At 32.6% G+C, this 72,089-nt stretch overlaps 4 protein-coding genes across 5 annotated transcripts; 2 read left to right on the top strand and 2 right to left on the bottom strand.

Annotated features, from left to right (window-relative positions):
* Positions 1 to 13,642: 13,642 nt before the first annotated feature.
* Positions 13,643 to 18,710, top strand: LOC124544428 (ankyrin repeat, SAM and basic leucine zipper domain-containing protein 1). The gene is made up of 8 exons (XM_047122965.1): positions 13,643 to 13,876; positions 14,028 to 14,145; positions 14,559 to 14,687; positions 15,012 to 15,238; positions 15,565 to 15,839; positions 16,262 to 16,513; positions 17,175 to 17,403; positions 18,545 to 18,710. Exons 1-8 carry the CDS (start codon positions 13,799 to 13,801, stop codon positions 18,698 to 18,700), a joined length of 1,464 nt encoding a protein of 487 aa, XP_046978921.1. The 5' UTR covers positions 13,643 to 13,798; the 3' UTR covers positions 18,701 to 18,710.
* A 4,882-nt stretch (positions 18,711 to 23,592) lies between these two features.
* LOC124544059 (heat shock protein beta-1) lies at positions 23,593 to 28,937 on the bottom strand. Of its 2 annotated transcripts, XM_047122469.1 has the most exons (4): positions 28,584 to 28,937; positions 26,255 to 26,308; positions 24,638 to 24,818; positions 23,593 to 24,482 (listed from the first exon to the last, which is right to left on the bottom strand). In XM_047122469.1, exons 1-4 carry the CDS (start codon positions 28,769 to 28,771, stop codon positions 24,288 to 24,290), a joined length of 618 nt encoding a protein of 205 aa, XP_046978425.1. In that variant the 5' UTR covers positions 28,772 to 28,937; the 3' UTR covers positions 23,593 to 24,287. The 2 variants fall into 2 exon arrangements, with proteins under 2 accessions (XP_046978425.1, XP_046978426.1); XM_047122470.1 differs by lacking the exon at positions 26,255 to 26,308 and having other exon boundaries at positions 28,584 to 28,927.
* A 13,553-nt stretch (positions 28,938 to 42,490) lies between these two features.
* LOC124544286 (synaptobrevin-1-like) lies at positions 42,491 to 44,594 on the bottom strand. Its single transcript, XM_047122761.1, has one exon. It carries the CDS (start codon positions 44,465 to 44,467, stop codon positions 44,105 to 44,107), a length of 363 nt encoding a protein of 120 aa, XP_046978717.1. The 5' UTR covers positions 44,468 to 44,594; the 3' UTR covers positions 42,491 to 44,104.
* Positions 44,595 to 45,114: 520 nt separating this feature from the next.
* On the top strand, positions 45,115 to 52,217 carry LOC124544164 (T-complex protein 1 subunit beta). The gene is made up of 11 exons (XM_047122622.1): positions 45,115 to 45,133; positions 45,968 to 46,075; positions 46,198 to 46,371; positions 46,444 to 46,579; positions 46,689 to 46,908; positions 46,992 to 47,130; positions 47,241 to 47,449; positions 47,890 to 48,064; positions 48,387 to 48,564; positions 49,423 to 49,626; positions 51,485 to 52,217. The coding sequence occupies exons 2-11, from the start codon at positions 46,073 to 46,075 to the stop codon at positions 51,655 to 51,657; spliced, it is 1,611 nt and encodes a 536-aa protein (XP_046978578.1). The 5' UTR covers positions 45,115 to 45,133; positions 45,968 to 46,072; the 3' UTR covers positions 51,658 to 52,217.
* The last annotated feature ends 19,872 nt before the right edge of the window (positions 52,218 to 72,089 follow it).

Here is a 72,089-nt window from a genome sequence, read left to right as displayed (position 1 = left end):
CGAAGATCTGACGACTGCAAAGTTAATATGTAGTCGGGCTGAAGAAAGCGTCTATTTAATATGCTATTTATATTTACATAATCGTTGAATATTATTAACATTTAGATAATTTATTTTAAATAATAGCCTGTGAACTATTTGCTATAAATTATGTTTTTAGATATTTTAATATATTTAATTGCGATAGAAAATGAAATACAATTAATAATATTTAAATTTTCGTTGGAAATGAAATGAAAAAATGCTACCTTCCTTTTGCGACGTTCTTGCAAATATTATAAGTAAATTGTCATTTGTTGAAAAATTAGTCAAACGTCAGAAAAACATTGAACAAATGTCGTGTCGTATTCACAGAGAGTGGACGATAAGTTAACCAAAAGCGCAGTAAGCGCGACAGGGTGCGGGCGCGGGGAGCGGGGCGGCGCGGGAGGTTTGATACGCCATTAGTTCATTATTAGTCTCACTATCGTGTGCCTGTCATAAGCCGATTACGTATTCCTATGTTACGTTGAGATAACGTTGTAATGACGGCTAATTACTTACTCAGATAACTTTAACATTACATGTTATTATTTTTTAATATTTAATGTAAATAAATACATATTGTCAATATATGCCTAAACAAACACACCATTACATCTCAACTTATTATATGATTATATTATTATAAGTATAGATTATTATATGACATATTTTATCCGTAAGCTCAGTCTACAGACTGACCAAAAAAATTTTTTTTGTTACAACAAAAAAAATTAAAATAAAATGTCACCAGGTATTAAATAACCCAAAAACCTTTTTACATTTTTAGATTATATCATTTTTTTTTTTTAATAAATGAAAATAACAAAATACAAAAATATTTTTTTCCTAAATTTTATGACATGCACATATAAATATTTCATAAAAAATACATTTGTCTAATTATATTTATAGAATCGAAACAAATATCACTACTTAACTAAAGTTTAGTTCAAAAATTAAAACGAAGTAACATTGTTGATTTAATGTTATTTGTATTGAGTATTAAGTAAATTCGCAACGAAGGGGGACAGGAGGGGGTGCGAACCGTCCATTATCCCGAGGTGAGGGCATCGCAACAGCAAAGATGTTAGTCCGGCTCTCTGCTCCGGCGACTTTATGACGTTATCTCTAACAGGTTCGTCCCCAAGATGGGGTTGGCGGATTTGCTCGACTGAGAGCACAGGAACCTCTGTTGTGCCTGATAATTGCCTCTAATGGAAAAGTCTAGTCACTTCGTGCGAAGTGCATTCCAAGTTTACGCTGTCAGATATAAGTTATTAAATCTCATGCAGACAACAAACTTATAAGTGAACGTGGTAGAACAAAAGGATTCCATACTTGGTTTATAGAACTAAAAGTATTAAGAGTATAGCGACAGAAGCAAGATATACTTAACTTTATCAATCTGCCTTATTTTTTTTACATTCATTATCTGAATTTTTTTTAAATAATAAACGAATTAATGACATTTTTTTTCTCTATTAATGTATGTAGAAATATTTATAAACGAGATGGGATATCTGCTATTTATTTATTATTAATGTTTTATATTTCTAAATATAAACAGCTACTTGACAGAATGAAAGAGCAGGCTAAATCTAATACACTTACGAGCATCTAACGGCGCATACATATTTAACACGCATATTTACCGATTGGCGTGGATCAGGAGGAGGGCGAGAGGTACGGGGGGGTCGGTCATTCAATGAGATTGCTTCTTGCCGCCACTCTGAAGTAATGGATCTCGCCCAAATAGACTACATCGAGGAAACGCTTTTGCGCTAGTTCATACTGATACTGGCTTATAAACAACGTAATGTTTAAAATCAATTTGCTGCAGAGGGTACTCAATTGGAAATTCGTAAGAAGCTATTTCAATTTATCGTTCAGATGTTCACATATTATAGTATGACTAATTTAAAAGCTAATATATCACCTATCGAAATTTTCGTCGTATATTAAAAAATTCTTATAAATATCCACATACGTGTTTAATAGACAATATACGCTGTATACTTAATTAAAATGATACCGTAATTATTTGTTCTTAAATTTAACAGCTTAAACAGCTTACTTCACCATCTACAAGGTGTTGATGGAGTTTATATTTAACCTTTACCTACTACTACTGACATTTAAAATATTATAACATTGTCCTTATTCAAAAAAAAATGTCATCGTTCTTAACAACGTTTTTGTACAATATGCTTGAAAAAAAAACAAATCGTTTCTAACTTTATCATATGTTATTGATTATATATATTTTTATATTTACTAATAAAATCAATCTGTATATTATTAATGTTAAAGTAAAAAAATTGATAAAACAGGCTATGTAATAAAACTTTTCCTAACTTACATTCGTTAATGATCTACTAAAAAATGACAGTCAAAATCAACATCCAAATTGATTAATGATATTATATTACTTTCTAATAAATAACGTAATTGTTAAAAAACCAAGTGACAATATGTAAACACATCGCATTTTACGTATTTAAAATTTTGTCAACACAATGAGCTGTGGGAGTATCGTAACACAATGGATTCGGTATGGATTGAATTATGGAAGAGGCGAAACTGGGCCGGTGTAAGGACAAGGGGGGAAATGGAAAATGTGTGTCGCCAAGTTGCGAGCCTAACAGCTCCTGGACAGAGTACGGGCTCCGATAATGGATTGATCAGATACTACTCTCGAACACTACCACCACGGCGCGCCGCACACAAGTAAATGTATATCTGATTTGACTTACCCGTCGTCAATAACACTTATTGTTCCTTTTTGTTTATCGTATTTACGAGTATGCTTCATTTATATATCGTAGACGCATATAAAAATACTTTTTAAATAATCATATTGCTTATTTGAACAAATATGCTTAAAACTAGATTGGACAATAAAATCTTGATTAATACAAATTTATTCGAGAAACTAATTATTGTATATAAAATACATTATGTATTTGCTGGTATTTTATTATAAAGCGATGCAACTGAGAATATCTGGTTATCAATATACATTGTAATTTAATTTGTACCATTGCACGTGTTCACTTCTTATTAACGATGAAAGTTTAGTATATTTTTGTATTTGGGTGTGCTGGAACAAATCATTTGATTAGACAAGAATTAATTGATTCCTCTAGTTCAATAAGAAAGTATTGAAAAACTATATCAAATAGGAAATGATATGGAACACATGAAATGGGTAAACAAAATACAAAACCGAATAGCTTGGGTAATTGCGAGCCGCATGAACATAAATTGTAGAGATTCATTTCTTTACAAACGTTGAGTTAAATACAGACCATATATAGTAACGGCTATACAATAAAAGAACTCACTGAGGCTACAGTCGCTAGTTCATTATCCAAATGGACTACAGCTATTTGATCCACTTATGTGATTGCCTGCAAGCATTATCTCTCTTCCACTGAATGGAAGCCATAAGTCTACCTCGTAACTCTCTCGTTTCTTACAATATTGTTACGATATTGTATTAATACTTTTATGCGCATAACTAAAAATATATTAAATATTGTGTTTACACAAATAAAGTCGAAAATATTTGTAATAAAATAAGTAGCCTGTTTATTGGCAACATGTCAATGAGACATCAACTGTAGAAGGTGTTATGTTCGTGATCAGATGGTAAGTCATCGCCGACGACCAATCTCAGCGTTGTAAGAAATATGAACTACAAAGGACCTCGTCTATGCTATGTGTTGAGTTGTGTGCCTGTAGTTCACAAGCTTACTTACCCTTCAAAGCAGAACACAAAAATTGTAAGTATAATTCGGTGGCAGAATCCAAATAGTTTCATTAATTTCATCAACACAAAACGAGTATGTTGATAAGGTACTACTTTATATTATAATAAAAACAAAAGACAAAATAAAACAATACGCTCAATCAAATACTTAAATACTAAATATATTTACTTCTAAATAAATTGATATTTGTCGATAAGCAAGACCCATTTACATTCAATGGATTAAGTAATTCAAATAAGGCGGATCCACGTTGAAATCAGCAGATACGAGATAATGGTCCAATCCAATCACTTAGCTTGTGAGTCTTAACTCAATAATTTACAAGTAGCTATTCCTCTCATTTATTTCTAAGTTTAAAGCAACAGGGTTCAACATCATACCAGTTACCGATGTTTACAACTTCATAATAAATATGAAATAAATATGTATTTTTTTTTATTAAATAACATAATATTTCTTTCAGAGATATACAGCTATAATTAGCATTCTATAAACATAATGTCTACGTATTTAAGTAATAATTTATGCTCAAAAGATGATGGTTAAAACTGTTTATTTTATGATTTTCTATTTCCACGTCGAATTTTTGCCTTTTACATTAGTGCCACGATAACCTTATTAAATTGTGTTTACATTTTCACTTAACGATTATATCTGTAAATTGTCTGTAATAATCTTCCACCGTAAATCTATATAAAGTATATTATTTCCTTTTTTTGTTTTTCTTGTCTATCTTAGCAACTCCTTCATTTACCAGTCTAATCCGGAATCTCATTTCCGATACAATAATTATCGGAAATAGAGCGGAGATTATTCTTTTGACCCTTTGTATAAATGGATGCAATTGTCATAAGCAATATAGTAAGGCCCCAAGTTGGCTTTTGCTTTAAGTACTAATTAATATTTTCCATGGAAACCACATAAAAATGTTTCTGAAGTTTACTTTTTAAATTTCCTGCCGTAATGAGAAGTTTTATTTTTTATTTCATTATTTGCTGCGTGTGCATATTTCACATCCGAAGCGTAGTCTCAAGTTTTAACAAAGACGCAGATTCAAGTAGGCCGCGGAGATTTTTCTAAATCTTTCGTCTTCTATAGGGTTGCGAGCTTCTGTCGGCTATTACTTACAACGCAATATCAAATTGCTTTCAATTTATTTCGCAATTGCCGTCTTTGAGTTTCGCTTTGTAGGGGCCTCTGACGTCGGTCCGAGGCAACAATAAAATGTATTCGTCTCCGGAATGTTTAATATGGGGAAAAGTTTAATAACGCGTCCGGCGGGCAGCCGAGCGACCGGGCGGTCAGCGCGCCTTACTCGGCCCACTGCGATAAATCAAATCTCATACCTTCAACGCTGCCCTATTACATTTGGAAAAATTTCTTTGGACAGATTGAAAAAGTATACCATTACATTGAACATTAATTCTAACAAGATTTTTTCAACATTATATCAACAATTAATGTGGTTTTTTATCACGTATTCATAAAAAGAAAGTTGTTATACCTTATTACAGAATGTTGCTAACAAAATGTCACTGTGGTCAATCTGATAAACTAGCCTTACAGGAAATATACATCATTATTATGTTCTATACAACGCTAGGTCCAAGATTACGACATACTTCAGCCCTTACGTCGTATATTGCTCATGTAACTGTGAAACTGAACATTGCTAACTTTTTTAATAAGACGTCATTGTCATTAAGTTGAAAGACGTAGTGGAAGTCGAAATATGCAGAGAGAGGGGCAGGGACGGCTGATGTCTCAATCGACGGCAGGCTCAATATCACTCATGTAATTTACAGGATTACTATTGACGCTTTTTGGTGTTCGAAACTCACGTTAACTATCTATTAATTACTTGTAATTTCCACTTCACCTAATTTTCGGTTGCTTTTGCCGTTAAAATGGTTATTTGATAAGAAAATCTGTCTGTCTATCCCTTTATATGATTTGCCAGTGTTTGCAATACGAGCGATTGCAAACGCTGGCTGAAGCCGACAAGATAGATCAAAATAATATAAGACAATATTGCACACCTAAAAAGGTCTTCAAAAACAGGCCGCGATGGTAAATGTTTATCTCTCAGGAATAACCCAAAATATCTTTTACTTTTTATGAGAAATAATGGCTTATTTTCGAAACATTTTTCAAGCAATATAGCATTAATCCTTATCCAATAAAGTACTTTTAATGCATTGTGCATTTAATATATATCATTTTTATATATATCATTAATATATTTTCGAAGATATTACAGATTCAAAATGCAGGGACATAGCGGTATGTATGTAATGATATTCTGTAGTAAATTTACTATCAGAATTATACCTGCGCAAAGCCGGGGCGACATAAATATTATTTTAAATAACTTTACACGAGATCTTTTAAAAGAAACATTTAAATAAAGAGTTATAATAAAATTAAACAAAACTGTAATTGAACCAAAAGAAAAGACAAGTTCAAAAAAATTTTTTTTATCTTTTTTAATTACTTTAAGCTTTGTAGTAAATAAAGCATACCTTGACAAAAAGGATGCTTATAGATGTTCCAATGAGTGCGCCTCATGTCAACGCCAAAGTTGCCCTAAGGCATCGCATCATTAGCAAGCGGCACCTGAGGAGTGCGGATCTTGCCGTCTACTGTTATCACCAATTGCCAAGAACTTTAATCTAGATACCTTATTTACAAACCATTGCTGCTACTAAAAAATATTCAGATCAACTTTTAGAATATCAGCAGCAATGTATGGCATACAATACAATTGTTTAGGAACGTTCAGCGGAGATACATTTGTAATTCGAAACGCTATGACTTGTGGGCTCATCAAGACGCAACAGACGAAGCTCGGCGGCCCTGGAGGCCGTCGGACACAATGGCTCCCTGACGTTAATTAAATGTTAACAAACGCCCTCGTCGTCGCTTAATTGGAACTGCTGCCTATTATCCTTACCTTCCGTCGCGGAGAATGACTTCCAAGCTTAAGAACCACACTTCAGTTTTCACTCTGCCTTCCTTAAAAATTGCGAGTGACTCTTTTGTTAAAACATTTTTACAACTGTGTAGAGTTTCAATGGCCATTTTTCACAATATTGTTTTAATTAAGATTTAGCGCCCTCAATAGGATACTGAATACCAATAATTATATATTTGTACGTAGCATGTTGTGCATAAGTTTAAGTAAGGGATATAATCCAAATTATGAAATAAAATGGTACTTGAATATTATTAAAATGAAGTGCTCAACTCTGGTACTAGTTTTAGATTTTAGTTAGTACATTATCGCATTTGTAATATGTAAAGATTATTTTTACAATATGAAACGATTCATATTTGATAGTTTATCTAGTATATAAAGAATCAAATCAGTATTTACATGATTAAAATAAAAATGTCTTTATTTTAGAGATGAGATCAAGTTTTTAGGATTTTGTCAATATATTTAATAATAGATAACATATTATAGTACAGCAAACGTTAAAGATTAAAATTACCACATACCTTATGAATGATTTAGATACAAATTTCAATGATTCTCCTGCAAAACAGCAATAATTTATGTATTCGGGCCTAAACGGTTAGTGCCAGACGCCTGTGTTATTACACGTACAATACATATAACATTTTTTTTTTGTAGTTCCAATGATTAGTAGAGCATCGTCGGTGTATGAAAAGATTTATATTAAATAATCATATACTTGGGTCTCGTAACAAGTGGTATACATACTTAGTATATATTAACAACAGTATGCATATAAATTATCGTACATATAATGTTCTATTATTGTCTGTTGATATAAAATTAGTTGAATAATAAGTATATAAAATTTGTAATGATTGTAAAATAATTACACATAATAATGCTTTGTAACAAGCAAATTTACAAATTTATCACTCTTTGGCGATATCGGTACACCTATTGTAATGCTTTTTCAAGCACGGCCAGGGCACCGCTAAAGCCGGAGGCAGCTGCGTATCAAAATTGATGATAAAAACCTTTTTTTAAAGTTCACAACGCGTCGTTGGATCATGGGGCTTAGCCAAAGTAACATCGCTTTATAGCGAAAAGATACTGAAGTTCGCTATCGTCTCAGAGATAACGATAACAATTTCCTAGCCAATGTACTACCACTGTCGCGATCGTTGTGGCGAAACTGATATTCGCTAAGAAACGAATATTTAGCTGTCATTACATTATTTTATTTGAGTACCTATACAATGTTTTTTAACAATCATAATGTAAGTTTTTTTTACAATAAGCTGGTTATGTCAAATGAATGTTTCAAAAAATATTTGTTGATTTTTTTACGTTGACTCAGTTATGGAATAAAAATAATCGTTGTAAAGGTAGGAAGACTTCGTTGAATTATTGAATTGTTGCCTAATTTTTTAATTTTTAGACTGCAATACGACTGTTCGACTATGTTGTTCAACTGTTAAGACTTCTCCTTGTTTTTTTTTAAGTATTAATATTAGTAAGTGTCACACATCGACACAATATATTTAAAAAAAATTGTAATCAGGAAATATAGCTTGCGCCTTAGATTATGCCCAGCATTTTTTTAGTTATATTAGATAATTTATTACCTACGTCTAAACATTTATAAGGTTAACTGTTAATTAAAATATACTAATAAATAAAATTTTATTCAAAATCTTTATTGTGTCTGAAAAAGTATTTTTTTTAATTCATTTATATAGCTATTCTTCTAAACAAAATATTGCGCATATCCTAGCTTCGAATTTACTCATTTCCATCGTCATTTGTGGTGGTACTTTGTCGCACAGAATGGTCTTCATTACCTTCAAGACCACTGGCTGGTATATCACTCAGAGGTGGTATTCTAGCAGCTACTGCGATGTTGTGTAGCACACAACAGGCATTGGTGATTTTGCTAGCCATGTCAGGGTGAAGAACTCTGTGTCAAAGTAAGTTTATTTAAGTACAACAATCAACAACATTGTACTCACAAGCACCTTAAAACACTGTTAGATTCGTAATATATATAAATTTTTACCTTCATTTCCAGGGAAATTTCAGCGAATCCTTTTAATCTAGCATGATATTTTTGATCGTCACTTAATTTCTGGAATGTGGCTTTATTTAGCCTGAAATGTTGTATGAACAACAACTCTGGCATATCTTCAATTGTTTCCAAAATTGTCTTTGTCGCTTCTACCATATGTTTTCAATGTGTGCAGCACACAAATAAGGCTTTTTTTACTATTTCAACTGATAATTATTAAACATGCCTAGTTAAAATATCAGCTGACGAATGAAATCGGCCATTTTGTTTCGATATCTACAGCATCTTTGTATTCGCTTCGAAAACTTTTTTGACAATCGCGATCGCAACGAAGGCGAACAAAAAAAGTGCTGCTTGTCTACGCATTTCTATGGTAACGACATGGATGACGTTCGATAACAATTCGCTAATCTATCGTTTCGTAATTAATTTTAACATTGTCTACCAATTTGTGATAGCGATGTCGATTGACCACGTGATTTAACGTGACTTATGTCAATCCCATACATTTTGTTCTTTTCTAACTTCGCTATCGTTTTTTAAATGTTACTTTGTCTAAGCCCCCATATCATCTTCACAACGAATTGCGGAATGTCGAAATGTAAGATAATCATTATATGAATATGGTTATGTGATTAGAATGTCACTGTCAATGGGTAAATGTAAAGTATATGATATACCGTACTGGATGGCTGTACGGTACGGCTCCGTGACGTTTAGAGTTTAGACGTGGATGGACCTGGTGTGTGAAAGAAGAGTTAATCTTTCGTGGTAGTAATTAGTAAGCATTTTGCTGAATAAATAAAAAAGTACTAATTATCTCTTTGAAATTATTTTAGTTGCGTTAATTTTATACCTACTGCTCATAGGAATTTTAATTTCGATAGCAATAATACATCTAAACACACTACTAGATACACTCACTGGTGTTCAAAAACCTTATCTAATAGCATATTTTTACTATTATATATTACTTATATATTTGTAAAATACCATTACATATAAAAACTTTCTTTTTTTTAATGATAAAACTAGGCTGACGAGTAATTGGGCCACCTGATAGTAACTAGTCACCACCATCAGTAGACAATGGCGCCGTAGAAATATCAAATCATATCAACACTGAATACTGCTGTTTAGTTAACTAATTCCAAGTTCATATTTTGGTTGTTATTTGTGATGATATGTCAAAAAAAATCTCAGTCAATACAAGAAAAATAAATACAGTCACATATGTCTTAGGCATAGGTAAAAGGCGTTTTTCAAAATTCCTTACTATTGAAAGTGACGATCTTTCATCCAAAGTTTCAACTTCTTAGTTGGTAATTTTTCAAAAAATATTTATTTTAATTAGAATAAAACTTAATAGCGATTTACATTTTCATTGATAAATTTTTAAAGGACCTCCCCTTTAAAAATCTCTTACCTAAGTAAGACTTCACGACTAGGTACCATTGCGATTACCTGTGCAAAATTACATTCTGTTAGAACCACCGGTTCAAGCTGTCTGTTGTATGTCAGTCAGACATTTTAAAATTTTCTAAGTAGATTGCACCCGCTCGAAGCCGAGGCTAGTCGCTAGTATAAACATAGACATATATTATGTGTTTGTAATACATTATATACGCCGACAAATAAAATGAACTGGATCAATGTACGAGTATTGCGATTTCTTCCAAGTTGCAGTCTCGAATTATTAACTTATTTAATATTTTAATGCAATACCCGAAATATCCATATTATTTATACTTTTTAATAAGTTTTCGTGGTATAAAGATAAAATCATATTTTCTCGAATATTTTCGTGCCTTTTTTAATTTTTGCATCTAGAAATTTACGTCCGTGCTTTGAGTTGTATTTATTTGTGTCGTCTCGCTCCGTTACTTGTGTATTAAAGAGTTATATTCATATATTAAATATACAATCTACATAATTACATTTACGTAACTGTTTATTATGCATACCAGAAATAAAACAGACCCAAAAATATTACAATGAGTTTAAACGGCATGCTTAATTTGCTTGAAAAGATTGCTTTTAGCACAATCTAGATTTTTTTTTCTTTTTTTTTATGGTATAGGTTGGCGGACGAGCATATGGGCCACCTGATGGTAAGTGGTCACCATCGCCCATAGACATTGACGCTGTAAGAATTATTAACTATTCTTTACATCGTCAATGTACCACCAACCTTGAGAACTAAGATGTTATGTCCCTTGTGCCTGTAGTTACACTGGCTCACTCACCCTTCAGACCGGAACACAACAATACTGAGTACTGTTGTTTGGCGGTAGAATAACTGATGAGTGGGTGGTACCTACCCAGACGGGCTTGCACAAAGCCCTACCACCAAGTAAGTTGGATAAGGTCTACCTTACACAATTAATATTAAAATGAACCTATTTACCTTACTTAGTGATATGAATATCCTTATAACCATAAGAATATATAACTGAGGAGGAATATTTACGGAATAACTTAAAATATTGCGTTAATTTAAGACCTCTTTGTCAATCACGTATTTCATTCCTTTAAAAATGACAATTTCCATACAAATTTTCAACACCTGCTTCACCTTTTTACGGGTATTATTTTCCAAAATTCTACTTAGTAGGTGTCTACTCAATGAATAGATCCTTCTAACTTTAATAGTTTACGCTCGGCGATGATGAATCAGTCATATAGGACAATGTTGTTTTATATAACTATATAGAAAACGGGTAAAAATATCCCACTACATACGACGTAACGTAAAGGATAATGAAGGATTATACTTTTCCAACTCAAAAAAAAGCAGACTGCTAGTGCGAATAGAGTGCTGCTACGGGTTACATAGTCTAAAAACAGTAAAGGAGTAGGAGAAAAAATTAGCCGAATGGTATTGGGATATCTTATGTACTTTTTAATAGGTAGGTAGATTGCGTCTTTGTGATACAACCGTAAATTCGCGCCGTCGAGTTGTAGCAATAAGAAATACAATCAAGTAACTCAACCCTGTTTTTGTCAGCTTTTCGAAAACGGCAATATGTCTGCTACTCAGAGCTATTTTGATCTAATGGTCCCACGTCAGACTGGCTAAAGCAATATTGACCTTGAGGTTGAAGAAGGAGGATGTTAAATTACCTACCCTTCTCAGCTGTGACGCGATATTGCAACAACTACGTGGTACACTATCGTAGAGCTAGAGTTTCGTTATTACCGCACGCACAATGATTACCGCTCGTTAGTTGTTGTGCCTTGTTAGTGTCAGTGAGCGCGACCCCATGTCCTTGTCGTATCCTACCTAAATAATCTTCGCCGCCTGCATCATAAAATCCGTGCCCATGTAAAACTCATTTTCCAGATTCGTACAGGTATGTACTTGCTGATTTCTTAATATCTAATGCTAAAAAAACGATATAAAACAAAACAAAAATAAAGAACATATTACTTAATCTATAAAAAAAATGAGGAAAATAAACAATTTAAACATGATAATTAACATGTTCTAAATAGGTGTACCATTCAGGTTCCAAACTATTTTGAAATATTGGGGAATTATAAAAAGGAATGATTTAAATAGTTTAAGGAATATTTTGACGAACGATCAAAAACTAATAGAATTTGCTTCAAAACCTTACAACCTGAGCCCTGTAACCTGATATAGATTTAAATCACCAATAAAAAGACTAAAAACGGTTCCGCTGTATAATGAAAGCTTTAATACCTGAATCCTTTACTAGTGATATTTTTGTAGAGCATTGAGTGTTTCTTTAAGCCACACATTAAGCAGATCATTTCAGGCTAACAAATATCGGATATATTTACTACGTCATAAAATTATTAAAAACCGAATTTCATTTTTTTTATGGAATAGGTTGGCGGACGAGCGTATGGGCCACCTGATGGTAAGTGGTCACCATCACCCATAGACAGTGAAGCTGTAAGAAATATCAACTATTCTTTACATCGTCAATGTGCCACCAACCTTGGGAACTAAGATGTTATGTCCCTTATGCCTGTAGTTACACTGGCTCACTCACCCTTCAAACCAGAACACAACAATACTGAGTACTGTTATTTGGCGGTAGAATATCTGATGGTGGGTGGTATCTATCCAGACGGGCTAGCACAAAGCCCTACCACAAAGTAACTTTATTTGCAGTTTTAAAATATAAAAGCACTGAAACATATTTAACAAATATATTGTATGTGGTATTGATTGTAGACCTAGATACTACTCTAACTCTACTACTACTCTACTACTAACTCCTTAAGTATTCGTTTATTTTTGTACAATAAGAATTTATACCGATCAAAAGATAAAGTTATTTTAAAAAATTTTAGAAAGAATAACTATTTAACTTTATAGTAATAAATTATTATTAATAATAACATTCAGTACTTCATATGAATAATAACCAAAACCTAAACTTACTAAAACTAATAATTTTATATGTTTCAAAATAGTATGTCCGAATTGCGAAACACCCCAAAAACACATCTCGCCAAAAGTAAATATGACAGGCAATCGGGATCTTTTGTTTAATGTTCTACGCTACAAGGTATTGATGGATTATTCAATAAGTAGAGTAGGTTTTTCGCGACTCATAACTTCCAATTTTTGCATTTATTTAATAGTTATACATTAGCAATCACTAAAGTATACTGTAAATTAGCGAAAATAAGATAATTAATTAGACTTCCAAATCTGAAAAAAGCAGCTTTACCCTTTTAATTAATATCGGATGTATCTGAATACATTTTTTACATTATTGTAAAAGTAATGGTCACACTTTTTTAAAAATTTGGGTAAAATATACGTTCTGATCTGGCAGCCCAGCTACATGTCAATGTCGTTTTAAACGTCTTTAAAACAAACATCTAAATTGGAAATACCGAACCCAATATTTAACATTGCCTAGTAATGTGATATTGTGCATTTGAAATTTAAAACTCTAAGTAACTCTAAGTTGTTAATTAATACTTGCAAAAATGGCAAATTTTAGACCAGCTGGCTTATCCGACGATGATACCGACAGTGATGATGATTACGGATATTTTGAAAAATTGGTAAGTTAAAATAAAAATTATTATTCATTTGTATAAATGCAAATATATGCTAAAATAAACGAAAAAACTTAAAGTGTAAACTTATAATTTACATTGTAAGTAATTCAACTTTCTCTGATTGTGGCTCATTTTTAATTTTTATAAATTTCAGAATCGAAATCAAAACATTGTTAATCAGATAGAAAATGTTAAACAGAAGACAGAAACAAAATTACAGGAAGCTATCATAAATGGAAATGTTGAAAATGTTGCTGATATCATTCACATTGGTATATTCATATAGTTTTTTATTAATTTTTTTCTATTATAAGATACTAAAGAGCAATATTAGTATTACATTGTTACATAGTACACCTCACAATGTATGCCAAAACCTACATTCATTTATAATTAAACTTGGCACTAGTACAGTAGTAAAATGAAAAGATTCAATTATTATTACAAAAACATATTAATTTGACTGTTATTTACATAAATGTTATTTATATAAACAAAAATATTTTTTGCATCTATAAACAGTCTATGTCAGTCTTTTGTACTTAAGCTTATTTATTTTAATAAGAGAATAAGAGTTATATAACTTAAACCCAGTTTATATTTCTACTAGACTTATTTATTCAAATTGGAAACCAATTTAATGAAATGATTTTTTTAGTTTTTGTATGTTTTTTGCATATTTCAGATCTCAAAGATGATGTCAATACAAAGCTTGATAGTGGTTGGACCCCATTGTTGCATGCATGTTTTCACGGACAAGAAGAAATTGTTCAATTCCTACTGGATAAGGGAGCCGATCCTAATGTGCATGCTGGTTTGTTTATTAACATTTATTTGTATTTAATGTATAGTTCATACTATTCATTACCCAGAAAGCCTAGATGATAGCTAACACTCTCTGATATATGATAGAGTTTTTTGAGAACAATAAAATGTTATAAAATAGAAACTGTTCTATCTTTAACATTGGTTTAAATGTTAGTATACAAAATTAAAAAGGCTTGGTTCCTATATATTAAAAAAGTAAACTAACTTATTAAACTTCTCATTTAAAACAAAAACACAAAAATAAAGCTACTAAATACTGCCCTACATATAAAAATGTAACAGTTATTAAGTTAAATTTTATTACCGATAGATTCTCTCATGCCTGTGACAATGGCTTGTGCTAATACATCTGCAAATGAGACCACAGTATTCAATATTGTGTCAAATCTGATAAAACATGATACCTTATTAAATATTGGAGACAAGTATGGTGTCACACCTCTCATGAAAGCAACCATCAGTGGTCGTTCATCTGTTGTTAAATTGATTATTGACAATAAAGTAAATATTGAGATGAGGGATTCTCAAGGCTGGACAGTAAGTTGTTATTATATACATTTTTGTTCTTATTATAAAATAAATGCAATATTTTTAAATTTTATACAACATTTAAAAATGCCTGCCTTATGTACTGCAGATGGTATCAGATTCCAAATTTTAGCATAGATACTTTTAAAAATTTCGGTAATTTAGTAAACTAATGGCTTTCATTATCAAAATATTTGTTATCTAATTACATATATGTGGGATAATTTAAATTTATCTGTCTGATGAACAGAATAGAACAATTTATATCACAATTTTTTTTATGATATTAAATTAATAAAGTTTCTTGTTTATTAAAAAAAAATCCCTATTTTCAGGCAGTCTTCTGGGCTATTCACCACAATCAACCAAAATGCCTTGAAATACTCCTGAGTACTGGTGCAAGATTAAAAATATTTGATATGTCCAATCGTACACCAGAATCAATTGCTTTTACACATGATTATGAAGAAATTCAAGAAGTGATATCAAAATACACTAAAAAGTCAAATGAAAACAATGAAGATAAAAATAGAAAAGAAATAAATAAACAAAGTAGTGATTGTTTGAGTAGATGGCAAGATTATTACCCTGGACTAAGAGATGAAAATAGGTAAAGAGTCTATTAAGGTATTACATTATTTAAACTGGTAACACTTTGTTAATGTAATGCAAGTTATCCTGTTGTATTTAAAGATATGCTAGTCCAATATGAAAGAACTATTTTCCTCAATTCCTTTTGTTTGAACATAAATTGGTACCTGTGCAAAATTTATTCATGCACATGCTTTGTTGAAAAAAAACCATGATTTATATTTTAACTTCTGTATGAAGCTTTTAATTGATAATTATTCATCATGTATTCATCAGTAATAATCTTAACTTATTTCACTACTTGTCTATATTTATTTTATTATTATGATTATAATAGTAGTATAACTATAAACTTATGATTGAAAAAAAACACTTTTGTATGGTATTAAATATGCTATTTTATTAAATAAAAATTAATTTTGCTCTTTTTTATTATTCCAGGCCGAAATATTCAAATGAAATATTTAACCTGTTATATGGCATGAACTGTGATCGTTTAAGTAGAATATTTGAAGAAAAACCAATGGATTTGAGGAAGTTTCTACTTCTAGAAGACGAGGATCTGATAAAACTTGGCATTGATATGCCTTTCGAAAGGCAACGTCTGAAACATGGATTAAGAGAATTTCATAAGCGAGGTTGGAAAGTTAACTCAGTTGCTGGTTTGCAAACTAGAAAAGATAATGCTTACAGGTAGCCATATTCACACCATTAAATAAATTATCCTATAATATATTTTCGTATTGACCATGTATTTTTCTCTTATGGGTGGAAAAATGAAGCGATTGGGAGTGATCACCTCTGTCCAAAGACTTACACTTCAAGCAATATAAATCACTCCTAACACCATTAACCATGGAATCTAAGTTAGTCTAAACCGTAACACAGCAATGCAAAGCTTGAGTTTTGGTTGGCAGACATGCTAATGGGCTGCCAAAAAAAAATGGTCATCACCACTACATACCACATAGATATTGGCATTGTAAGAAATAAGCTATTTAAAATTTATTCTAATCATTGATGTTTTTTGAACTTTTATTAAAATACGTAATAATTTTAATTACGACTAGCTGTGCCCGCGACCTTGTACGCGTTTGAATAAGTATTATTGCAGCCTAAGGTACTCTTTATTATATCAGTTATTTGCCAGTGAAAGTCCCCTCAAAATCGGTCTAGCCTTTCCAGAGATTAGCTGGAACAAACAGACAAACAGACAAAAATTGTAAAAAATTTTATTTTATTATATGTATAGATATTTTGAGGGATAATTTTTGGACACAAAGCATACTGTACCTATAATCACTTTAACTGTAGTATATAATTGTAATATAATATTTTTTCTTTTTTGGTACAGTATTCTCGATTGTGTAAATATATTGGGGAATCATTTACAACAATTATATATTTTGGAATCGACGCTCGCATACATTCTGCGCGGTTATAGCCGAATTCAAAATCAAATTAAATTCGAGCCCCCAGACTCTCCGACCATACAAAAACTACAGAGCGCAGCGAAGAAAATGACCGGTAACATCAATAATATCAGGCGGGAAATAAATAGTATGAAAAAAATACATGCAAAGGTAAGTCTCAGATGCCTTTTTCTAAGTTTTATATTCTCATACCACAAACAATACAGACATAATGTTGTCTTAAATTTTCGAGATTATTACACATTAAAATAAAACTAGTTTTAACGGATTTGAATCGCGTATATTAATTATTTTTTAGCATCCCGACGTTTCGAGCACTTTACAGCGTTCGTGGTCACGGGTATACTGAAATTAAAAAAAAAATAATATACGCGATTCAAATCCGTTAAAACTAGTTTTATTTCAATACAGACATAGATAGAAGAGTAACCCATAAGGATTTCATGTGACAAATTTAGTATGCACAAATCCCCTGAGTTCCAATAAGTTAGCTCTCGGTTAGAGGGGATGATGGCAGCATATTTTAGCTCTTTTGACTCTAGTGAGACTATAGAAACTAATAATATCATGGCATCCCTGATGCTCTCTTTGCCATGATAACAGTTGTTCAATCTAAGACATGGATATTTGTGTATTGATTAATTAATTTGACGGTGAGGTTGGATCTCCGAGACGTTCAAAATTAAAATCTACTACTTGTATATATGAATATACTAATTATATATATGTTATGCTACTTATTTTGTCTGATTTGTTAGAGAAACAATCATAAGCACCAATTGCTCGCATCGAGAGTATTTGTTTGCCAAGCCTTACTAATTTAGAAGGTTTTTGTTCCACAAAATCATTTCGGCTGTCACTAACTTAGCTCGGCCAACTGAAATCACGTCTATCCTTTGTAGTAATAAAATTTCAATCGTTTTTAAAGAAGATGCTAGTACTGTTTTCTATCTATGTTTATTATATAGTCAAAATTTTAAAAAATATTTCGGATTTTTTTAAAACAAGCAGTTATTTTATGAAAAATAAATGAGATGAGAGACAAGTATTAAATACTTAAATAATTTGGACTAAATATGGTATGGTTTTGAATATAGGGTCTCAAATGATAATTTACATAAATCAACAATATTTTTTACTTTTAAAATTAAGAGTTCTTAACCAATTTCCTATGCAGTTCTTAACTATATTCTCTTTATTTTATCACATAACAAGTTTTATTAAAACTTATATTAATCAAATACATATGTATTTTTTTAAATAACCTTATCATTTTCTTCTATCATTTCAGTTAAGCAAAGACAATTTGAAGCCAGTCGATCTCATTACGGAAAAAACCACCAAAGAAGTAGCATTAGGATTGTTTACCGAAGTGGTCGTCATTAGCACACTAGGTTTCCTCCTGTACCAAGCCAAAAATTTTGTAACAAACATGTTACATAAATAAATGTTGATTTTTTTTAAACACTTTTTTAATTTTAACCCTTCTTCTTTTGGGTCGCTTAAATATTGCAAGTATAAGATTAAAAAAATAAGGCTTAGAGGAAATTCTATAAGTGAACATGGTTGGGTCCACTTTTAAACATAAATTATTTTTAATCATTATGATCAATAGTCCTGTTTCTAATATTCTATCTATCTAATAGTCTTGTTCCAAAATTTTTTTTAGTTGAGCAGAGACTTCAATCATTCGTAATCAGATTAGGCATGCGTCTCAAATATTTTTATTTTTTTTCGGAATTAATTAAATTAAATTAATGGAAGTACCATTGGTAAATTAATATCTCGTTTCCAAAAACATTTTGAAAATTTGAGTATTAATTATATAGGAGTTGATAATTTAATCGTTTGTCGCTTGATTAGCCGTCCTTTGATTTGTCGAATATTGGTAATTTAAAAAAATGTATACCGCTTTATTGAGACTTATGACATAAGTGCCAATAAAGCTGTGTGCATAATCTTTTAGAAAGCAATTTTGTTACTTAAACTGTGGTGCATTAATATTAATATTTATTGTGTGACAGACTACGAGTTTAAGAAACAAAATATATGTAAATCGCAAAGTCTGGCACAAAACAAATTTCTGCATCATGACCGCATATAATACAAGCAGCGTAGGCAATGGGCATTAATTTCTATTCTAGTCTGCGGCTCATAAATTGAATTTTATTTGGGGCATACCGACGGGATGCATCACTATGATGTAAGCGAATCCAACCTACATTGCAACATTGAAAATTACGACCGGCTTTTACTAGCAAACATGAGCTTCGACCTTGTCATATATTTGCGGAGTTGAAATCCATTTGGCAGCTGAACTAATGCGCTCCGCGGTAATTATTAATTGCGAGTCGTAGCGTGTCATATTATTTACAATCAGTGAGGTTTGGCGGTTTGCATAATGATTTTGATATATATCTCTAATTTTATAACTACTAAAAATATATCGCATGAAAATAGAATCATTTAAATTTCGAAAATCAATAAATTTGATCGATCTAAATGTTTCAATCATTATTATGTTTTCACAATACGATTTGATAATTAAAAAAAACTTTATGAATGGGTTTTCGTTTAATGGAACGTTGTTCACCTAAAATATGGTAAAACTAATTTATAAATATAGTTTATTATATTGAGGAAAAAAATAGATATAATTTAGAAAAAAAAATAGGGAAAAATGTAACCTCTTTGTCGATATCTTATCTAGCTTGTAAAGCTCTCATGTGTTGTTAATTAAATAATTCTTTTTCTTCTTCTTCTTTTTTTTTTAGATAAAATAATTACTTTTCAAGATATTTTAACAATGTATATTGATGTCATCATCATAAATATTAAGTATTATTCTTTAACGAAGGCGAGCCTCTGAGATATTAAAAAATAAATAAAAAAAAAACCTTCATATACAATGTTGTCGGTATTCTTTTGCCATCTTGAAGCTTAGTCCTCTCCTGCACACTATAATATCTTGTATGCCATGTTAATGAGCTTGTGTTAAAGAACACCGACGTGAAGAATTAAACTTATACAAAGGGCAAAATGCTATAAAATCAAATACATATTTCCCATTAAATAAAGTTTAGTACCATGTAACAGGATGAGAAAATTAAGTTGGATAAGATTTATGAAGTTACAATGTAACCTTGCCTTCATAGAGAGGTTTATTAATTACAAACTATGAAAAACTTTATGAGTAGCAATTTTACTTACAAATATACTTATGCGAAGCCATATTTTATAAGTTATATTTACTAGCGCATCCTTAGCTATAGCAATGTATTTTTAGGGTTCCATATTCAAAGGGTAAATGTCTAGCCATCCATCTATCAATTTCTCTCATCAACCGTGATAGTTGGATACTTTAATTTTTTACAGATGATGTGTTACTGTTGCCACTATAACGAAACAAAAACAATAAAATAAATATGTTAGTGGGGCTCCAATACAACAGAATAAGAGAACAAAAAATGCGCTATGTATAATGCTTCCGGAGTATTTAATTAGGTATACATAGTAATTGTATGGTACAAAACTGTCTGTGTATCTCGACCATTATCTGTCAGTCAACTTTGAAAGTCTAAGCAGATTGCTTTTAACGATGGCTGCAAAAAAAACATTAATAATGAATAATTACCCTATTTGAATATCAGAAGAAATAAAAACAATATATTCATTATTTATTATATAGATTCGAAATGGACCAATGGTAAAACGAAGGTTGAAAATTTCAACCGAGGCAATTTTGTAAATCAGTCGTCTCGTTCTCGGTGTAAGGAAAAAATTAAAAAAAAAGCCACTTGCTCGTTTATCCACACAATTCGCATTGAACTGAACTTAAGCGTGGTAGATTTAACTCCAAACCTTTCCCAAAATAAAAACGGTCATAGCTCAGCAGATATATATCTATCTTCTATTATTAAAAATGCGAAAATAAATCTTGTCCGTCGGTATGTTGCTTTTTCACAGCTTGAACTCGAAGGAAGCAGTCTTATACTGCTACTTTTATATGTCCAAAACCTGACGATAGATCCCTAACACGTGAGCAAAATCTACGTAACCGCCTAAACATGCTTTAAAATGAACTTGTGTAGAACATCCCATATCTTCATCAAGGCAATACGTTTTGTATTTACTTACAAATAAAGGGAAAAAGACAAGATTAAGAAATACTGTGAACGAAGTTGACTGATTGATTAGATTATCATAATCGTCTTAATATATTAGAACTAAATTACTTATTTAAACCGAGAACTAATAATACGGAAAATTTTTTAGCTTTTATCCACTTATGAATTGGTACCTATAACAATTTTGAGTAGAAAGAAAAAGAACGGTATTTACGGAGTTTCAAAATGAACATAACAGCCGTTAAAATAGCAATCTAAACTATCTGGGAAAGTTTTAAATTACACTTTACACGTAATCTATATGAACAATATTTTGTTCTATTGGGCAAAATAAATTTTATTCTATTGACTCAATAGTATTGAGATAAATCAGACTAGCGGTAATTGCAGTTACTATAGATAGATTATCTTAATTGATATTTGCACTATGGCTCTCTTCTATCGCGGCTGTGAATGATTGCCTTAGCTAGAATCGATCAGAAACTCGTCATCATTCTAAAGTCGGAAAGTACTTGGTATTATTAGTGGAAGTACAAAATACATTGCTATTTAAAACACCTGTTTTACCTTAGACCTACCACTAGGTATATTTTAAATCAACTCGATCGAATCATTAAAAAATAAAGGATGGGTACCTAGATCAATTCGGTTGTATTGTTTTAGATTTTTTACCTCAGAACTGCATCATTTCTGAACCGATTTGGACAATTCTTTTATCTTCTGGATGGTTTTTCCCAATTTATTTCATTTAAATTATTATTATTTATTTGAAATTAATTAAATTGCTATTTATATGTTTTTTTTAATTATTACTATTTGTATGAAAAGATCTTTTGTAAAAGAATGTTTTTCACTTTAGTAGTAATCATCACGACGTACCCTAGGTACACATCTAACCAAAATGGTCTAAAAATTAGAACACGATAATATTAACGGATAATTTCGGGGTATAACCCAGACAAGAACTACGGATATTTCATATGTTTATAATTTGTCTGAAAAATTATTGGTAGGAAAAAGACTGCCATGTCAACCCGCATTGAAGAAGCATCGTGGAACAAAATCCAAACGTCTCGTTAAATGTAAAGAGCGGACAGATTTATGAATGAATACACAAAAAGTATCCGTTGAGATAAATATATCACTTTAACATATTTGAACCAATGCCACAGCAAAAATATATTTGATAACGGGAATATTAATAAATAATGTTTTGCTTTGATGTGGGGTAAGAGTCCATTAAGATTACGAAACGATTCTGATTGTTAATTTAATTTACCAATAAACTTAGAAATTAACAATTATATTTTTAATAGATTTTAATCTTAAATTAAAATAGGTAATAATAAATGTACAAAATGTTTAATTTTTATATTTGGTCTAGCCTTCGCCCTAAGCGACATTTAAGGGAAACTTACCAACATGTTATTCATATATAATTGCGCCTTTCTTTCTATATATAAGTCACCTTACTTATTGACCTATCGCGACGCGACCTTGTTGTTCACTTCTAAATTATTCAGGCGTCCCTCCTTACTCCACTAGTCCTCCCTATGGTTAAGTCAAGCCGGACTGATGAGGGGCCGTGTGCGTCACCGTTTTATAAAATATATTTTTATACATTAACCTTACCTTGTCTAACGAATTGAGCTTTAAATTAAGATGAAGACAAAACTACTACTTGTTAGGAAAATAACAGCAAAAACAACATAGTCATTCCACTAAACGATGTGTAACTTCACAAATGTGGTTTAGAATTTCATAATAGCCTTAGTTATATAGGAGCTCATTGTTTAAAAATACAATGAACAATAAACATTTCGCTAAGCACTCTTACATCACACTACTTGGAAACTACTAAGGAAATTTATACTAAATATTTTACAAAAACCATAAAATTCTTTAGAAATAAACATGTTATGAAAAGGATGCTAATTTTTTCTCGATACGGCCCACTTTACAAGTGGGCAGTCATTGGCATAATGTGATGCGTAAAACCATTTATTTTGCAACCATGAGGTTTATACATAATTTATACCTTTAATTTTATTATTTACTGTAGCTCGTAATCAAATTTTAAAGTCGATGTTTATCGGTACAATAACTAATGAATACACTATAATTTCACAGACAAACTATAATATATCTTTTATAAAGAAGAATATAGTGAGATATTTAATCTGTTTTATTAAAAAAAAAAAAAACACTTAAATAGTTTTTGCATTTTATTGACATCTACAACTTTCGTAACAACTGTTTGTACTAAAATATAAATGTTTATCAGTTAAAAGCTGTTAACATGTGTGCTGAATATAATGCTATTATTATTGCCTATAAATTTATGTTAGGATGAATGGACTTTTCATCAATAGATGTTAAACTTTAAAATGTTGTAGACTTTGTCTAAATGTTTTAATATCCTCGAAAGTTCGGAAGGTACTAATTGCACTATTATCACTGAACACGTTTTATAAGCTCCATTCCAAGCAGTCGTAGGCCGTTGAATTATCGGAAATTCAGATAAATTACGTGTATAATCATTAGAAACGGTGCGATCGATCTATCAGCATGCCGCTTGATTAAAAAGTGCCTTCACAAAGTCATGATTATATTCACAAACTTCTAACGATCACAGTGAAAGCATTGTCTCTAAGCAATTTGACGCGTACAGTGCGACTCGAGATTGTTTCCCGAATTGACCAGCGGAATAAAATATTGGAATAATTTTAAATAATTCAAACCGATAACAACATACGTGTTAATAAACGCTGAGATTCATTATAATTAAGATTCAAAATAAATATCTGAATATCTCCAATACTCCTTAATAGTAAATTTGTAAATTATAATAAATTATTATTAACAGTAGTATGGAATAGCTGCTGTCGAAGACCGCTACGTTTCGCCTCAATGCTTCTGAATAGGGATGTTCCTGTCAGTGATAGCGAGCTGTGGCAGTGGCGCCTCCACAGTCAGAACTCCGTCCCGGGACAGCGAAGACTTAATCGCCTCCGGGTTTGTGCCTTTAGGCAGGAGGAATTCTCTGTTATATTCTCTGTACACCGACTTTGTCTCCGATTTTTCCTCGTGTTTGGCGTGCACCTGAAAAAAACATATACGATTGAATTTAGTAGATATATTTTACTTTATCGATTTTATCATGCCATTGAACTAAAGAATTGTGGTTTAATTTAATATTATTGTCATATAATTCAATTTATTTACGATATTTTGTTAAAAGAATTGAGATTACTTACCAATAATTTGTTGTCGACTGTCTTCACGACGATCTCTTCAGGGGTGTACTGACTAACATCAAATCTGAGCTTGAGTGACTTGCCATCGCCTTCGTCCTGAATAAGGGGAGAGTTAAGACTGTCCCAATGACTGGGCTCAGCCAGCTGTCGGCTGTCACTGTGCTGTGATGATGTGGTAGTACTGTGGAGAGATATACAGGTGTCATTACTTTAAATTTTATTAATATTTCTACATAATAAGAAGATGTATTTTGTTCGTGCAGTATCAAATAATTTTCGTATTGTAAGTAATCTGTAATCTGAATAATATGTGTACTTAATAAAATAACTAAATAATGTTTATATGAATGATCAGTTGTCCTAGATTAAAAACTTTATTATAGTTTCAATCAATTCAGTGCGTTTATAATTTTACTGGAGTTACTGGTATTTTAGTAGATAGCGTGATAATTATACTAATAAACCTAATAACTGTGTTGAAAACTTCTTGGTATTAGTTACTTGTGTTTTGTGATATTAAAAGGAATACAGGTCAATGACCGTTAGACATGTAATTTACAGGATATTTGCTTCGGCCGCTCGAAATCGTGACAGAATTTGCATAAAATATATGCAGCTTAGTAAAACGATTTCAAAGTTTTTTTCTTTACCTACATAATAATAATAGTTTTGTAAAGTGTTACCATTGTAACAATTCTATGAAGGTACAGATATTTATAAAATTTTAGAGATAGCACTCACGATTATCGTGAAACAAAAAACTGTAAATGTGTTGCCGACATGAAAATTGTTTGCAGGCAACCACAATTTCAGGGAACTCGTGAATACCTAACAAAATTTTTCAACGAATTTTTTTTTTCATAATTAGCTACCGTTAGTACTTAAGGTAGAGTCATAATATTCAAAACAGACCAAATAATTCACAATCCTTTAAAATAACTTAGTATTTATTAATTTAAGTGTTGTAAGTTAATACAACTTATCTTGAATAAAATATATAACTTCTTAAAATCATTCTTGTTTTAATTTGAATTTTAATTAATTAATTTATAAATCGTGGTAAGTTAATTTGTGTATAATGCATGCAGTGTAATTTTTCCGCGACTGTAATAATTGATTATGATCACACTTCACAAGGCTGATGTCACGCTCACGAATGCAGATACAAGGTTATAGTCAACAAATGATCTCACGAATGTTATCCAATATATCACTAAATTGTTGTCCATTAAACATAACATCATATATACAAACATAAATAATTGCTTATTATACAAAACGGAACCTAACGTAATATATCAATTAGTGATCATTCAATTATTTTATCACTTAGAGATATTTATGGTAATCCTGTTTTTTTTTTTAAATATCTTTTACTATATTCAAATATTTGACTAAATAAAATACAGATTATAGCATAATAAAAGATTTACACAGACATAATAGCGTGTATAAATTAATTTATGTATAATTTACGAACATAATTAATGTCGATGCGCGTGTTTTAAAATAACATATGTTAGCTTATCGTGTTAGTGTTGATACATGTGCAGTGAATTATTAACAACATATATATACTACACTATATAATATAGGTACATATTATAAATATTTTACCTCTCTTTTGACTTGGTTACTCCTCCAGAGGAAACAGATTCGAAATTGTAAGACATGCAAAAGGCAATAATATATCTTGTTAGTTTTTGAAGGCTCTAATACTTTAAGCTGATGTAAAGATGTTAAATTCTCATCATTAATTTCCATGCTTTATATTTCAATGGACATCCTTCCTTCCTTGCATTTTAAAAAGCTTAATAAAAAAGCAGTTAAAACATATGCTATTACATTTTCGAAGCTAAATAATATACATAATGCCATATAAATACTTTGATAAGCATATAGGTACATAGGTTTATGTATCATAAAAAATATCCAAACGTAATAAAAGTATTGGGTACATATCGGTAACTGCTTCTGATAAGTAATACATAAATTCTTAATTGTTTATGTCATTGACCTTGATTGTTAATATAACAAGGGCGTATGTTTGACGTTATTGAGTTTTATACGAAAAAATACATTAAATAGCGTTTTCACACGGTTCACTTTTAGTTAATCAATATTTGCTGCTAAGAAAAATTTTAATGATGAAATATTTAAAATTTACAAAGCTATTAACAAAATGATTATCTGTATTGTTATTGATTCGATTTTTGAATTTTTAATTCGATTCGTATTTCAGACAATTCAAATTACTTTCGATTTAACAGTTATTCAACCAAGACAACTAGTATGAACGCGGCTTCATGATCCATGTAAATAGGTGAACCTTTTGATTTACAATTCTATTTTGAAAGAATAAATGTATTATCAGATTGTAAGTCACCGCTGGACATAGTAATTAGTATTGTAAGAAGGATAACCCACTCCTTGCATTGTCAATGCGTGGCCGACCATAATAATATCCAAGATGCTAGTCTCTGTTGCTTGTAATTATCTTGGCGCATTCTCATGTTAATCTTAAAGGCAAGATACCTGGCTCATTTTATATACTTGCTTATTTTTTTCCGATGCATACAAATTAGTAATTTGTTCAAACAAAGTGTTTTATACAATATGAATGAATTTACGAAAATTATAAATAGTACAAAATTCTTAAAAAGTAACATATAGTTGACAATTAGTCTTCATAGTAACAATATCGTTCAAAACATATAAAAACTTATTTTACCAAAGCAAATGTTTGGTAATATTTGCATGTCTAAATACTTCTGTGGCCTCGTAGTTGTATGAGAGACTATTGATACTGTTTTAATAAGAATGCGATCTACCCACACTGTAATACTTGTCAGTATGGGCGGACTAGTTACACATTGCTTGGTTTGTGTAAGAATTATAAATAAATTGTTGATTTATGAATTCAAAACATTATTTGTTAAAGTTAACTTGTGAATCAAGACGCTAACAACGTTTCAAAGCCAAAGAAAATCGATACATAGAGGACGTCCTAACCTCGTCCTTACCAACTGTAACCAATATGATCTGCCAAGTATGTACATTTCTTCGTGACGATTGTGTATTGCGTCACGTAGCTTGTGATGAACCAAATTCGATTCAACTGGGTCATGTATGGTTTCATGCAGTAAACAGTATTTCAGTGCGATCAAACTAACATCCAACCAGGGCCTCGCTCTACCTATGTAGTATAATATTCAAGAATCCACGTCGATAAAATAACCATAAACCGGTTTTTGCGTGAGTATGCTATCAGCTTTATGCACTTTCAATACAAACATACATACGTACATATATGTAATTTAAATTGCTACATTGTCTCTACATTTATTTATTTTTTAGACATAACAACAAAACCTTGAGTTTATTTGTATTGTTTCTATACGTAAACAGTATTAAATTTACAATTTTTCGTATCAAATTAAAATCAAGTCTTTTCAAATTTCCAATTTTATGTACAAATTGTTCAGAGCTGCCGGCCGGCGCTATTTCTATTTATGACATCATCCCGCGTCGGGCTTACGTATCGCTGCATGCTTTAAATGGAGCCGACTAAGATGTCTGCAGTTGATGCCGTTCCGCGGAATGATCCCGAATAATGCCTTTTGAATATAACTACTTTCGTGGAACCGTCATCGAGGTCGATCGAGGTGGGCAGCTCTTGTGAAATCCCCAATCTCATTAATTCAACATTTCCTTTTAGGAATACAGGGCCGGTAACGTTTAAGAAACATTCAGAATAATAATGTAAATTGTACAAATATGTATGTACCATAAAAAAATTAAAATAATCTTATAAGGTTGCGTAATGTGTCAGGCTATAGATATAAATCAATGTAATATTTAACGCATGGTTAAAGCAAACATTTTTTAATTGGTCAATAAAATATCACACTTTCGTTTCAGTTAGTAAAAAAGAATTGATAAATACCTCGTTGAACTCTTAAAGAAGTTGTTGCTTTCTCTGTTCATTAGCTCCGATCGAAATTTACTCATTTCTTCTTCCATCTTTCTCATTTCGGCGTCAAATCGCTCCCTTATGCTCGAAAACTCGGTATCAATGACAGAAAAATCTCCAAGTTTAATGGGAATATTTCTCTTAAGACCACTGTCAGCCATTTTCACGTGTATATGGTGTGGAAACTGTCGAAACTAAACAAACACTGACGGGGAAACGTTTTGTGTAAACACAGTTCACGGTGTCGCTACGCACTCGTTAGTAGACAAGGCAGGACTGATCATTAGTCGTCGACTCGGCGCCAGGGGGCTTGCGCACAGTTTTAAATAGCCTCACGTTCGAACGTCGCTGCAGACTCGCTCGGCGTCATTCGGCCCACACTGTGTTTCTCGCTCATTCTACATCTACTCACAGCCGATAATCTTAAGCATGAGATGCCTGCCACACGATGGAGGTGCGGGTTACCACTTTGTTATTTTAATGATGAATCATTCTATCTGGATTTGTCTTAGCTGTTTATGGTAATCATCGTATTATTTCGAGCATATGTGTTATTCATTACGATATTTTTAACGAACAACGCATTGACAAATGATCGAATGTTTAGCAGAAAATCATATTAGTCCTTTAAATGACGATGTGTTTTCAATTAGTAATAGTTTATAATTAAAACTATGTCAAACGAATACAATTAAAACATTCAATGGCAGTAGTGTAATAAAATTGAAATGGTTTGATAAAATAAAAAGAGCTCAAGATGACATCAACAATGTTTGGCAAGGTTATAGCAACGAAAGGAGACCTCGCGGTCAACCTGCTGTTTGATGATGACGTATATTACGTCATTAACGCTGTTTTACTGGCAACGTGTAGGTAGACATGGAAGTTACCTAACCCGTGAACAATGTGCTGTGACCTTCTACAGATCTACCTACGTGTTCTCATTTATCATGCAGAAAAATATGTTGATTCACTCCTATATGAGGGGTAAAGTTTTCTGAGCTGTCATTTGAAATTATTATTTCGTAGAAAGCCAGGTATTTTTTTAATTATTGTATTTGAGATACAAAAACTTGCATAAATATTAGTGTGTGTAAGTAATGTTATTTTAAAAGCCATTAAATTGAAATTTATCTAATACCAATAGGTCCCATATACATTTCTTTCAATCGTCTCAAATTCTTAAAATACCTATCAGGAAAAAATTTGAGTTCAATTTAATAGTCGGTCGATTGGCCTACCTAAATAAAAATAACTCTTATTAATTCAAAAAATGAATTGTTCGTAATAGTGATTTTAATCATTCTTTTAATATTAATACCTATTTAATGACATTATCCAAGAAACAGACTAACAAAACAGGGCACAAAATGTATATTATACTAGTTGTCGACTGCATTTTCGTTCGCGATTTAGGGACTGGTCGTCAAAAAGGGCCTTGTCCTTCCTTGCAATTAAAATACATATAGAAATACAAGCTTACGTACGTAAAAAAAAAATATTATACAGACAGATAGAATCACTATAGCATTTATGATATTAATACATACATATTTCAGAAAATCTATAAGACAGTACCGACCTATGTTGTTTTGAACATGTATGTGAACATGTATAATATAGATATACCTTTTCAGATGGTTAAGATAAAATCATAAACATAACAGGTTTGTTTGGAAAAGCGGTTGCTAAAACCACGTCATACTTGAAATAAAAGTAAGAGTACAAAAAGTAGCAGTCAAAATTTTTGTTGCTGATCAGCTGAGGCGTTTCCTGAGGATATTCGAAGCTTGGGTTGTGAAATATATTTTTGCAAATGTTGCATGTGCTGGCATTCCGATGATGTTTTTCTACACCACCGAACAAGATACAATTTATAAATATAAATTAAGCAATCTTCGATTAAATTCACATATTCTGATTACTTGGCCATCTTGAAATTGAAAACGTTAAAGAAAAGTTTTATTAGATAAAATGACTTGTACTCTACAGATACCGTGAATCATCGTTTAATTGTTATTCTGGAATAGCACTGGAATCATACTGCTTGAATACCGCTCGAGTCATTTTCGTAAGTTATTGTCTTACGGCGTTTTGCTTTGGGATAACGCTGCAAAAAAGAGATGTCCGGTCTATTTATAATCTTGGTACTCGAGATGTTTTAATTAAGTGGGTATCGGCTTACAGTTGGTTCACAAAATGTAAAAATATTGTGTTAAATATTATACAACTATATAATGCAGTTTTGAAAAAAAAAAACATGGAAATCATTGTATAGAGACGAGAAGGAAAGCTAAAAGCTGAATCTTCAAAAAAGGAAGTAAAGTGCAATAACCTCATTTCCGACTTCGCAAAGTCAATACATCCTCTGACGAAATTGGTTTACCCGGTATAAAGATTTTTTTATTTCGATTGAATTATGATTTGAAAGATTTTTGCTATAAAATAAACAAAAAATAATATATAAGAAAGCACGATCTAAACCGAAGTTCTATTATTATTAGTATTTAAGTATCATAAAGATAAGCGAAATCGTTCTGGGTCTACATATTAAAACGAAAATGCACTAAAAAATGTGAGAAGCATAATTAATACAAAAATAGATATAACAAATCATACGCCGATGCTGGTCTAGAGCAAACAATCATAAACTTTTCACAGTTAAAAATTTATTAAAAAAAAAGAGAAACATCGACATTCGATACTCAATTGTAAAATGTTGATAACAGAGTTACGGTGATACCTTCTTTTGATTCGTGTATCCATTTAAAATGATTGTTATTCCAGTCAATATTGCATATCACTTTCTCATCTACACCGACCAATGTTGAGTTCTACTTTCTGGCAAATAACATTTAGGGTCGAAAAAAAAGTTTAATTTGATTTCTTTTAATGAATTTCTACTTAAATTGAAATCTTTTAGGAGTCGATTTAAAGATGAAAAAGTAATGTATTCTTATTCTTGGCCACTTTGTTTCTTAACAGAGTGTGTGTGTGTGACCTGACAGACGGAAATTAACTTTTTAATACATTTAGATATTCTAATTGTCACAAAGGCAAAACATCAATGCTCGGTTTACAAAGATACTAAATAATAGAAAACATTACATCCATTATAATTAACACTATAATAAAAAAAATCGAAAATAAATAGACAATTTAATACATTTTTGGTAAATACTGGACATTTTTTAAACCTTTTAAAAAAAATCACGATTAAATATAGAATGTATTTATTTATATAAATAGAAGGTTATTATTGTTATTATATATAAGAAAAAATGGCAAAACATTTTTGTTCCATTTTTAAGCTCTTTAAATATGTGAATAAGTTGCCCGGAGTACATATTACCTTCAAGAATTGCGTACATAACGTAGACGATTTAAGTTCATAATCTGTCCCTCGTCTAAAGTACCGACGTGCGTACGTCATTCTGTAAATTCATCAACGCTTTCATCAAGCAGGAAGCACAAGACCATAAGTAACTATTTTTAGATTTTACAAAGCTGCACGCATTACAGGAAACGCCTGTATGAGTCATCATGTAACTGGTTGATTTTAATACAAGAACTGGATTTCCGTTATAAATATTAACTTTTTAGGAATATATAGAATAAGTGATAATTTTTTTTAGATTTGTATAAATTAGGCTTTAAGCGAATTTTATAATGAGTAACCTATTTATTGATGTAGGTATAATTATCTTTTGTTTAGAAAATGCAAAAAAAAAATTAAAATGGGCACCTACTTGCTCGCAAGTAGGTCCCAATTCAATTTTTGATGTGACAAATTTTCCTGTTTTCTAGATTTCTTTTAAAGGCAAATTTTTAAGAAAATGGACAGTGATTAGACTTAAATGTACACTTGATTATATGACATATCAGAATAACAAATTACTGTTGCAAATTTATATTAGAAAACCTGCACATACTAACCTACATAATAAATCCTGAACTGACCTTGAATAATTCATTTTATAGCTTCACAATCAATGTAGTCGGTGTATTGATATAGTCTACATACATAATATCACAGTACAATTATACCTATACACGGCACTATTCTCGCTAACAAAGTAACAATCGCTCTGCCGACTGAAGTACAGATTCTTGCAGCGACAGGCGTGTGAGGAATTTTAATAGAAGTTCCATTTACGAAGAGAAATCCAGGAATGCATTTGCATAGAGATACATATTCGCTATGAAAAAATGTCTTAGGCTAAAAGTATTTCTAATGTAGTAGCATAATACATTTTAAATCAAAATATAAACTAGAAGTACCTGACTATTATTTTTACTAAAGCTTAGTGACAGTCCATATATTTTGCTACCACCAATTTACCACCTATTCCAGGTCAAATACTAATATTTAATACTGCCTTATTCCACCAAGGATTGAAGACTCTCAATTCCTAAGGTTAGTGACGTATTGGAGATGTAAGAAATAGTTATTTTTTAATAATTAATGTGTATTGACTGAGGTGACTGTTTCTAGGATCTTAGTTCTCAAAGTTAATGTCGCCTAAGTTTGACGATCTAAGTATCAGTTTACATTTCTTAAAGCGCCAAGGTCTTTAAGCAGAGGTTACCTCATAACAGGTGGTATTATTAATAAAAAATATATTTTAAATAAAACTTATTCTTATTGATCAGCTACATTTTAAAAGATAATATTTTAAAGCGCTTTTTACGTCACTTGACGTAAGTTTTAAATTTAAACAGTTGCAAACAATTAAGTATCTGGTTTCGTTGGTAACCGTAGATACCAGTTTATATTAAAACAAATAAAACATATTGTGTGAGCTACGAATAAAATACAGTTAAACGACGTTGTAAACTTCGATTCTGTATCAATTAGGTACGTCACGTACGAAAATAACAAAAAAATAATTTATTGAAGTAACGCTTTTAAAAAACGTTTAATGTTATATGTTACTAAAAAACTTTTTAGTTATATAATTAACAAAATTGAGCATAATTACAAAAGATGATATAGGCAACCTAATTTAACATACCGAACTACCTATTTTAAAAAAGTCTTATAATTTTGCATAGTAAAAAATGAATACATTTAATAATTGCTATTATTCATCAAATATTATGAAGAATTTATTAACATTAAAAAAATACATAATAGATCCCCCGTTATCACTGAGAGACAAAACTAGCTTACGCGGCATTCAGTAACTAATAACGCATACAAATATTTACATTTTCTACACTAACTCATAATGGTAATTAAGTAGCTTTTTGAGGTTAAATACAACTTAACCAGTATACTTCTGTACGCCACATAACAATACTGATACACCGAAACTGCACAGTGTAGGTATGTAGAAAGCAAGCAGACGGAGGTCATTCACACCACCATCAAATAACATACGCATCTCTATTGTACCTATCAGATGCTTCCAAATTTAAATATTTTGTTGTCAATTTATTGATGTATGAAGATGTTATACATATACACAATAGTTATCGCGCTTCATTCCCAGCCAAAACTAATGCTGCTTACTGTATATCTTATTTAGGTATACGGATTTTTTTCGTACCAACTCTACATAAAATAGATAATATGTATACCTATTTTAGACTTCTGTTAACATTAATGTACGCCCGTACGCGTCAATGAACGCGCAAGCAACTCTGATTTATAGAAATCAGGTGATTTATCATAGGATTGTATTACCATACATAATTAGTTCAATCTCATGATGATGCAATATCTATGCTCTACCTACTATAGCTATACATAAACTATACCTATTATCAGTTTTTTGGCGAAATATGAAAAAATATGGACATTTTATATTTATGAAGCTTAATTAACGTTGTAAGTAAAAATGAAATATAAAATTATGTGAAATTATGTTTGTGAATTGTGTTTATATTGTGAATTATGTGGTTTCCTAACAAAGCGTTCGAGATAAGTACCTACGTGGATAGAATTTTAATAAGAGTTTGATCAGGTGAATGACTTGACAAATTAGGAACAGTTGATAATCGTGAACGACTGACGCGGAATCTATCAATAACAAGCTTTATTAGGATATCTGCCGGATACCTACTGTCCGCCCATAATTCGTTGTCATTTAGTTCGTCTTAGGTCAGTATCCTTTCGATAAAGTGAGTTATCGTTGTTATTACGATTTATTTTACTCATGAAATGGATAAAGTATTTAAATGCAAGTGATAATAAAGCAAATGTTTTATAGATATTGTGCAAATTAATTGTTACATTTTCTTTAACCTTATTCTGTTATCTTTAAAAGAGGTTATTTTTTTATTATAATCCAACTTTCCGTCATGATACGGAGATACCCATTATACTTTGTTTCAATCCTCAACGCAATGTCCAATAAAAGCGGTACCAGTAGGTACCTATGTACCTATTACATATACATATATAAGTACTAATATACCGTTAAGAAAAAGAAAAATTATATTTTGAACGGCGCTTTTAAAATTAACATTCCTAATTACTTTCGAAAACTTTATTACCAAGATAATGAAGCAAAGATAATCTAATATCAAGGTGACAAAGTTCGACGACGATTTGTCATTCTGTTAACAAGCAGAGCAGAACGATGTACCCCGAGCCTTCCGCATTATACACAGGCCTCATATTTCGTTGAAATCCGACACGATCTCACGTCTACCCCGCGTGTAGCATCTTTTACATGCATACACACACATTGTCAAATACATTACTACTAAAATCAGGTAAGAAAGGTTTATTTATTTTCTTCCAGTTGCTACGGAGATATTTATAGTTGGCGTGGGGTGTGGAGCGTGGCTCCGGAAACGGCTGTTCGTATTGTCTTATTTACTTATTTAAATTATCAAAAAAGTATATATCATCCATGATAGTCACTTTTATATAATGTGCAAATATTGAGTATAGTTTTTCAATTTCACGACAAAACAGAACCGTCAAACCCTCTCAAACTTTTCTATCTAATCTTCTCCTTACCACAATACAACTCTCCTTTTAACCTCTTTTCTACTCATCAGACAATATCATCGTTAAATAATATTATATTTTATTCTAAATTAAAATACGCATCATATTCGTAATAATTCATTGGAATACACAACCACACGTAATGTCAGCGATATGACGGGCGGGTGACGTTTGTGTATGATACATGAGTGTATTATGAGGATATTGTTTAATTCTATAATAACTCCTCAATGATCAATGGCATTAAGTAACAAAAATGATTTTGTCACTGGCTTCACTCGTTTTAAAAAAAATACTATGTATGTATGTATGTGTATCGTGTTTAATTATAATATCGTCAATTATTAAGTATCTAGTAATTGATCAAAATTATCTAAGTAGTTTTTAGGTGCAGTATTTTTCTTGGCACAAAAACACATGATTTATATATGCGAAACGCACACAAAGAACTTTGTAAATTATACTTCACTTCGATTAACGCCATTTTTTTTACTTACATAAAAATATATTAAAATTATGATTTATAGCGTGCGAAAGATAAGTTCTGTGTGACGATCAAGAATGATATTAGTATTTCAAGGTGTAGACATTAATTAATGTTATCATTTTAGCCAAATATATAACAATAATTATAATTTAATGACTATTGCAATTGTCTCAAGGAAAAGCGCCTTTATCTTCAACAATTTCAAATCCACCCTTTTTTGGTCATTTTATTAAACACATCCTTATTTATAAATGAAACACCAATAAGATTATTTTGCGTTAGCGAAACCGCGTTGTACAAGTACTAGTTCAATTTGAGTTGTATTAGTTATAATACGTAATTTCCATGTCAATATTTCTTGTTAAAAATTCTTAGAAAAAATGATATTTCTTTAAAGCGTAATTACCTCGGTGTCTAATGACACATGCATCAATTTATCTGGAAAAACTTTACGACTTTTATTTGTTCTCTGTATCTTTAAATAGAGATGAAACATTATTAGCAAAAAGTAAAACGTAAATAATAGTGTTAAAACCTTAAAAAGAATAAAATAGATCAAATGTCCAGCAAGTAATTTTAATTACCATATAATAAAAGCAGTAGAGCTTATTCAACGACGCTACTCTAATACTTTTTTTACGGATGTTTTAATCACTGCCAAGCGCGTGATAAATTATAATCGCGATATAAGCACACAAAAAATAGTGGTGCATGCTTAATTTTATTTCTGACTCTTTGGCTAAGTTTTACGTATTAATTAAATAATGAGCAATGAAAGTGTCGTAAAGGACAATTCCAGATACTGTTCTACCCTGTTTTAAATTTACGACAATTTTGTATTCATGAAAAAAACCTCTATCCCCTTTCCTGTTTTGGAGAACAGATGCTTAAGATTGGTCGTGTGCGTGCCTTCATAGAGTTGTTTTTACGGAATTCAATATGCTAAAATTAAAAAGTATCATCAAATTGATTATTCAAAAGTAATTATTTATATGTATTCAATGAAAAGAATTTGGTCACAAACTTAGGGTAGGGTAGGATAAATTTTCTTTATATCGTCTTATAATATTAGTATAACACATAGCGCTAGATTGCTTACATCGTCGCCGCCGTAAGCGGGTGTGCAACGCGTGCACCGCACGCGGGCGGCACGTCCAGGGGGCGTCAAATTGAGCAATACATCATGTACCTAATTCAATTGTCCTACGCAGACGACGCCTTCATCACGGTGACGGGGCGAACCTTTCAGAAGGCCCTAAACCTAGGCCTAGCTGAGGTCGGAGTGTCGCTCATGGTGGATCGAATCGAAATGCTTGAGGGCTTGAGGGTCTCTGTAACTAAAACTTATAGCACGAAATTTATAGCACGCAGTATGTGCATTTGTTTAGGTGACAGCGTAAACGGCTTGGGTAGCCGATAGATTGCCTGGCTCTTGCAAATTCAGTCGCTTTGGATCGTTTGCTGGGAGTGGGTCACGCCTTGTAAACTTGAGGTTGAGTGAAAACCAGACTGCCCATGAGGATCCAAATTTTTAAATTCGTAAGCGCGTTTTTTCTTTAAACGTGATCAGGATTTTGCATAAAGATCTAAAACTGCAGCCTTCAATTTTTAAGCTCGGATTAAAGCGCTTCTAGCTTTTTAACAAGATCTTGTTTCTCTACTTAGGCGCATCTAAGACATAACTACGTAAGTATAAGAGGTCATTTAATTTATCAAAACTACAGACTGCGTCGGCGCAAGTAATTATTGACCCTAATTTTGTTAAAATGCAAGAGGACGTGCGGTCACAGTAAATGAAAGTGTTATGTGGCAATATAAGACAATTATATGTGCTAGAAAAGCAATTTTTCACAGGCTATAACCAAATATCATGTTTGCAGTAGAACGGGCCTCAAACCAGTAGAAAACATCTCTGTCGATTACGTAAAATTTTTCCTTGCCAAATTGATCGTTATTAGAGACGACATAAACTAGCCTCAATGTAGCCCTGTTTAACTCCTGTGGACTTTTTTCTGGGGTTACCTCAAAACGTTCCTGACGCAAATGAAAGAAACTAAGTATTCAACAACGCAATCGCGTTGAACCGATTGACGGACGAGCATATGGGCCACCTGATGGTAAGTGGTCACCATCGCCCATAGACAATGACGCTGGAAGAAATATTAACTATTCCTTACATCGTCAATGTGCCACCATCCTTGGGAACTAAGATGTTATGTCCCTTGTGCCTGTAGTAACACTGGCTCACGAAGTCAACCTGACATTGTAAAATTTGCTGTTGAACTACATAAATGCCGTAAATCTGAATATAGAAGATATTATTGTTCTAAATATATTATCACAAACACTTTACTTTGATAATCAATGTAGAAAAAAATATAGATATCTTATTTCTCATGTTGTCGACTAAAAATATAAACATTATTTTGAGACATCTTGTAATTGGTTGTGACAAAATCAATTAGTCTGTCTACACTTAATCGTCTCACGCAGTTAAGACATTTTGCAAACACGGACGTCACTCGTACGACCAACGATAACATAAACTGAAGGGACGCGCCTTCGTGAGTGTAATTAATTAATTACTTGTTATATGAACTTGTTCTATGGAATAGTCTTAAATTTTTTATCACCGATTATATATATTTGCATAAAGTCTAAAAATGTGACATATATATTTACGAATATCATTTTATTTAGGTTATGAGTATATTTTTTTAAATTAGTTAAACTGATCACTTGTTTTGTTTTTTCATTTTGTTTACTTTACCAGACATTGGTCCAAATAAAGATCAGTGTAAGCCCTAGGTATTCGACTCAACATTAAAAATTACACCATTGTTAGCATTTACATACATCTAACTACTTATGTACATGCGAAACATCACCTAAATAACTATAATCCAAAACAAATTTTATTAATGGTACCTACAGAACCAGTTCATTAATAAGCTTGTTATCACATCCACTCAACTCAATTAACGAGATATCATTGTTGTTCTATAGTTCATTATATATCACAGTCGCAGGTGACCTTGTAATATACCTACTTAAAGCTATTATCTCACATTGTAATTGTAAGATTTTTAAATGTTTATAATCACTAATACAATGTGGTATATGAAAACGACCAATTCGGTCACATGACGGTAAGTGGTCAGTATCGATGATATTATTTGAATTGATTTGACCATAAACATTGGCGCTGTCAGAAATAAACAGTTCTTTACACCAACGCGCTGCCTGTAATTACTGACTGACTGACTCACTATTCCCTTCGAACTGGAACAACAATAACCTATATAAGCCAGTAGCCTACATAATTAGGCAGGCGACAACAAGGAAATTATTGTAAATCATAATCATTATTATGATTTATACTGTGCTATATTAGTATGTATACTGTTTAAATACGTAAATGTCTCAGTGTAACACTGATGTACATGTAGTATGAGTACAATATTTTTTTTTGCACAGGTTTGAATACAACTTCATTGCTCATTACATTTTATACGTAATACATATCTTGTATAATTAGTTATACATTCAAAAATACTTTGGTTTATTCATACTTACATTGATCATTTTGATAGAATCAGCGATAATAATCATTGTATGTGCACGAGACTTAAGAATAATAAATAATTTAAATAAGCCTACAATGCTAAGTTTCCGACTCTTCAAAGTCAAAAATCCCTCTTTGGCAGTTTAAAATCCACAGCTTAAAATTCCACAGATATTTTTAACTTTGCTGATTCTTAAATTGAAATCATTTATAAAAATAAATTAAGCAATAAAAAAGCATATTATTCAATACAAAATAATATAGATAATATAAAGCGTACAGCTCTTTGACTTTCAGGCCGGATAGTTATATTAAATATTTTATACATTTGTTCAAAAGTGCTCGTAAAAGTCTACTTGAACAATTTATTTTTATTTGATTTGATACCAACTAGTACACAAGTAATGATCAAGGAGTAATATATAATTCTTGAGTTAAAGTTCTTAACTTAAAATTTTCTTTTTATCTATCATTATTCCATATACTAAATAAACTTTTAATCAAATTCAATGAATAAATAATAATAAAATTAATTTTAAATGATTATAATGAGTTAATTCTTCAAATGAACTAAACTAAATGACATTATACACAGGTCTACCTACTTAAAGAATATTGCCGAGTTAAATAAAGTGACGGTTCCTGTTTTATTTAATCTGGTTCATTGACCTTGTGCATATTTTCGACGGTATAGTTATTTAAAGTTTGTTCTTACATTTGTTATTTGAATCAAGTTTTTTTATTGTTATTTTGATATTAATATATTTTATTTTTGTCAATCTTGTATATTATTGTGTTTTTCTATACATCCTATTATAAGAGAGAATTCTTAAGTATAATATACATAGGTACTATTTAGTTATATTTGTACTACTGGCGTCCGGTAACTCTTCGATATCAGGGGGAGGAGACATCGTACGCACCTTGGTTGTGAAACAATGTGGTGCAAAGACATGCAAAAGCTACCTTTGCTGCTTTTTGAGCAGCCTCTTCGACTTCAGTAATCCTTATTTGAAACGACCATTACGTATCAATCTTATTCTGCAGTAAAGATACGAAATTTATTGTATGCGTTATGAATGTGTAACTCTTGATAAGACGTCGCGTTCATGTATGGCTGAATATGAAGTTGTGTTCTACATTCTAGTAGAAAAAAAATAGGTAATTCAAAACTCAAAAGATAAAACGATACGGAAGTTTCGGGAAGAGATATTGCTTAGAGGAAAACAAATAAATGTCAATGTCAAACTAGTAGTACTGCTCACAAAGCGGTCTCTATATCTTACACTTTTAAATATAATAGTGAATCGTATTCAATTTTAAAACAACTAAAGAAATTTGGAATGTGTTTTTATGTCTTTTTTCACAGTATATTGACTCAATACTACCGATTGCCATTTATGTACATCTTGGTTCAATGGTTATTGTAAGTGGGCGTAGAATCGTAATCATTACGCAAAAGGAAAAAAAAGTTGAACATGTCCAAATAAACTTCCTACAGCTTTCGATACCACTATGCATAACACGAACTAATTTATGTATGACAAACGCTAGCTTATAGTTAATGTCGTCATCCTTATAATTATTACGCTGAAATCCTAATTAGGTACACTACTTATAATTTTGGAATATTTTATTAAGTTTACCACATTCGCAATAGCGCATAGATTTATATTTCTAAGTGTAATAAAATAATTTGGAATTAATGTTATGTAGAGAACTGACTCTACGATCCACCGGATTAATGATCAACTTTTTTGATTGTGGTCTACTTGTATAAAAATTATTAAATATGATTATTGAAAACATGGTATGTATTATAATAAAATATACATTTAGCGTACCTATCTATGTTTATAATAGTAAATCGATTAAACTGTATGAAATAAACCGATGCACACTATACATCATAGTAGTATGATGTATAATTTTCACGTGAACTCTCACTCCACCTGAAGTGAATGCGAAGTGTAGTGGATTCCAAACGCGAAGACGACCAGTAGTCGGCAAGAATGAGCTACACTAGTCGCCCTCGCTATGCCCGCAACCTCGTAAGACGCCTCTTCACGTCTCGTTTGAAGACACCCAGGTTATAAAAGGGGAAATACGTTTGCTGGTAGAGTTCCATTTTTTGGCGTATACAACACCTTAATAGCGTACTTATCGCTTACTGGGAGTAGGACCTGAGAAAATATATTTATAATAAACTTTCCACCTAAGAAAAAAAAGTAGGGAAAGATCATATACCTAAACAAAGTTATTGATGTAATACAAAAACTCAAGAAATAAAAGTTATTGATGTAATACAAAAACAGAAAATAGAGTCGAGATGGCCCAGTGGTTAGAATGCGTGCATCTTAACCGATGATTGCGGGTTCAAACCCAGGCAAGCACCACTGATTCATGTGCTTAATTGGTCTTTATAATTCATCTCGTGCTCAGCGGTGAAGGAAAACATCGTGAGGAAACATGCATGTGACAAATTTCATAGAAATTCTACCACATGTGCATTCCACCAACCCGCATTGGAACAGCGTGATGGAATATGTTCCAAACTTTCTCCACAAAGGGAGAGGAGGCCTTTAGCCCAGCTGTGAGAATTTACAGGCTGTTGTTGTTGTTATATAAACCTACTGGGATCTACAACATCTAACTCTACTTGACTTAATTATTTAGGTCCAATTGAATCACACTCCTTTTTAGTCATAAGATTGATACATTCTTAATATCAATTATCAGGTCTAATAACGAATACACTGAAAAGAAAATATCCCGACACATGTATATCAATTTCGTTCAGTATTACGTACAACTCAAGTAACAGATAGAAAATGTCTCGAAGGACACTATGCGAAAGAACCGCATAACATAAAACTCAATTTTAAAGAGAATTTAATAGTTAAAACGAATAAATAAAGTAAGTAGGAAAATGCACAATCATAGACTGGAACACTGATAAAACTCGAAGCAATTGTAAAATCGAAATCTGTAAGTGTCATCACCACTTCTGTCTTCGCCATCAATGAAACCACTGCTATCAAAAAAACAAACATTTGGTGTTCTGCATTTTAAGTTATTTTCAGCTGCGCCCTCTATATATACAACACACTGTTGCCTACTTGCACAGCTGATATAATAAGTAAATAAAATCTTGTCTTTTTAGTAACATATACATTGCAAACAAAATCAAATTTTAACTTATATCTTTAAAAAAATGTTTTTTTTTAGCTAAAGCAGCAATAAACGATTTAACATTTAGTTATTGAATAAACTATTATTTTACCACTTTCCAAAGTCTTAAAGACAGATCGAATATTTATTAATAATTTATAGCCTAAACTGATAAAAAAAGCTATACCATGCATAAAATGTTGTTTGTGTTTTAATATAATCTTTTCAATAATGTAGGTATTAAATAATAATTTAAATAAGTTTTGTATGAAATTTCAAAATAAATTATCTTATTCATGTATTGCACTACTCACTCACCTTTATCTCGTCTTTAAATATTGATAATATATAAAGATCTAGAAAATTCTGATAAGAATATGAGACAGAACTACAGAACTGTAGAATAAATACATTTATTTTTCATTTATATTATATAAAACAACTAGATAAAGATAAGTAATATAAATTTAATATACAACATTAACTTACACTTTTAACGATGGTGATAATATTGAAGGACCTTAGACATTTTATGTTGCAAACAGAATTTTTGGTCCCATTGGCTGTATAAAAATCTAATAGAAATGCAAATAAAATAAATGAACAAGATCCCCTTACAATATACGGACAAAAATATGTTAAGAATATCATGTTACAACTAAATGTTTAATAACTAAATTTGTGCTGCTGCAGTTTATACATTGTGCTTAACAAATGGAATTTCAAGAGTAGACAATAGTCAAATTGATCATTTAATGATTTAATGACATTTATAACTATACAACAAAAATAACTAGTTTATATAGGTAATTATGAAACACCTTTACCATTACCTCCAATTATATAATATTAATAGTTACAATCAGTTCCTTATTATATCAGGCTCACAATTAAGCTCTGAAAATCATCTTAGATAATTTATGCATAGATATCTAATTTTAGTCTTGTTTGTGTACATTTTCACAGTTGGCATAATACATACATAAATTTACTAATAGCTTGTTAGATCAATTTGTATACATACAAAAATAGTAGAACATTCAACATTTACTCAAAGATATAAATAGCACTGGTTAATTTGTAAATTTATTAACATTATAGGATTTTGTAGATTAAAAATCTTTTAAAAACTGTAAATATGAAGTAAATATGAAATATCCAACATCTTTTAAAAATCTGAAGGTAATATAATTACAAAATATTTTGACTTTTGTCTTTATAGTTAGTCAAGCATTGTTTTCGTATGAATCATACTAGTTAGGTAGTTGTAGAACAGGTGTAGCAAATTAATCAAATCGCTTTCAAAATTATGTTCCTGGTTGGGGTGTGGGTTGTACTGCAGGCGGCGCTGAGCTCGAAGAATGACCGGAAGTAGCCCACACAATTATAATGATAAGCAGAACAACACCAATAGCACCAATTATCAACATCATTTTCAAGTTTTGCCACCAGTACTTTCTTTTAAGCTTACCAGCCTGTTGTTCAAATTGTGCAGCTCCATGCTGCAGGGCATCAGCACGATTGTCCAATTCGGACAGCTTTTGATCCCTTTCCAATACTTTCTCAACATTGACACGCATAATTCCAACTACTTCATCTACTTTTGCCTGAGTTTGTGCTAAGCGTTTATCGCTTACTCTAGGACCCGAAGTTCCGCCTTGATTTTCCATATTTGCTGTTTTGTGGTAATATCTTTACAATGCTATAACTTAAAAATACTATAGTCAATTACTCACAAACAAAAATGGCGTTCACAACTTCACTATATCATTAAAATAGTTTGAGTGTTGAAGACTGATTCATTCACAGATAAAAAATATATTTTATTATAGTTCCATTATTTATTTATGTAACACGTACATACCAATTATTATTGTAATTTATTACACATAACTGTATTTAAAATTAATTAAAAACAATTCATAAAAATTGTGATTTTTTAAAATGAATAACAAGAAATGAATATTATATAATCAAATAGTGCCTTGAATCATATTGATTACGTTTAGACTTTCTATAAATTAATACTGGCAAATGGAAATTTATAATAAATATTGCTCTATGCAATCATTCGCTTATTTTTATTTATTTATTGAATGAAACAGGAATGTTGATTAAAATAATATTTTTTGTCAATTATTCTAAGTTATCAAGTTAACTAAAATAATAGAAATATTATTAAAAATCAAAATAACGTAATATTTTACATTATGTATTTCTTATTTATTCATTTGTTTATTAAAAACATTTATAATCTGTATCGATCAATTTCTTAATCTGTGGTTATGATCATGCTTTTGTTTTCTATCTATGGCAAATCTTGAATCTTTCATGCATGAGTCTGAGCAGTGTTGCCAACCGTACGATTTGAATCGTATTTATACGACCTTTTTTGCTCTTGTACGATGTACGATCGAATAATCGAAATCGTACGCAAAATGTACGATCTTTTCAAATATATCCTTATATAAAAAAAAAAAATAAAAGATTTGAACGAGCTGAACTTTTTTTCTCTTTATGAAGCAATGCAACAATATTTTTTAATCTATCTCATTTACACTTTATTGAAATACGCAGCGTGTGAGTATTTAGTATATGTGTTCTGTGGACTCAACAATGTCAATGGGAGTGGGAATCCCGGTACAAAATAAATAAATAAAAATAAATAAATAGTTAAGTGTTTTAGTCAATAGTGTTGTATTATAAATAAAAGTATATTATAAATAAGCTCTTAGTAGTGCGCAATATAGCTGAGTTATTAACAAATCGCCTCAAATACCTAAATTTAAGGTTTGTATATCTATACTAATATTACAAAATCTGAAACTACTTTACCGATTTCAAAAATTATTTCTCTGTTGGAAAGTTAAATTTACCCTGAGAAACAAAAACTACTTTCTACAATATTAAAGAATATTTAAAAGAATATTAGAAAATTTTTAATTGACCACATATTATATTTAAAAATATACAAAATTATTTATAAATGTTAAAGTTTTATGTTTATTTATGTCCTATTGATCCTAAATTATAATTATATATCGTTTTAAAACAATCTACCTTGTTTTATTGAAATTTCATTATGTACTACTTTTTTCCTTGAAATATTGGTAAAATACGATCTTTTCTACTTTATGGTACGATCTTCCAAAAAAAAAAGTTGGCAACACTGAGTCTGAGTCGTTCTTAAAGCTCTTTGCCTAAGTATTATAATATTGGTTAGTGCCTTTAGTCGAAAGTTTTATTTTATTCGTAAAACAACTGAAATTATCAATATGGTACGTAGAATGATATGCATATGTCATAGGCAACATAAAATTGAATTATTACTTTTTAGTGAAAAAAGTGTAGGTGCCGCACATGTGCACATTTTTGTAATTAATTCTTATTTTACGCTCAGGTTTCACTCAATCCCATTAGAATATTAAAAAATGAGGCAGAAGAAGAAAAAGCCGAGGTAGCTCGCATGTCTAGTTTCATCGGAGCGATAGCAATTGGTGATTTAGTAAAAAGTACCCTTGGACCTAAAGGAATGGACAAAATACTGGTTTCTTATGGCAGAAACGCAGGACAGGTATGTTTCTGAAGTGTCATTGCTCAGATGTTTTTATACCAAGCAATTTTTTTAATTTTTCCTTTGTTTAAGGTTGAAGTCACAAATGATGGTGCTACAATTTTGAAGTCGGTTGGTGTGGACAATCCAGCCGCTAAAATCTTAGTTGATATGTCAAAGGTTCAAGATGAAGAAGTTGGTGATGGAACAACTTCTGTTACAGTATTAGGTACAGAATATTTTATTGCAATTTTCACATGAAAAAATGTTGACATTTAATTACGATGATGATTATGTTCAGTACTATTAATATTCATCATATTATTCTCAATTCACAGCTGCTGAGTTACTCCGAGAAGCTGAGAAATTGGTGGAGCAGAAGCTTCACCCTCAGACAATTATTGTTGGTTGGCGCATTGCAGTTGATGCTGCTAGGCAGGCACTCGCTGATACTAGTTTTGACCATGACAAAAACATGAATGATGCTGCCTTGAGAGCTGACTTGGAAAACATTGCGAGGACTACTTTGAGCTCAAAAATTCTATCAAATCATAAAGAGTGAGATACTTTATTTTATTGTTATATACTTGAATATAATTTATAGTTAATTAAATTAAATTAATTTATTATTTTATTTCTAGGCATTTCACAAAATTAGCAGTAGATGCAGTTCTTAGACTGAAAGGCTCAGGAAATCTAAAAGCTATCCAGATCATCAAGATCTCTGGAGGATTGCTGGAAGAATCTTTCCTCGACAAAGGCTTCCTATTAAACAAAAAGGTAAATTATGTTATATACTTTGTACAGTACAAATTATTTGGACTGTCAAATGTGTGTTCATCGTGGTCACTGATAACATTTTTATAAATATATTTATCTTTTTTTTTTAGGTGGGTGTTCACCAGCCTAAGCGTATAGAAAATGCAAACATCCTTATTGCAAACACGCCTATGGATACTGATAAAATTAAAGTCTTTGGTTCAACAATTAAAGTAGACTCAATGGCCAAAATTGCAGAATTAGAAGTTGCTGAGAAAGAAAAAATGAAGGACAAAGTAAACAAAATCCTTTCTCATAAATGCAATGTCTTCATTAATAGGTGAGTAAACAAAAATAAAACTTCAGTAATAATTTTCAAAAAGTTGACAATGACAATGAAAATAAACCTAATAATTGACATATATTGCACTGAAGTTGTTACTGTGTTATTACTATACCATAACTGTTTAAAATAAAGCATTGAGGTGGCGCATTGATGACAACCTTTACGGAGAAACTGTACTGAGTTACATACACTTAAATGTTTAGGATTTTAAAGATTTTGTGCAACAATTATGTATGAGTTTGCAATTTGTCATTCAAAAAATTGATTTTTTATTGAGAATAAAGCATTCAGGTTTTTTAGTTGTGCATGACCTAAGCTAATAATCAGCTTATAAAGTATTATAAAGTGATTTCTAATATCTGAGTAAATCAGTGTCAATGATTTGAAATATTTTCCAATATAATGTAGTATAAGTATTGATTTTTTTATTACAGGCAACTTATTTATAACTACCCCGAGCAGCTGTTTGCTGATGCTGGTGTGATGGCTATTGAACATGCAGATTTTGATGGCATTGAGCGACTGGCACTTGTGACCGGAGGAGAGATTGTATCTACTTTTGACTCACCTGAAAAAGTAAAGCTTGGGCATTGCAAAGTCATTGAACAGGTACGTAATTGTAAAATTACAATAAATACAATATTATTCACTTATGATTAGTGGGTCCTTTTAGTCTTTGGTGGGTGTCACAGATTTGCTTCTTAAAACTTCCTAGTGTTACAGAGCTTGTCTCCCTTGACAGTGACCACCATGACTTCAGAACACAACAATATTAGTTAGATTTATACTCTATTTTTGTGACATAGTAAGACATGAAATTATTTTTGAAAACAGTATTTACCAAAATTTTTTTTTTTATAATATTTTTTTATGAAAATAGTAGCATGTGAGTTATTGTATTGTCTGATGCTTATGACTCAATTGTTTACAGGTACTTATCGGTGATGAGTGTCTGATCCGTTTCTCTGGAGTAGAATTGGGCTCGGCGTGCACAATAGTCATCCGTGGAGCGACGCAACAAGTTATCGACGAAGCTGAACGCTCATTACACGATGCTCTGTGCGTTCTCGCCGCTACCGTCAAGGAACCGAAAGTCGTGTTCGGAGGTGGTAAGTAAACTAAAATTATACAGGCATCCAAGAAAAACAAACAACTAAAAACAGTAAATATGTGTTTTGTATTGTAATTTCACAAAATTAATTGGTATTATGAAGTAGCGGTCATAACAACAACAGCCTGTAAATTCCCACTGCTGGGCTAAAGGCCTCCTCTCCCTTGGAGAAGGAACATATTCCACCACGCTGTTCCAATGCAGGTTGGTGGAATACACATGTGGCAGAATTTCTATGAAATTTGTCACATGCACGTTTCCTCACGATGTTTTCCTTCACCGCTGAGCACGAGATGAATTATAAAGACAAATTAAGCACATGAATCAGCGGTGCTTGCCTGGGTTTGAACCCGCAATCATCGGTTAAGATGCACGCGTTCTAATCACTGGGCCATCTCGACTCAGCGGTCATACACTTATCTAATTCCGCAGAAATTTTTAACTTTGCCGTTTAGTAAATTCAAATCGTTTGTTAAAAATACATTGGTAGAAAAAGCATACTATTCGATACAAGATTTTGTAGATGATAAAAAAGCGTGGAGTTAATACCTGTTGACTTCCAAGCAGGATACATTAATTGAAATAATTGTATTTAATTAACATGACGTTGTATTTTTTAAATGTTAAAAAAGAGTAACTACTGAGTTTCTTGCCGGTTCTTCTCGGTAGAATCTACTTACCGAACCGGTGGTAGCTTCACTTAATTGTAAAATGACGATTCAAAAGTGCTTATAAAAGCCTACTTGAATAAAGTTTATTTTGATTTTGATTTTGAATTTGAATTCTTGTTATCCTAATCGGCATTTTCACGAGCGTCACAACATATACCAATCGATTAACGGTGACTGTTCCGCAGGCGCGAGCGAGATGCTGATGGCTGAGGCGGTGTCGCGCGCGGCGGCTCGCACGGCGGGCAAGGAGGCGGCGGCTGTGGAGGCGTTCGCCGTGGCGCTGCGACGCCTGCCCGCCGCCGTGGCCGACAACGCGGGCTACGACAGCGCCGAGCTCATCGCCCGCCTGCGCGCGCACCACGCGCAGGCCGACAGCACCATGGGGCTCGGTGAGTGGCGACGCACGACGCTTAACCATTTATTACACGAACTTTTAAATTTTATTGTAAGGCAAACTTTTCATATTAGCACCGTACCGTGAAGACTACATTCCAGAATTATGAAAATTATAAATACAGTGTAAACTCGTTATAACGAAACTCAAGGGACTGAGCATTTTTTGTCCTTATAGAGAGTTATCGTTATATGGAGTGACCAAAATAAAACAACCAAATCGATCGAATCAAAATCGAAATAGATAAAATATGCTTATAAATTATTGTTTACACATATAGTCCGATAAGTTTTTTTTTTTATGTATTCTATTCATATCTAGTGTATGTGGTGGAATCGTCTTGATTAAACAAAAAAAATTCTACCAACTTAGCAACAATTGGTGGTGATTCGGTTTCGTCCACTAGATCATTTTCTTCATCTTAATTAAGCTAATACTGATTGTATTAGCAGGGAAAAATGCTAACTCTATGCTTCGAAGATTAGATATGATTGGGTAAACAGGATAATAAATAGTTACTGTCTAAAATTATGAACACATTTCTTCGTAATAGAGGATGGCTGTATCGCTATACAGAGTGTATCAATATATGGGTTTTAACGCAAACCAACCAAGTCGTGCTCACTTCTACTTTATAGAGAGTCTATCGTTATGAAGGATAATGTTATAAAGAGTTTACACTGTTTTACACAATGTTACTATTACGTTACTCTATATCACACGATTCATAAAGTATGAATTCAACTGGCAACAAAAATCATACTGTGAAGGAAATTAAATAAATGATAAGATATGGAGTAAAATCATGTTCCATTAGTAAAAAAATCTCTTTTATTATTCTAATTTTATATCTATATATAATATTAGAGTAGAAATTGGCGACGGATAGTCCGCATGACAGAATAGGAGTTGACGTTACCCAAAAGACAACAGGCTAATAAATATGACAATGCGAAAAATAAAGTGTCAATTATTGTAATCAGTGTATACTATGAGTTTTAAAATGATTATTTAATAATGAAAGTTGAAAATTATACTTAATTTATTCAAAAGCCATAAATAAAATTGCATGATTTTAAACATTTGTCACATGACACAAAAAGCTCCTGATTAGCAGGACTCATAGTGAAGTCACTTGATTCTTAACTTTGATTGCCTATTTACTATATGTACCTCAGATTAAAATACAGGCAAGTGACATCACAGACACCATTGCAGCGCCATATTGTCCAAGTAGCGTTTTCGCGCTATTTAAATATGAATTTTTAATACTATAAAATGGATTGATAAAATTATATTCGACCGCGTTGATATATCTCATAAAACCTACAACATATAAACATGCTACGAACCGTCTGTCTTAAAACTATAAACTAAAATATTAAGTTCTGTAAATTTAATATTATATGGATATGTGAAGCTGGAATTAAAAAAAGATTTTTTCTAATCTCTATGATCGGTATTGATTTGTCTATGGTGACCTATAAATTTAATATCAATGAATATACATATGTATACTCTTTAAATATAAAGAATGTAATATACATATTTATACAATCATCATATATATAATATTTATATATATAATGATTTGCCAAACTACATAAAATAATGTGAATGTTTAAATACTTTTAAAAATAAACTTAAAAAATGTATATTAGACAATATTAAGTAGCACTAGCCATTCCATGTATCAAATATCAATGTATGTGTTTAACATTATTTCATCTCATATAAGTTAACCTATGTATGTTCTTATGAGAATAAAAATCTTTAACCTGTATACATTTGTGGTAATAAAAATGCTTAAAATTATAATCATTACAATTTCTTCATTTAAATGTTGCTTTCAGATATGGAGAACGGCCGCGTTGGAGATATGAAAAAGCTCGGCATCACCGAATCGTATGTTGTCAAACGTCAAGTACTGCTTTCCGCTGCGGAGGCCGCCGAAGTAATTCTTCGTGTCGATAATATCCTAAAGGCAGCACCTCGCAGACGCGGACCTGATCGTCGCCCTTGCTAATTGCTTACTAAGGATTAATTGTCTTCTCACAATATCCTATTTTAAAAGTGTGTTTAAGGTCTGTTTTACATAGGACTTAAAGATACAGGAAATATATATACAAATATGATATTTAAAAAACAATAACATCACTATGGTCTACAATAAAAATCTTTTATATTCTGACTACAATTACTGTTATGATCTTTTTCACGCTTTTAAAGATATTGAAGTATTTTGCTTTCATGATAATATTGTCTCGCTAATATTATGTGGCGATTTAATATTAATCTAATGCATTTTGTTATTCACAAATTATGCCATTTTCTGGTATAAGTTTGCAATGAAAATAATTTTAATTGTGCACAATAAATATCGTTTATTTATTATTTAGTGTTATTCCGTACTTGGGTAACACGAAATAAATTTGAAATTAACAGTATAATATTTAATTTTAGTTTGCTAGCAGGAATGTCGGATGAAAACTGTGCAACTTACGTTAAAGTAATTTAGTTTTAGTTCGGCCGCGGATGCCTTCATAATTAATATGTATTAACAAAAAATAAAACCTTCACAAAATTAAAACGATTTTTTTCTTTCAAATCTACATCTCCAATATGATCAGAACGAGTATTAAATATTTAAGGATATGAGAACATAGTAGAAAGATTGAGTCATCTCTCTTTTATTTTAGCGGACGAGCATATAGGCCGCCTGCTGGTAAACTCAAACTCAAACTCAAACTCAAATTCCTTTATTTAATATAAAAGCATTACACTTACTTATTGATTGTCAAATAAACACTACCACCGGTTCGGAAAAAGGAACACCCTGACCTGAGAAGAACCGGCGAAAGAAACTCAGCGGGTCTTTTTTTTCTGTTATTTTTTTTTTGTCAAATTTATGTACATTTATGTACCTTACATAGTAGTATATGATTAGAAATAGCCAGGAGGCGATCGTTTCATTCCCAAGGTGTGCTATCACACATAAACTCGCTAATTGTATAGTAACCTTTTGCACACAAGCGTTCCTTAACAATTTTTTTAAATTTGGCAACAGAAGCATTTTGAACGCTTTCTGGGATCCTGTTGTAGAAGCGTATACATTGCCCCACAAAAGAGTTACTGACTCTATGCAGTCGAGTAACAGGAGTAACAAGATTGTGTTTGTTCCTTGTACCAATGTTATGAGAATCACATTTTCTCATAAAAACATTAATATTTTTCCGTACATATAAAACATTACAAAATATGTATTGAGAAGCAACAGTCAATATCTTAATTTCTTTAAATCTATGCCTTAAAGATTCCTTGGCTCCTAGGTTATAGATTGCGCGAATAGCCCTCTTCTGCAGCACAAATATAGTTTGGATAGCGGCTGCGTTACCCCAAAGCATAATACCGTAGGACATTATACTATGAAAGTAACTAAAATATACTAGTCGAGCCGTATCAACATCGGTAAGTGGTTGCCACCGCACACATTGCGTTGTAAAAAATATTAACCATTCATTACATCGCCTAAATAGAGCGAAGAGTCAAAAAGGTCTGGAATAAATATTGGAGTTCAAAATATGTATTCAAAAGTAAAATGTCAATTGAAGAATTATTAAAAGAATTAAAAAGAAAATCTTAAGACTCATGAATCATACTTTCTATAACATATGGCTGCCAAACGTAAAAAATTACGAAAAAAAATTAAATATAAAATTAGTTTGTGGAGTATGGAACAAAGCATGTTCAATATAAAAAAGATACACAAGATTCGACACACAAAAAATAAACCCCAACGACTTCGTTCTGAGCCGATGCATGAGTAGTATCATAAAGTAGCTTGGAGTTGTTGAAACTTAGAATATTTTGTTTTCCAGTCTAAAACAAAATTCTATGTGAATCTGTTTTAATCAAAGTTTTATGTCTTCGTAACAAATCTCGTATAAGGGGTGATTTAGTAGATATCAAATCAAATCCTCTATTCTTTCATTTAGTTACGTGAATCTGGGACAATAATACAATTTACCTTTATTATTTGATTTACCCTTCGAAGTTTTGTATCCGTAAAAAATAGTGTTAACCATTTCTGAACCTTTTTATTTGTACCGAAAGTTTACTCGTTATATGTGACAAGATGTAGAAACAATTGAGTAAATATGATCAGATAACGATTTTACATTAAAGATTTAATGCAAATTATTATTATACTGTAAAGCATAAATTTTAGTGCAGAAAATGGTTATTTCTGACTATATTCTAATCAAAGTCGACACATTTCAGTTGTCTGTTTATCGATCTATAAAACGTGTATTTTTTATGATGTCAACATAACCACAGAGTTCATATTTATCGGGAAGCAAACTCATATTATAAAAATTGTTCAAAAATAATTACAAAATAAGTCACTGCATTCAATTTAAATCGTCTGAAAACACGCGATAGTCATTGATGGAAATAGCTACTCAAACATTGCTTTAATTAGGAGTTATTTCGTTGCGAGCGAAACGAATAAAACTTACTTATGTTCGTAATCTTTGTAGGTTTTTATGAATACTATTATTTAGCTAACCACTAAGTAGTGTAATTATAATTCCATTTATATGATTAACCTATTTGAAAATATCATTAATAAAAACGAAATACAATTTATTTTTATTCACGTAGATAACTAGGTAATTAAAACAATGCATCTTAATCTTAGATTTTTCGCATTGAAATTTGGGCGGGTAAACACTAGATTGTCATACACTTATTTTTTGTTTATCATTCATCTCTCACTTGTCGGTAATAAAAAACGCCGTGAGGAATCCTCCACGTGGTGGATGAATAACTGGCGTATATGTATCCATTGATCTGCATTGGAGATGCGAGATGGAAGCCGTAGCCGTTTTCTTAGGTGTTATTTCTTATTTATTTAATTAAATGTTTCTTGTGAAATTAATATTTTTTTAGTAAATATATACTCAGTTCAATTACTGAATACATTTTTAGAGGCATTGTAAATGTATCTTGTACCGACAATTTCTTTATTTTTAACTTCCTTGCTACGATGACGGAGACGACAATTTGGATAAATGGTTCACCCTCCGCCACCTCTATATATTATTCAAGTTTACCTTCTGGCATTTCTTCTTTACACGACAAAGAGAGGATTGAACGATAAAGTGGAATATTTAGAGAGTAATCACGTACGCAACATACGGACAAAGTACCTCACTCAATCCTCCACGCCTGTGCTGTGAATGGCATTTCTATTCTCGTCATAAGGTAACTTCACGGAGAAAGGTTAATAGGCTTACTTTATAATGATACAGTTAAACGTGTATTTTTATTGAATCCGTACAATATGTATATATACTTCTTCATTTTTTATCAGCCAGCTAATAGTGAAGTGTAATTAAAATAAAAAAATCAAATCAATGAGAGTTTTAGTACATATACCTACAGGGTTATTGGTAATTCTATGTTTATCCGTTAGGAGGTGATGGGGGTGATCCAAAAGTGAACCATTTTTGAGTTATCACGTTTTTTAGCTATTTTCAAAATTTGTCAAAAATGCAACTTCAAAAATTTATTAAAAAAAAGTATCAAATAAAACCAAAAGTGGTTTTTTCTTTTGTTTTTTAAAAATGATTAAACACTGAATATTTGTCAATATTTAAACAATAATTATCGGTCCAAATTTAAAAATGCGAGACGGAAATCGAAATTGTTTCAATACTTTTTTTATATTTTTTTTCCTCAAAACCAAATTTTTTTTCCAAAAATGTATAAAAAGAAGGAAACTATTTCAAATCAATCGAAATAAAATGACCAGAAAGGACGCTGGTGGAAATTCGTAGTCGAACAGTCGAACGAATTCGTACTAAAGTTCGCTCTTTAAAATTCCCACAAAATTAACTAAAAATAACAACCAATGAAAAAAATACTTATTTACTTACTTAACTGACTTACTTAATACAAATTTAAAATAAAATTTAGAAACAAAATATAAGAACATATTATTTGGGGACACGGTACCTACCAAAGAAGTTTCGCCGTAGCCGTAACATTCTTTTCCTTAAGTCATTCAGGGCATTTCGATTTTAACTTTGTCGTGGACCAAGCCAGAAGACTGAGTTTTTCTTGATCAGAAGAACATAGGTACTATGTTTCTAAATTACATTATATTTAAAAGAATACTTCGTCAACAATCGCCAGCCAACGTTAATAAGTCATTACTTACTTAATTAGAATTCGAATGAAGGAATAATAAATTAATATAATTCCCAAAAAATGCTACCCATATTTATTTAGGGTGTGTAAACTTCTGTCATCTCCTGAATCTGTATGGCGAACCATTTAAGAATAACAAGAAACAAAAGACTTATGTAGGGCACAAGTAATACCGATACAAAAAACAAACTACATACAAAAAAAAATGAAATCCCCATCCAAAACATGAAAATAAAATTTTGCCAGCCCTAATTAATTATGATGATTATTATAAACAGTAAGTAGATAATTATTATAAACTATGAAATAATATTTGATTGATTTTATATGATATCAATATTGATAGTTTGGCTATTTGGAACAGGTATTTTATTTATTTTGGAATTAATATTTATGCAGTCGCTATAAATTATGTTGGTAACTAATTTGGAAACAATTTATGGCAAAGTTGTTTAATCTGTTTAATAAAAAGAAAAAGCATTGATGAAAAAATTCCGTTGTGGGTATTTTTTTTAATTTTATGTTTTGGATGGGAAAAATTCTATGTGTTTGTATATTACTAACGTTTGTTCACAATTGACGAAAGATTCGTTTAAAGCGAACAGTAATTTAATTGGACAAAGTCTGTATATGTCCTAAACAAACAAATAACAATAAAATGAAAAAAGGAATTGTTAATAATTTATAATATTATATAATATTATTGGATCCTACATTGCCAGTGCGTAGGTACATTTATATCTGAAATACAGTTTTATAGTAATAAAAACAAACGTGATCTCGTCACTCAACGATGCATAAAAAATCGTGCGGTATTAAAGACATATGCGTGTAATGTTTTTAAAATTATAACAATGAACTTTTTATCAACTTTGCTCTTAAATATAAATAAATATGAGACAATAAATATGAGACAACATCACATACATTGCTCTGATCCCAATGTAAGTAGCTAAAGCACTTGTGTTAAGGAAAATCAGAAGCAACGACGGTACCACAAACACCCAGACCCAAGACAACATAGAAAACTAATGATAATCTACATTGACTCGGCCGAGAATCGAACCCAGGACCTCGGAGTGGCGTACCCATGAAAACCGGTGTACACACCACTCGACCACGGAGGTCGTCAAGGCTCTTAAAGTTATACTTTTTGTAACCTTCGGATTATATTTTTGCAGCTATCGTATTTATTCAGAAAAGCAATTTAATGCAATGAATATGCAACAAAATTTAAAGCCGGCAATAAATAAGATATTGGTCTGGGTGTCTTTTCTCTATTACCTTTTCGTTTGACGTCTTTAGAGGTTGTTTTAAAGACAACTCGAATTGAATAAAAACTGTCATTTTGATTGATGGATGGAATTAGAAATAGGTCTCATCATTGTTCTTAATACATACTAGTCATAAAATATATTCGTAGGCTATCGTTTATATATATATGTATATATTTATCCCGCAAACAATTGGCCGTCCACTGAAGGCGAAAGTGCATTTAAACTGGCGTCCACCTGCTTTTATATAAACGTAAATAAATAATTTAATAAATGACATACTTTGAGAACAGAATATGTCATTTCAAAAATAGAAGCCATTTAATTATGTATGAATTAAATCCTAATAAAGTTAACTAAGTTCAAATGAGTTAAGTATAAGTGTTCGTACAAAATTTACGTAATGAAATAATTATAATCCCGTCAAAAATAATTGTCTCCAAAGAGGACAGTATCTATTTGTGAATGGAAAGCGACGCCTCACGAAACAATAGGCACTTAAGTAGGTGCTTTATTAAAAAAAGCATTTCATTAAAAGGCAGACGTTGAAAAACAAGGCATTCAAGTGAATAATGTTAACTAATGACGAATGTTTGCAGTTGTTGAAATGTTCGCGAATGCCACACAGTTCGCTCTGCAAAAAACTAACTGCAACGTAATTGCAAGGTGGAATGAAGTTATAAGCCTCCGTGAATTCTAGATCGGTAGCTGCCACGGAAGAACATCATGTGCTATTGCACAGAAATAATAGCTATTGTATTATAACAATTGCAGAACGAACGTTGAACTTTTTGTAACGGCATAATTAGTATTTAATTATTTTATTTCATATACTAAACTAAGACTTAATTTAATAATAAGTAATGTTATCTATATATTAATTATATTTGATATATTTCTATATTATACCTTTAATTAAAGAGTTACTTTGCAAATGTTTACACTATACATTTTAGAAATTTTTAATGTAATTTAGGAAGTTTTTGTTTTGCTTTCTCAAAACAACTATCTTTTACCTGATTCATACAGTGACCTAAAAGTTATCCAGACCGGTACAACTGAAACAATGAATTATTTACGTTCTAGTGTTTGCTTTTTGCATTGTTATGTCCAGCTTACAACAAGGTTACGGCTTTATTATGCTACTTCTGAGTTTTTTCTTAACTAAGACATAGTTTAAAAATACGTTTGCCAAAAAAAAAAAAAAAAACTAAGAACTATGAATGTTAAAGTTAACAGTAAATAATAATAATAAATAAATAATAAATATGAGACAACATCACATACATTACTCTGATCCCAATGTAAATAGCTGAAGCACTTGTGTTATGGAAATCAGAAGTAACGACGGCACCACAAACACCCAGACCCGAGACAACATAGAAAACTAATGGTAATCTACATCGACTCGGCCGGGAATCGAACCCGGGACCTCAGAGTGGCGTACCCATGAAAACCGGTTTACACACCACTCGACCATGGAGGTCGTCGTCAAAAGAGAAAATAAAACTTAGCAGTGATTATATCACCAATGATATTATTATATATATCTGTTATGACTACAAACTACTTTGCCTTTCCTGTCGTATCCTGTGCATCATCTGTCGTAAATGAAATGTTTCACATTTTCACTTAATGGGCTTTCAAATAATCGCTATTTATTTCTTGTCATAAATTCTCGTTTAAAGTAGGTCTTGCTCAAACATAATACAAAAAAATATATAATCTCGTTTGTAGAGAGGAAAATCCTTCAACTGCAGGGAATTCCTTCAATTGCAATTTTAATTATAAACTGCGACTGTTAGGCAGCGATCTTTGCATTTTTATTATATTTTTATAGTAAAGGTAGGCAAAGTGAACGGGCAAATGAAACAACTGATGGTAAATGGTTAACTACCGACATAAATGCTGTAAGAAATTAAACATTATTTACATCGCCAATGCCAAGTGCCAAACAATGTTGGAAGCTATGATATTATATCTTACCTTCCAACATTGTTTGGTTCATTTTGTATTTACACTGGCTCCCCCACCTGCCAACCGGAAGAAAACAATACTAAATATTTTTAATTGGAGATTGATGGTAGAATATCTGATGAGTGGGTAACACCCAGACCGGCTTGCAAAAAGCACTGATGATAATGATGATGTAGTCTACAGCAAATTTGACCACGGCGTCCAATCTAAAGGAAGACAAGCAACTACAGTGGACATATAGTGCACAAATGTGTTTGCAAACATAGCTGCACTCTCTACTTCATCACTCTCATAATCCGATGGTACAACAAATCCTACACGATCAGAAATAATTTAAGCGTAGGATCAACTTCTGTATGTGCTTTCCAAAGAATGTGGACACTTCCAACCTTCAGAACCTGGGGTGTCACTGAAAAATGAAAATGTTTTGTTAAAATAATAACCCAATAACTTTTATCAGGCCAAATTGTAGCTTGAACCCAGGACCCATCCAGGACCCACAGGATTTCCATTATATCTATCCACTAAGAAAACGAGTCAGTAACAAATACAATATAGCCAAATATATAACGCACAACGAGTAAAACGTGCACGTAATTATAAAGCTAAAGCTATATTTTAACGAACGATGTTATCAACTCACGATAATTATTTATCAGTGAAACTTTCAAGGTTCGATGGAATGGATCCGTTTTCCTCTCGTTTATCTTTCTTAAATACTGGAATTGGCCTGGGATTTGGGAGATAATTACGTTGCCAGGCTGTTACTGTTATACGGCAATAAAGTTAGCGCTATCCGGATGGTAAATAAAGACTCAAATATTACTGAATAATATTACATTTACATACACATACATTGATATAGGTAGTCTTAAGTAATTCGTTAAAACGAATATTTATTTTAATTTTAATGGGATTTCAATATGTACATCCCGTATCGTTTATTTTTAAACAATTTGTTTGTTTGAATAAGACCTTATAAATCAGGTCTTACTCAAACATTATACAAAAAATATAATCTTGTTTGCAGAGCTTGATTTAATTAAAACTTAGGTATTACCATTTTTTTTGCCGTATTAAAGTTACAAGTTTGTAAGCACACGCCAAAATGCTATATCATATTTATCTGTAACTCTTGAGGAATTCGAAAGTTAATTTCTTGATTAACATACAATTATACGTTTTGTTATATATGTACATATATCGAAAGTCATCATTATAAGCGGTAAAATGAATAACCACCACAAACTTTGGTTGTTGCACAAATAATCACAAAAAATAGAAAATTCATTGCAAAGTTACGTAATAAGTGGCTTTAATGTTTTGATATGTTGAAAAACATACGATGAGTTAGTCATGAACAACAGTGCACGACATCTTTGATGAAGAAATATTCGCTCAAACTCAAGGAGTCGGAACTCTTGTTCTAAACTGCGTGATTGAAACATTGCTATATAATACTAACGTTAAAAATTTTGCAATATAGCAATATTGTTGATGCGTTTGGTATTACAAATCAAGAAATATCAGCTTGTAATAAAACTTTTCAGTATAATATACATACGCACTGCTGCAATAACCTTTTACGAAGGGTTGCGGATAACTTATTACTGTCTTGAGTTCTCGATATCAGAAGGGAAGGAAACCTTTACATACTTACAAAATAATCCCTAAAGTCTTCTTATCTGCGAAATAAATAATATCAGCACATTTTTAAAACAGTAGATAATAATTACCGCCGCAGAGCTAAAGCCGCATACTGTTTCAGATTTTAAGTTGAAAAATCAAAGCGCACTAGGTTTCATGACAGTGTAGTCAAATTACATAAAATAATATACGGTATAAGTGAGAACAATAAGCCACAACTATTATGATATTAGTGACAAACGAGCAGAAGGCTCACCTGATGGAGAGTGACTATTCCTACAACACCGGGGCCTTGCAGGTGCGCTACCGGCCTTAGAGAGTATGTACGCTCTTTTCTAGAAAGATCCCCAATGGAAGAAGCTGGTACTGGAGAAAACCCGCCCAGTGGTGCAGTTTTAAGCGATGGGCCGACGTGAAGTACCATGTTGCTTTGCTGAGCACACCAAGCAATTGACTGCAGAACTGAACGAAATTCATCACCGACAAGTATTCTGATATTCAAATCGTGGAGACAAATGATTTTTTAGAGGTTACGCGCAGAATTGTGTATTTTTGGGTTGAATTGCGTTAAAAAGTTGGTACTAACGCGGGAGCACGTTTTCGGAGCACGATTGGAGAGATGCCATCGGGTTTACTCGACTTATGAATATAAAAAAAAGAAGTGCTTTAAAAACTGCATTTTGCCAGAATTTGTCCGGCATCACGGTATTATGAGCCGCTGAGTGGTTGGAATCAATTGTCAAACTCGATTCTGGATGACTGAGGAAAAACACCATCATCGGTCATTCAGAATCGAGTTTAAATGACTCACCGTCCTTGTGTAGAGATGGAAAAGAAGACTGACTAAAACGCACTTGTTCCTGAAAGCGTGAATGTGCTACTACACTGTCATCGACTTAGCAATGACGTTTTAAAAGCACCTAGAGGCAGAGGTTTTTGTTTTGGTATCCTTTTCACCGATGTGTTAACCCAGGCTTGATAGCGTTCCCGCTTTTGGCATGAGCTTTTCGCCGCTTAGCAGAGGCGACCAAACCAAGGCTGGGATTGGTCATCAATGGGAATTGCTCAAAATACATTTATCACATAGATTTTTTACTGATTACATCTGTTATTTTATAAAAAAAACATAAACATACAAGCACAACAACATAACATGTAAGTGTAATATGATAATATTTGTGATTATCGCTAAATTGTTTATATACGTAAAATTAATAACATAACGTTATTTGTAACAAGTAATTAATATTAAGATATTGCCAATGCGATTAAAATCATGGGAAAGTTATAAACCAAATTTAGTTACAGTATCATCTTCATGGTTCGTTACATGTTAGAAATACAAAGTTATGAAAGTAATAATATGGTACCAATTAATAGCTTACGAGTATCGATATTCTGCTTACTCTATATAAGCTCTAATTGGCCCAGTTTGGTTGGGCAGAGATCGTGCCACTAAATAGAGATTTGCGCGTTACTAATCCACGATGATCCGAGGAATCCCACTGGCATACCTTTACATAAATGGGCCAATATCGTTACTCAAGTTGTTTGCGAGCCTTCATATATTATTTTCGGAGAAAACTTTTTTACGACGGTAATTTACTTGCTTGTAAGCAAATTGCTTTTTATAACACGTGAAATTGTATTTTAACATATTATAGTTGACAACTTTTGTATTCAACTTTGTAGCCTTAATGTGAAAAAGTAGATACTATGAATTATTATCTTCGTGCACAGTCAGTTGTAAATGAAGTTTGGCATTTCTGTTGTAGGATAAGTTTACTAAGTACCTGATATTGTTTTAGTTGGTAAGTTGTTCGAGGCGGGACTCCCAGCAGACAGTTTTGGCAGCTGCTCTGTATATGATGTATGTGACTGTCACGTAAGAGATTATTTCTTGGCAGTAGAACATGGCGCCCACTCATACGATTGTTTGCTTAGCTACTTTGCATCCGACTTTGATATGCGATAGCTATTGCATAGGACAATGTATCACATGGGTATGTCTCCGGAAACAGATAGAAAACAGATGGCGTTATTATTTTACAATATAAGTAGATATATATATACTATATTATTCAGAGAACGTTCATTAATTAATGTTAAAATATTTTTAGCTCTTCTACAGTTTAGATAAATTTACTTAAATGCCAGACTTTAAAAGCTTCGACATCATATGTTGAATTAGCTTTCCTTCATTCGGAAAGGTGAGATTATGTTTACTTCTATAAAACAATTTATAAACAATATGTTGCAATCAGTATCGAATCAAGCGATTTGTCCGCCCGTACGCTTTAATACCTTTTACCGGATTTTCTACGTATTACTTCTAATGCGTTTATACAAATATCTTGTTAAAACCGGAAGTAGTGTATAATAATTTTGTTTAAAATAAAAACTAAAATTAGTATGTTGTTTATTTCAATCGATATTCACACATGAGATAAATAAATGTAAATAAATATATCGTTTTATTTTTACTAGACACAAACCGTGGTGTGGTATACTTTTAAATTTAATTGAAATTATATACAACAGTTAAAAAATTTCCACTACATAATAAAGAATAAATCAAAAATATATAATAATAATCTCAAGTGCGTTATAATAATATCAAATATTTATAAATATTATTTTAGTATGAATGTGAAAAACAAACATTATATATATGTATGAAAAAAAGGAAATGTCATAAATATCGATGTCACAGTGACTATTCTCAAGACCACAGACACAAATTAGTGTGACTTGGAATTCATGTACCTGTACCGATTCTAGACAATAATTATAGGAGATTTGTAGTTAACGAACACAATATCTTAATACTTATCACTAAATCTTATTGCATACTAACGCACTCGATATCAATATCATCTTTGTACAGAGCTATTCGCGTAATCAGGTAGCCAAATTTTTATTAGGACTGTCTTGAAACTTGACGTAGAATATGAACGTAAACTGTTGTTCTTATAACAAACAACGTTGGCTTTTAAAATTTCAAGAGTGAAAGGAGTTATAGCCTAGTAAGGAAATAATAACAATTAGAAAAAAGTACTCACCTATTAATAATACTAGTGTTACAAATAAGTTTAATAGCTGTCACAAATAAACTGTTTGTAAATTTTGTTCATACCTTTTCACCCTCTTTTAAATTACTTGTTGTTAGATTTTCAAAGCTGCTGTTGTGAATGAAGATAAGACATTCATTAGACCGCTGAATCAGAATATTTCTAATAATTAGTAATATTTTCCAAAAATAAGAATAGTTGTATAATACCTATTATATAAGTTTGGAAAATAAGAAAGATAATAAAAGTAAAAGATCTCTTTTAGTGTAATCTATCCAACCCAATCATGTAACACACTAATAGAAACTGTTATCAGTTTCTTGTATTTCGAAGTATGTACTACAGTCCGCTGTAAAAGAAAACAATTGCTCAAAGTTTACCTTTCACAGTGATTGAGTTCGCTAACTTCTAAGTTGGTTTCTTCGTCCGAAGTTGGTCTAAGCTTCTAATGCCAAGCTGTCAGGAGGTTTGTAACGAGTGAGTGAGAGTGAACAGTACTATTTCAAACAGTAACGAACAGTTCAATGTATTTCGGATTTACGGGCATTTTCTTTTTCGCGAGAATAACATTTTATGATAGATCTTAATCTTCATAAAATTCTAATAATTTTTATTTCACTGCTTGCCAGGTAACTTATTTTTTACCCGCATTTTTTTTCTCCCTTATCAATGTTATTAATTATTTATTATACTCATTTACCAGGTCAATTTTGTGCACGAATGTGTTGGTTGGAAAAATTATATTATATATATTTTTATTATAACAATAAGTATATTGTGTTTTGAGTCAACAGAATTTTCCAAATTAGACAAAGAGCATCGTAACTACCAGAATAGAGATTGGAAGTGCGTGGGGAATCAGAAGTTTCCTAAATTTGTTGCCGCCAGGGAACTTTCTTTGAACGTGCGGCGACCGCATCATCATAAACCGAAACACAAAGGTTTTATGTGCCACATTAACTTAATGGTAGCGATCAGATATATGGTAGGGTTGTTTGACTAAGCTTTATTAGTGAATTTTTTATATTGTTCGTCTAATATACTGTAACAGAAAAGTTTCCTTGTTGTTTCGATATTCACTTGTTTATTTATTAGCTGAATTGATAAATGATTTAATCATTGCCAGGCTATACATAGTTTTAAATGTTTTATAATAGAGTGTCTCTTTCTATTGCATTATAGTTTTCTTTAGTCATGAAACGCTTCACTATGCAAATTAATTAGTAAATAGCAATCTATTTCGACAGAAAAGGCTAACAAAAGATACACTATCTATGTTAATAGAAATGACCTGCCTGCGGCAGAGCCTGGCTGGCGGCCGCGTGCGTCGCTCTGCGTCCGTGAAATTGAATTAGCAACTCATTAGTGACGCCAATAAAACGGGCCCACTGCTAACCAACCCGCCAGCTACGCTTAATGTATGCCCCGCTGCAATACAGGCTCTGGACTTTGCCTACACTCTACAATCAAGTAGTATCGATAATGGAAAAAAGTGTAAACGAAATTTCTTTATCCCTCTAAATTACATAATACAAAAACATCCTTATATTTAAAGTGAATTCACGATAGCAAGGGTATTTTATGTGTAACGTAAAATTAAAGCGCTGTGAAGCGCATTAAAGATATAATTTAAGTGTAATTATAAACCACGTAGGTCGGTTCAGTGTTTGTATGTGTCAGAAATATTTCAAACCGGCGAAGCACGATTCCCCTGAGCGGGCGAGGGTAAACTCTTGCGAATTATAGGCACTTAGTTTAAACGATTGCCCATCGGGATTGCTATTTTGTTACACTCGATTCACGGAAAATGTACGACTAAAATCTAGGAACATGTTTCCACTTGGTGTGATAATTAAATATAACTCACGTAATCACCCCAATCAAGATATTCCGAGTCTAAAGAGACCGAGGCAAGCGTTAATTTACCTAATGTATCTTGTTTCAATGAAAATTGTTCTGAAAGGAATAAATTAGAACATCCATTAAATATTTACATTTAAACAACTATTGCAAAAAAATATTGTAAATTCTAAATAAAAAACCAAATTAGTTAAAGGCTGGTCGAGGCCCAAGAGCCCCCTCAAACGCATAACTTAGTTATCTAATTATAACGCCTTAGTCGAACACTTAAAAAAATTGAAGCATTAAAAATCTTAAAGACTAATATTACTATTAATGTTTATACAAAATGTATCATGAGCAAATTCGCTCAATCGATCCGCTAGAACAGATGTATATGATCCTTTCTCCTCGGACTTCTCACTTAGAAGTAACATCAAACTTATTCGTCCAGAAATTGAATAGGCAAATAGCTTTTCTAAAAATTATTTTTTGTATCTCAACCCGGGCTCAACACTTAAACCTCGGGCTAGTCCATTAACAATTTGAACAACGACACAGACAAATAGTACGACGTTTTGAATACATTATGTAAGTAAGTAAAGTAAAAATATACCAAACCAATTCGAGTCGTTTTTTTTTTTTTTATGGAATAGGTGGCAAACGAGCTGGAGGCTCACCTGATGGAAAGTGACTACCACCGCCCATGGACATCTGCAACACCAGGGGGCTTGCAGGTGCGTTGCCGGCCTTTGAGAAAGGAGTAGGCTCTTTTCTTGAAGGTTCCCATGTCGTATCGGTTCGGAAAAACCGCCGGCGAAAGCTGGTTCCACAGAGTGGTTGTGCGAGGCAGAAAATGTCTAAGAAATCGCGCTGTTGTGGATTTTCGGACATCAAGATGGTGCGGGTGAAACTTAGAATTTTGACGAGATGTCCGAAGGTGAAATTCAGCAGCCGGGATTAATCCGAACAGTTCCTCGGAACATTCCCCGTGAAAAATTCGGTAGAAGATGCAGAGTGATCCAACATCTCTACGCAAAGCCAAAGGATCAAGGAGATCGGAAAGGGCTTGATCGTCGATAACTCTAGCCGCTCTACGTTGGATGCGGTCAAATGGAAGGAGCTGGTACTGGGGAGCACCCGCCCAGAGGTGAGAGCAGTACTCCATGTGAGGCGGAATTTGCGCCTTGTAAAGTTTTAGGCGATGGGCCGACGTGAAATACTGTCTCGCCTTGCTGAGCACACCGAGCTTCTTTGAAGCCAATTTGGCTTTGCCTTCCAATTGAACGCGGAACTGAACGAGGCTCGAAATATCAACGCCAAGTATTCCGATACTACCTGTAGCGGCTATCGGGATGTTCTCAAATCGTGGAGATACGACAAATGGTGTTTTTTTTTTTTTTGGTGAAATGGACTAAATTTAGCCGGCCCCAGTTCGAGACTTCGTTTTTCAGACACAAGTTTGTTCCGGTTTTCTTCGACGTTTTCCCGAGAAATATTAGCGCGGCTGGTGTATAAGGTGTTAACGGTACTGTCGTCTGCATAGCAATGAATGTTCCCGATTTGCAACAAATCATTGATATGCAGAAGAAACAGAGTGGGTGATAGAACGCAGCTTTGTGGAACACCAGCATTGACGAATTTTAAGTCAGAGCATGCACCGTCGACAACGACCTTGATGCTCCGATCTGCCAAAAAGCTGGTAATCCAATTGCATAATTTCCCGGGAAGCCCATAGGAAGGAAGCTTCGAAAGAAGCGCTTTGTGCCATACACGATCGAAGGCCTTCGTTATGTCCAAGCTGGCTGCTAATGCCTCCCCCTTGCTCTCAACTGCTTCAGCCCACCTGTGAGTAAGGTAAACTAGAAGATCACCGGCTGAGCGACCCCGACGGAAACCGTACTGGCGGTCACTAATCAGCTGATTCTCCTCTAGGTATCGCAGGAGCTGGCAGTTAATAAGGGACTCCATTATCTTGGAGAGCAAGGAGGTGATGGCTATAGGCCTATAATTGGACGGATCTGAGCGGTTGCCTTTTTTAGGGATCGGATGCACCAAAGCAGTCTTCCAGGAGTTCGGGACGACGCCTAATGCGTAGGATTGCCGGAAAAGACGCGTTAAGACCGGTGCCAACTCGGGAGCACATGTCCGTAGCACGATTGGAGGGATGCCATCGGGTCCACTCGACTTGTGAATGTCCAAGGAAAGAAGTGCTTTCCGAACTGCACTTTGCCGAAATTTAACCTCCGGCATCGTCGTATCACATCGCGGGATTGATGGAGGTGACTTTCCTTGGTCATCCAGAGTCGAGTTCGACGCGAAGAGAGACCCTAAAAGATCGGCCTTCTCCTTCGCGGTATGGGCCAATGACTCACCGTCCCTGTGCAAAGATGGAAAAGAAGGCTGACAGAAATTCCCTAGGACAGCCTTAGCGAGAGACCAGAACGCACGTGTTCCTGATGGGAAGCGCACCAGTCTCTCGCCAATTCTGCCAATGTACTTCGACTTCGCCTCAGCTATCACGTTTTTGAAGGACCTGGAGGCAGAGTTATGTTCCTTTCTGAATGTGCTGGTGTTTGTATCACGAGACGCCGATGCGTTAGCCCAGTCTTGGTAGCGTTCCCATTTTCGGCGTGAAGCCGTCATACAGAGGCGACCAAACCAGGGCTGGGACTTGCCACCAATGGGCACCGCAGAATATGGAATGAAAAGTTCCATACCCTGAAGCACCACATCGGCGACAGAGTCAGCAACAACGCTCGGATCATCCATCGAGAAACAAACTCGCCCCCATGGGTAAGATGCAAAGAAGGACCGCATCCCATCCCAATCTGCTGACTTGTAGTGCCACACGCGACGACAGCCCGCGAAACGAGGTCGTGAGTATCGTGTAACTGGCACTGTACTCCGGACGAGACAGTGGTCCGACGAGCCCAGAGGGGGATTGACGACAATCTTATAGCCGTCCGGATGCGAAGTCAGCAGAAGGTCCAACAGGGAAGGTGTATGATCCTCCACGTCCGGTATTCGCGTTGGCGAGGTGACCAGCTGTGTCAAATCATAAGCCAAAGCGAAGTCGAGAACAGATCTACCCGCATGATCAGTGGTGCGTGATCCAAGCCACTCTGTATGATGAGCATTGAAATCGCCCAGAATAATGATCTCTGCGGATGGAGTCTGCTGCAGCACGGAATCTGTAGCCAATTGGACGTGCTCAACCAGTCGGTCGGTTTCGGCATTACCGCTATGGGACCTATAAAGGCACGCATAGATTCGCGGATGGTCGTCGCATTCTACGCGCAACCAGATAATTGATAGGTCCTGCCCTTCAAGGCTGCCGAGGCGTCGAGAGCAGATATCATCTCTGACGTAAACGCACACCCCAGCTCGTGGCACAAAAGTATGCTCCAATTTGTACCCGGGGTAAGAGAGAAAAGACGTATCGGCAGGAGAAGATATCTGGGTCTCGGTAAGAAAGAGCAAGGCCGGCTTCGCCGTCTCAAGGTGAAAGTGAACGGCATTCAAGTTGGAGTTGAGTCCCCTTATGTTGCAGAAGTCCACAGCGAGTGTGGTAGGAGTTGCCTTATGATGCCTGCTCCGCTTGCCCCGAACAGTGGCGAGCGCAAAATTGCCCCCCCCAGAATTCGGAGGGCAGCCTGGGCATCCCTGCTCAGGCGGTGTACGTCCTGAGCATGGATGCCCAGAGAGGGATTCTCCACCGCAGTCGCTGATGGTACCCTCCTGGGGTAATGTCACCAAATTCTGCACAACCATGTTTTGGGGGGAGAGGGATCGGGCCTCCGGAACTCTCACTTACCGGACGAAACGCGGTAGCATAGCTACCACTTCACGCCGATTTTAAGTGAGAGAGTGGTACTTCCCCGGGCGTGCCGGCCCATTCGACTGCAACCGAGAGGTATGCGGTGCGGTTGTAAACCAACATATTAATTCGAGTATTGAATGTACCGGGTATATACCGGGTATATCGGGTAATGTGTGTGTAATACCACTCGTAGGTATGCCGAGTTTTTTGTGTTACAAACATTAAAGTAAGTACTTTCAAGTTACATTGTTCCGGCAATAAAATATAAAAAGTAAAGAATTTAATTAATAGGGAAATCTATTTTGGAAACAAACAGTGGAAAAAGTGATCGAATGATTAAATGAACTAAACCGAAAGATTAAAAGTGACCCGGGCGATACAGTCAAGTTTAGATTGTATGAATGATTTCTTACGTGTTAATTTTGTGTTTGTTTCATTCGTAGCCGATAAATGAAAACATTGTGAGGAAATCTGCTTTTGTCAAAAGTAATTCTAACCCATGTTTTTCCACGAATCTGTAATGGAGCAGAAATAACGTATCATTACAAAGTATAAAACAAAGTCGCTTACCGCTATCCCTATATATGCTTCGATCTTTAAAATCACGCAACAGATTCTGATGCGGTTTTTTTAATAGATAGAGCGATTCGAGAGGAAAGTTTTCGTATATAATACGCGGAATATAGTTAAGAAACACTTTTAGACAGCATTGCATCCGTGCGAAGCCGGGTCGGATGGCTAGTAAGCTATAAATCTTTCCCTGGTTCAATGTCTAGTCTAGTCTCTTGGCTTAACTGCAAGACATTTAGAAACTCATGAATTGACCATGGTCCTCAAAATACCAAACGCTGCGTCGGGTCAATTTATATAAGAGCCTAAACATATCTAGTTTTATACGTAAGTGAACCTTGTCGCGACTACGTCCCAAGTTAATGTTGCGTGTGAAGTTATGGCCCAGTTTCAGAACTGCATGCGCTAACTTCGCGGCGGTTATATGAGCTTCTAGAGAATTCCTTGTCATGCAGTGTTAATTTTATCATATAGCAATTTTTGCCTAACATTTATGTATAAAAATTAGCTCGCCAACATAAATTTAACACAACATTTATGTCCATTTAGATTGAAAATAAATGTTTAATAATTTACAATATAGAATATTTAAAAGAATGTGTAATTATAGATTAAATAATTTTTGTAACATTTATTTCATACGCGACAAAAATTTCCAGACCAGCCCAAAATGATTCTTAATTTAAAAACCACCGTGACTAAATATTTTTTTATTATTTTTACTTTTCGATATGTTATCATAATCTAAAGAAGTTATATTATGAATATAATATAATGTTAATACATAAACTTTCCGTGATCTGTATAACGTGAACAGAAAACATTTAAGGTAGAACAATTGCAGGGAATTTATCAAGGTTTTTCTTAGTCGTCCCTCGAGCTTTAAGTATAACTCTTCAAGTTAGGTAGACGTTAATTGCTACGTGAGAACAACGACACCTGGACGGGTTAAAGACGGCAAAATAAACGAAATGAGTAAACAAGATTAACATGTGTGAACTTTGATACGTGATATATTGTTTTTGTTAATCGTCGTTCATTCATTTATGTTACGCTTCAACAACAAAAGCCTGTAAATTCCCACTGCTGGGCTAAAGGCCTCCTCTCCCTTTGAGGAGAAGGTTTTGGAACATATTCCACCACGCTGTTCCATTGCGGGTTGGTGGAATACACATGTGGCAGAATTTCTATGAAATTTGTCACATGCAGGTTTCCTCACGATGTTTTCCTTCACCGCTGAGCACGAGATAAGTTATAAAGACAAATTAAAAACATGAATCAGCGGTGCTTGCCTTGGCTTGAACCCGCAATCATCGGTTAAGATGCGCGCGTTCTAACCCCTGGGCCATCTCGACTCTCCATCTCGACTTCTGTATGTTTCGCTTCGATTTACTAAAAATAACATATTTAAACAATTCAAATGCAAAATCAGACAGTATACTCGTGCAGGTATATTATTAACTCATATTTATTAGATTGTAGTGAGTAAACGTTTATTTCTGAAAAAATAAAATCAATGCCTCTATGATGTCTAGTATCACTTATAAAAAATAAATCATCTGGTAAGGTACGTACAAATACTAAATATAAAATTAACTAAACTATCTTAATATACTATACATAATCATATACATATCGCGATTTTATATATCACATTAGTTAATCATTATACTAAACTTGTTAAATGTACATCTATTGGAATAAAATAAAACATTTCATTATCAACGCACTTGAAAATAATAAATGTTCTCGATAAAGTAGAAATGATCAATTACTGAAAATAAATAACGTTCCGAAGTTCCTTACACTTTGTAGATGATATTAATAATATATATTCGGGCTTTCGTTTTGATCTTCAATGAAATTCTGTAGGACCGCCTTGGGTATGCTTTAAGTAAAATATTTAAAGCAGATGACAATATTTCAGATAAAATGGCTCTATTTTAAAGTGAACACCATCATAAATCGTAGAACGCAATAACGTAGGGAAGCACCAGTGCGGACTGAATTTCAAACATTGCAATAAACGAATTTTTATTTA

This window comes from Vanessa cardui, chromosome 4 (genome assembly GCF_905220365.1).
Source record: "Vanessa cardui chromosome 4, ilVanCard2.1, whole genome shotgun sequence".
Lineage (NCBI taxonomy): Eukaryota > Metazoa > Arthropoda > Insecta > Lepidoptera > Nymphalidae > Vanessa > Vanessa cardui.
This window is presented reverse-complemented; position numbering and strand designations above follow the sequence as displayed.

Coding starts and splice junctions, on each gene's coding strand:
- LOC124544286 (XM_047122761.1), bottom strand. CDS start 44,467: ATGGAAAATCAAGGCGGAACTTCGGGTCCTAGAGTAAGCGATAAACGC.
- LOC124544428 (XM_047122965.1), top strand. CDS start 13,799: ATGGCAAATTTTAGACCAGCTGGCTTATCCGACGATGATACCGACAGT. Junction 15,239..15,564: donor GGGATTCTCAAGGCTGGACA/GTAAGTTGTTAT, acceptor CCCTATTTTCAG/GCAGTCTTCTGGGCTATTCA. Junction 15,840..16,261: donor GGACTAAGAGATGAAAATAG/GTAAAGAGTCTA, acceptor TTATTATTCCAG/GCCGAAATATTCAAATGAAA.
- LOC124544059 (XM_047122469.1), bottom strand. CDS start 28,771: ATGGCTGACAGTGGTCTTAAGAGAAATATTCCCATTAAACTTGGAGAT. Junction 26,309..28,583: donor TTCTTTAAGAGTTCAACGAG/GTATTTATCAAT, acceptor TGCCTTTTGCAT/GTCTTACAATTTCGAATCTG. Junction 24,819..26,254: donor GTAACCAAGTCAAAAGAGAG/GTAAAATATTTA, acceptor ATCTCTCCACAG/TACTACCACATCATCACAGC.
- LOC124544164 (XM_047122622.1), top strand. Junction 46,580..46,688: donor AACTTCTGTTACAGTATTAG/GTACAGAATATT, acceptor CTCAATTCACAG/CTGCTGAGTTACTCCGAGAA. Junction 46,909..46,991: donor ATTCTATCAAATCATAAAGA/GTGAGATACTTT, acceptor TTTTATTTCTAG/GCATTTCACAAAATTAGCAG.